Source organism: Mytilus californianus, unplaced genomic scaffold (genome assembly GCF_021869535.1).
Source record: "Mytilus californianus isolate M0D057914Y unplaced genomic scaffold, xbMytCali1.0.p SCAF_8, whole genome shotgun sequence".
Classification (NCBI taxonomy): domain Eukaryota; kingdom Metazoa; phylum Mollusca; class Bivalvia; order Mytilida; family Mytilidae; genus Mytilus; species Mytilus californianus.
This window is the reverse complement of record NW_026262734.1, coordinates 60,717,393-60,789,481: the sequence shown is the minus strand read 5'-3', so window position 1 is coordinate 60,789,481 and position 72,089 is coordinate 60,717,393. Positions and strand designations below refer to the sequence as shown.

The 72,089-nt window shown below is 32.0% G+C and overlaps 1 pseudogene; it reads left to right on the top strand.

Moving 5' to 3' along the window:
* Positions 1–43,205: 43,205 nt before the first annotated feature.
* Positions 43,206–49,743, top strand: LOC127711403 (uncharacterized; annotated as a pseudogene).
* Positions 49,744–72,089: the final 22,346 nt, after the last annotated feature.

Below are 72,089 nucleotides of genomic sequence, written 5' to 3'. Positions count from 1 at the left end.
GTTTAATAGCCTCTTGTTAACATCAATCCTCTATCAAGGAAATCGTGAAAGGAAACACAAGACCTGGAATATCGTATCAACTGGGAGATATATACTCCGTATGCAGGCGCTACTGGAAGGTTGCTACATGGAAATGAAAAGTTCACATTTGAGACGCTAAAATCATCCCTTTTCTCGTAAAGTTTTGTTTTCAACCGACCCTCATTGTAAATTTCTAGGTGTTAATATGAAATAAGAAGATGTGGTATGATTGCCAAGAGAAAATACTTTTGTCTACGTTGGCCATTTTTTGGACAAGTTGGAAGAGTTGGTATTGAAAAGTGATGATTTCAACTTCACCATTTGGAACTCTTGATTTAATAGCTTCCTTGTGAGCAGTAATCCTCTATCAAGGAAATCATGATAGGAAATATAAGCCCTTTAATATCATATCAATTGGGAGATGTATACTCCGTATGCAGGTGATGCTGGAATGTTGCTACATATATAGAAATGGAAAGTTCACAATTGGGAAGCTGAAATCATCACTTTTCAATACCAACTCTTCCAACTTGTCATTTAGTTTGGAATGGGGAATACTTGTATAAAGTGTAGAAAAGTCACATGTTTTAATATTATATCAAGATGAAAGATTTATTAGCTTTAATATATACAATACAATAATTCCAACGTGTACTAGCTATAAACCTCTACTTGCCGAGATTTTATAGGTTTAATACAGTAATGCAATTAAGGTAATGGATTTTACTTAAAATTAAATTGAAGGTAAGTTGATTTAACTGATTTTAATACTATTGTGTGAAACATGATGAAAGATAATAAGTAATTTTATTGAAGTGAAACTTAAGTTGAAGGTAAAAGTTAATGTAAAACGATCACCATATAATCATATTAAAATGCTGCACTGTTTGTAAATTAACGCCACAAACTCAAAAGATTCTTTTCAACACTAGATGGTCGAAGATTGTGCAAGCCTGCCATGTCCAGGATATCGCAATACATGCTTGATGTATTAATTCATAATTTGTATATTGTGTACTTGCGTTATATGTATATCATTAACGTTTAGTTTCACAGACGCTTTTTCTTAGTATGAATAACATGGAATTTGTGATGTAAGTCAATGAGAAGAGCAAACAAATTACAGACCGTCTAAAAATTCAAACTGACCACACGCACTATACACGTACGGACGATACACGCACGGTGAATGTACGGTGAATGAACGATCCACGATCCACGCACGATGAGCGATAAGCGTTACACGGAGGATTAAAAAAAATGAATGATGAATGATGAACCCCTGATACACGCACGGTGGATGATGAATGATGAATAATGAACCCACGATACACGCACGGTGAATGATTCGTTGACGAATGAACGATGAGCGCTTAACAAACGATTCGAAAAGCCATTCTATTTAGAATTGCTTTTCATATTGACATACAGATGATAACTGAAATGTATAAGAGTATACGAATTTTAAATATCGCGCTTTCAGTGTTGATTGGTCGGCAATTTTACTAAACATCAAATGTCGTAAATAGATTAATTGTCGTATATTTTTAGTGTATTTCCAATAACAATGAGTGTTGTCAAATTATAAAATTCATCGATTTTTATAATTTAACTTCATCTGTTCATATTAAATACGATTAATGATTCATTTTCAAATTGTAACATATTTGTAGTCACAATTGTCGTCACGATGAGTAGGGAAAATGTAGTAAGTTGCGTTTCATGAACAGTAATGTGAATTTATACTGGTGAACTGCTTTTTAAAAATCAAGCTGCTGCTCAGGATACATATGAGCCTCATTTTCTTGTCAGGAATATGACAGTTGTTATTCATTCATTTGATGTGTTTGAGCTTTTGATTTTGCCATTGGATTAGGGACTTTCCGTTTTGAATTTTTCTCGGAGTTTGGTATTTTTATGATTTTACTTTTTGATATGTTAGAAGCAAATTCACGAAACTGCGACTTCAAGTCAAGCAAAATTGTGGGTAAAGGGATGACAATATGATAATTGCGGGGTAAGGGCAGGAGCCAGGAGGATTTTTTTTATTTATTTTCATTTATGTACACTGTTTGTTTGTGTTGCGTAATATTCATTTTCATCCTTTCCTATGAAATTTTAATTAATTTCAGCCCTGTTTAGAATTATTACACGTGTTCACATAAACAGAAATCAACAACTACTGATCATGCTGATGACAAATATTATGACCAAATAAACAAAAAATCTTTAAACATTTCTGCCACTTTTAATTCCTAGTTTGTTAAAATCCTACCAGAAATGATTTCAAAATAGTTGTATAGCAAAAAATGGTACGTGATGAATGCTAATGGCCATTCACTATATAATTGATAGCTTGGCGTCTACATATACTTAGTATATTTATCATTATCGCACCTCTGGATCCGTAGGGGGTCAGTAGATTTCATATGGGTATCATGATGTCACGTCTACTATTTATGGTGATGTCATCGATTAATGTATTTGTATTTCATCGCTTATATTTATACATAACTTCGCAGGAAAAGTCCTGTGTGCGCTAAAGTTGTTATATGGTTCACTACTGATCCCCTACGGATCAACAGAGAGTTAGTAAAATCCATAGTTGATTCGGCCTTTCGGCCTCACCCCCTATGAATTCTCAATGATTCCGTAGTGGGCCAGTTGCAATCCATATAACTTATAATATATCATACTTATATTTGTTATCATGCTTGTTATTTATCAAAATACTTTATTATCACCTTCTGACATATTATTTCTCCTTATTTCTTTTTTTTTCATTTTTTCTTTTTTATAATTTTTCTTATATTTAAAAAAAAATATTTTTTAACAAAATAAATTTTATGTGTCTTGGATCTGCACTTTAAGTCATGGCTCATTGACTTTGGATGTTTACATGTTTAAGTATTGCCATATTAATTTTAATATTTGCTTTTTACTGTCAAAATTACATAAAGGCTAGACATATCTCTGTTATCAGTTATCAGATTTATGAGTATAATCCCCGAAATCATGGAGTGATTATGACATGAGAACTGAATTCAATTTTGAAAGGCCATTACCTTTCATCAAAGTTATATTTCAGTAGTGGTGTTTTTGGGTGAAATGTTGTCTATTACATCGGGTGCACTGCTAAGGACTTATAATATGCCACTGAGGACTAGAAGGGGTGCTGTCACATGTAAAAAAAAATCAAATTATGGTAGAGATTGATATTTTATGCATAAATTCCAAATTTTATAGAAAAAGAGTCACAAATAAATGAGTAATTGAACAATGTTTAGTTACGTGCCTTTTTTTATTGCCGAAAATCAGTGAACTGTTAGACACGTGTCAAATTACATAACTTGTTACAATATTATCTTTGGAACAAGTAATTTACAGTTGTATCAACAAGATTGGTAAAAGTAAGATACTAATAAATGAATTGTTTTGGGGTTTCAGATTATTTCAATGATCAATTTTAGACGAGTGACATTAACCATAAAGTTTCATTTTTAATGCACGCGCCGAACATACGGCTTAATCATATACCGCTTGAAACCATACCATCTGTACTACCTTTTTTGCCCGGTCGTCAAATATCAGTACGGTGCAGTTTCTAACAAATGACGATGAAAAGTCAAGGACGGACGATTTCTATTTCTACCAGATGCCAACAATTTTGCATATTCTGGCTTCTGAATTATAATATTATGTATGGAAATAAGAATTTTTTTTAGAACAGATGTTAAAAGTCACTTCTCAAACTCTCTTTAAAATATTAATGAGGTGCTTTTTTAATAAATAGCGCCGTTTTTCTGTAACTCCAGTGAAAATTAAAAAAATGAGTGAAAACCAAAATAGTGTCTGTAAATCAATTGTTATTCACTATACAACAAAATGACATTTTTCAATGTGTACTAAATAAAGGCACCAGTAGTAGACTGCTGTTCAAAAGTCATTAATCTATTTAGAGAAAACAATTCCGGGTTACAAACTAAAACCGAGGGAAACACATCAACTATAAGGGGAAAACAACAGAAACACTAAACTGCAACAAAAATAAACGACAACATACATAGAAACGGACTATTTGATAACAACTGCCATATTCCTGACTTGGTACAGGACATTTAAAGAAAAAATGGTGGGTTGAACCTGGTTTTATGGCTAGCCAAACCTCCCGCTTATATGGCAATGTTAACAAATATATAATGACAATATCGCTGAAATGACAACACTTCTTGACAGGAATACAGTACAAACAAACGCAAGAACATTCAGCACAGAGAAATACATACATAAATAATATAATAGCAGGGGCGGATTCAGGCGGGGGAGTGGCGGGCGTGCGCCCCCCCCCCCCCCCCTAAAATTTGTAAAGCATGTGTTGTCCTCAGCTTTATAAAGAATATTTCGATAATTTTACCTGAAAAAAAATTTCGTCTCGCTCCGCTCGGCGAAAATTTAAGTCTGCGCCCCCCTAACATAAAATCCTGGATCCGCCCCTGAATAGTACATTACAACATGCAAACCTCAGAATAACAACGGACACCACGACAGTAACGTATTTTTGTGATGTGTATATAATCTTGAAATTCATACAATTATATGGAAGGTGATCCAAAAATTAACAATTATTTTCACAATACTGGTCCAAATAATTATCATGATTATGACGGTCTTGAAAAGCTATTTTAATATAATGCCGTGGAGATCGCTAAGGAAGTTTTTGACATCATTAAATTACTACAATCACGCTTCTTGCTAATTGCCAATAATAGCAACTCATACAGTTGTCCAAAATACCGCCATCTTCAAAAAGATAGCATTTTAGATGTTTTATGTTTAAAAAATGTATGTTGTCAATATAAGGTTGAAGAAACACCAATTTGACAATGCAAATATGTGTAAAGGATATAAAACATGCGGAATAAATGCTTTTAAGGAGAATTGAGGGAGCGAAACTCTGATATTTCAATATTTAATTTTAGAAATTTGTTTTCTTGGTTGCTTCTACTGCATCATACATTGTCTAAGGAATAAAATGCTGTTATATACTAGACACTGCAAATGTTCTTTGTGCTTGTCTGAAGTAGGAACTCCTATCAAAATGCGTAATTTCTTGTAAAAAATTGAACATGATGCAGTTACATTAACTTAGTCTTTTTTTTTACTGAAAATTCTAAATACTTAAAATATAAGGAGTGTAACAATGATTGATTAATTGTTGGTGTTCAACACCAATTCAGCACTATTGGATATATTGTTGCAACCAGTTTTTTATTGGTGAAAGAAGCCGAAGTGCCCGTAGAGAACCATCGACTTTCGGCAGAAAGACTGGCAATTTTAGATAATTATATATTAATTATTCTTATTAATATGAAAAAAGAATTTACTATGTAAGTATCAATCCAAAAATTCAACCAATCATCATAAAATAGCGTTTTGTAAAAGAATGCAACACCTGACCAGAAACATACAAATTGTATTGTATGTTTCTGTCCTGACTAACCATATTATTTTTGATATTAATGTTTACAACAGCTACATGTAACAAATAAATGTCCCTAATAGAAACTGAAATATGAATATGTCTTTGAACCAATTTTATGCCAAATTTACTTGGCCATGGTTTTGCATTCACGTTTTATGGAAGATGTGCCATATAATATTTTCATTTAAGGTATTCAGAAAACCAGAGCACTATTCATATGCATCTGTCACGCATTGATTGAAAATTTGCATATTAAAGTTAACACATTAATATTCAATAAGAATATAAATGGTTAAAATGAAGTTATATTAAACGATATATATTTTAACAATTATTGTGAGAAATGAAAATTGCAGTTGAATTTATCATATTTTCATTAGTTTTGTGTCATCTAAATCCAATTCATTTTTTGGATATTTGTTTTTTGTTTTTTTGGATTTTTATTTATATTAAGCTCTTTGTAATTGACCTGGCAGCGATTTGTTTTACCATTTTCTCACTTTATTTTCATACTCGAAAAGAACAAGATAGCTTATATATTTAATTGTCTAATCACAAAAGTCGCGTAAATATAATGCTTGCCAAAATACTTGGTTGAACGTAATGGTTTTTTTTAGTGTTTTTTGTTTTTTTTTTCCAAAAAAATAGATTAGAAAAGAAACCTCTAAAATTTATCCAAACTATAAGAAAGTTTTTGTTTTTTCACCTTCCAATGCTTTGCATGCTATAATTTGTTCGTTTTGTTTTCTAATTGTGCGAAGATCTCAGAACTGCAATAAGTATCTGATATTTTAAACATATTCTAACATAAACAGCAGTAGTTGTCCTTTTCTAGATTTTGACATTTCAATCTCTAAAGGAAAACTCCATACTAAAATTTACGACAAAAGAGACGACTTTTCATTCCCTATTATTAATTTTCCTTTTTTAGACGGCGATGTTCCTTTGGCTCCATCATACGGTGTTTCTATAACCCAACTCGTTCGTTATGCCCGTGTGTGTAGTGATGTCATAGATTTTAACGAACGTAATCAATGCATCACTGGTAAATTATTAAGTCAGGGATTTCGTTACCATAGATTACGTAAAAATTTTTACTAAATTCTTTCATAGATACAAAGATTTGATTAGTAAATTTGGCTACACCTGTCGAAAACCGATTAAAAACGGTATTTCACATCCTAAATACGGTAATATTGTACTTAAAGCGCGAAAATCACTATGTGATCCGTGTAAACTCATCGAACCTTTAAACAAACTTATTAGTAAAGGTTATCTTACCAATGTTGTAATTAGATCTTTGAATATAGTTTACATTGGCACTAATATCGATTTTGTCATAAGCAAATTAAAACATAACTGAATTTGTATTCTTTTCAAACGGGATGTAAAAAGACACACCCACGTTCATTTTGATCTATAAAGAGGTTAACTCCTAACTATCCTACTGCCTGTACATTTATTTTTGGCATTGCACAAGCCATGTCTTCTTTGACTGTCCATAACGTTAAAATACTAAATCCCTGGGATGTGTTTTATTTGATTTTAGTCTCTGATGCATGATTTTTTATTATTAATTGTTTTTAACTTTTAACTAGCTATCAGTAATTGCGAGTACTCTCAAATCGTACTTTCTTGTTTATTTGACCTGTTGATATTTATTGTAATGCTTTTTTGTTATTTAATGTTTACTTATTCAAGGTCATATCTGGTCTATATACCAGCTTTGATAAGTGTTTAGTATTACTATAAATTTTCACTTCTTCGTACTATGAACATCAAAATTATTTATTTTGTACAAATATTTCCTTTCTCCATTTGAACTGTACACGTATACCTAACAACAAATTTATTTTCATTTACCTGGGTTTAAAGTAATTGCAAATGGCTGATATTTTTGTTCAAGCATATTGTTTTTCTTAAATTGTTTAACATTTCACAGCGGTATAACATGTTACTTTAATTATTCTTTCCTTAGTTTATTTATTTTGTATATACATTGTATCATAGATCAAATTTATTTGTTCAGTGTATGTTCACTGGTGTCAATATGTCTTTTGATTGAATTAAGCCATTTCAATTGATATTGTATAGTGTGTCTTTCTATGTTGTGATGTTACACTATTGTTTCAGATAAGGGTGAAGGTTTGGTACCATTAAAACGTTTAAACCCGCAGCAATTGTTTGCACCTGTCCTAAGTCAGGAATCAGATGTTCAGTAGTTGTCGTTTGATGATGTGGTTCATAAGTGTTTCTCGTTTCTCGTTTTTTTATATAGATTAGACCGTTGGTTTTCCCGTTTGAATGGTTTTACACTAGTAATTTTGGGGCCCTTTATAGCTTGCTGTTCGGTTTCGTGTTGAAGACCGTACTTTGACCTATAATGGTTTACTTTTATACATTTTGACTTGGATGGAGAGTTGTCTCATTGGCACTCATACCACATCTTCTTATATCTATGAAAAAAACCATATAAAATGGAATAAATGAATGTAAAAAACATGATTTAAGATGAGTTTACTTGGCCTTAGTTTTGCATTTACATGTTATGGTAGATGTGTCACTTGATATTCTCATTTAAGATATTTCGAAAACCAGAGCGCTATTTTAGTAGATCATGTGTCACGCATTGATGGAAAATATTAGTTAATCTTTATTAGCGATAAGAAATGTATAATAAGAATATATATGGTTAAAATGAAGTTATGTTAAACTAAAATATTTATATATATATATATCATTTATCGATATCTGAGTTTAAAGTCCTGTTGTCTTTACTTGATTGATCTTTGAAAAAGCTGGTTACCTTTTCATTGGTTTAAAGAAAGTAGATAGTTAGAAGGCAGTCTCATGAAGTCCTGCTGTCTTTAATTGACTGATCTTTGACCAAGCTGGTTACCTTTTCATTGGTTTAAAGAAAGTAGTAGCAAGGAGGCAGTCTCAAACTATAACCAAAGAAACACAGTAAAGAAAAAAGTAAGACAAATAAACAACACGTCTTTAAACACTACACTAGAATATACGAACACTGTCTAAAACTGGTGGTGATCGCAGTTGCTTAAGAAGGGTATTTAATCTTTCCCAATATTTGTTTTCAGTAAAATGTAATAAAACAACTAATATAGGTTGTAATAATGTGTTAACATAAAAAAAATATATTTGTGATTGAAAAGCGCATGATGCAAACAGTATTCATTCAAATATTGAATGAGAATTAATTTTTTAATGTTCTTAAAATGTCTTTCGACATCGAAAAACATGTTTATTCCTTAAAAAACTTTCATTACCCCTTTTTTGAAAGATGGTTTATCATTTTCTCCTGATATTGACAATATTATCTAAACAAAGAAAAGCAAACGTATTCGTATTAACAGATGGTGGTATTTAGGGCAACTGTAAAAGCTTCGTTGGAAGTCTGAATTTTGATTATATCATATTAACCGCAGTTTGAAACGAAGAAAAAAAAATCCCTTGTACTATTAACGATAAATTTATTTTATTTTTGACATATAGATAATGATACTTCAAGAAATGTTTAGCTTTTAGCGTAATTCTATCATTTTTGGAGGTTTTTTTTAAGAATAGCAATTTCTGTAAGTATTGCGTAATTAACATTTTGGTTTGCATTTGATTTGGAATTAGGGTATTTTGTTTTATAATGTTCATTTGATTTTTGGAGAAAAAAAAATATCATACAAGAATAAAGGCAACGCTAGTATACCGCTATTCGAAATTCATAAATCGATTGAGAAAAAAACAAATCCGGGTTACAAACTAAAACTGAGGGAAACACATCAAATATAAGAGGAGAACAACGACACAACAGAAACTCAACACTAAAATGCAACACACACAGAAACGAACTATAATATAACAATGGCCATTTTCCTGATTTGGTACAGGACATTTTGAGAAAAAATGGTGGGTTGAACCTGGTTTTGTGGCTAGCCAAACCTCCCGCTTTTATGGCAATGTTAAATATAACATTATAATGACAAGATTACATAGAGGACTACAATACAAATAAATGGGAGAACATACAAGACAGAAACACACACAAATAATAGCTATCAAAAGGTATCAGGCTTGTAAACAAGAACCAGAAAAGGGCATTTTGTTTAATCCTAGCCAAATTCAGGAATGTTCATTCTTGACCCTTGACCTTGATTTTACAAAAATGCACCGTACGAATTATTGTCGACCGGGCAAAACAGAAAGTACAGGTAATAAGCTTTCGAATGATAAATAATATAGCCGAAGGTTAGGTGGGTGCATTAAAGTCGTTAACTAAGCGTCTTTTTGAAAAATGTCTATCGCTTGCTTTGATTTGACTTCGCAGGGAATAAGCTGTCGAAATTTTATCTATGTTTTTCTTTTCAGGAAGATTAAGTATTTTGGCATTATTTCTTGTAAGTAATGAAATTGTTTCCTGTGCAATATTCTCGAATGTCGTTTTTACTTTGATGTTCATATTAATAAATGAATAAATTATCGGTGTTTTTTTAATATTTTAATTCAAAAGATCTAATGTCACTGATTTACACATCTTATCAACCATGAATGCCTGTTGAATATCTCCAATAACAAACTGTATGATTGATCATACATTCCGTTTAATGTTTCCCTCATGTTACACAAATTGCTCCTATCAGACATACCCTCGTTTTTCTGTGGCATTTCCGTATTACTCTGATCGTTCGCCTTCCGTATTACTCTGATCGTTCGCCTTAATCTATAATCTTACTTAATTATTGATAATTTGTTTTCGTCCAGAAAAGAATGAAATATATGCCACTTGACATTAAGCAAACAACAATCAATCACCTAACACATATCCAAGGGAAGCCTTATATGCATATACATGTTTAAAAATTGAGTAATCAAATAATTATTGTGGTGTCAAAAAAAAATTAACTTTATAACATTTATACATTTAAACAAATATTTGTTTTATCAAAATGTTTGGAAATATAGATAAGTAGCAGTAAACATTAAAGAATAACATGAAGGAAAAGAAATATATATATATGAAAAAAACGTGCATAGTGAATGCAACATTTCAGATAATACTTTTTAAAAAATCACATTATAAAATTTAGGACTTTCAAGTTTAGTATTGTTGACGGGATAATGAAGTTATGAGAATTTCCTGGCCCATAGAAAATACCCCTTATAGATAAAAGAAAACCCTCATAGATAAACAAAACGTCTTAGATGGCCATTTAATTTAATATTATTTTAGAATTTGGTATATACTTAATAATTTGAACATCTGTGTCCCTGAATTTCATCTAAATTTTACCATGTCATGTTATAGTGTATTATTACTTATTAAATATGATTTCAGGCTAAAGAATGTCAATTTTTGTATTTGATATAAAACTTCAAATAACTATTGCTTTTCTTAACATATTGGTTTAATTACCATTTAAATAATTGGAAAAATAAAATCGAACCAATGACATATCAAATCAAAAATGTCAGTGACGAATTTTCGAGAATTGAAATTTAAAGTGTAAAATAATTCATTGTTTTATTTCTATTAAATGCAGTTTTTTTTTAATAATAAACATTTAATTGGTTGTCGTTCTCTCTCTTTCTCTTTGATGTTTTTGCAGACAAAACAATTTGCTAAATTAATTTAAACTGTCAGACATTAAACTCTCTCTTATTAAAATTTTGGCATTAATATTTAATTGCATGAACTTTGATAAGTATTCTCATCACTTTTGCGGATGACTTTAATAATAATTGCAAACACTTTTTATACCAATTTTCTGATAATGGATATAGTAATAATTATATTTCCCGCTGGTATTGCCCGAGGGAAATGATTTGTTTCAAGGTTTACAAATCTTCATAGCTGAAATATTTTGAAACTTATGTAACGAACATATATATCTTCTTTATTAAATTGAAATGGAAATTAAACTCATACATGTCGCAACAATATTGTGTTTTAATTAAAGAAAGTATGAAATTTATTTTAAAAATTACTGTTATAAGGTGTTGTTTTCATTTATTAAAGCACTGGGTCGATACCGCTGATGGTGTACTATTAGTCCTTGAGGGTATCATCAGCGCAGTAGTCAGTACTAAAATAACAGTCGGAAATAATATGATTTATAACAAACGTTTCTTAAAAAGACAGTTTATAAATTGAGAAAATTATGAAGAAAACGAAGGTTTTATACATTCTTGGCTTTCAAATATTCCGCTTTGAGTGTTCCTGATGAAAGTAAATCCAGAAAATCGTTTCGGATGCATGAAATTTTTAGAGAGTTGTTTTGTGAGGGGATCGTGATGTAGGGATGAGAATGAGAGGTTTATGTGTGCAATAATTTCGGTCTCCTAACTATAGTGTAAATCTGCAGTTGTTTCATGTTGTTGATGTACAAATTATAACAATCCTTAGGATAAGATTGATGAATTACTAGTTTGGTGTTTAACGTCCAGTGGCAACTGTTAGATGCATTATTAGAACATTAATTATGATATCAATATGAACAAGGACGTACATATGCAGATATTCAATTTTTATTTTAAACGACAGTTTTCCGATCCCTGGAGTCAAAACCGAATTTAGACTTGTGTAAATTTATGAAACATACATTTCATTATTTAACCAATGTAAAGCGTTCCGAATTCACTCAACATTTCTGAATTTGTCCTCATTATGAAATCAAGAAGATGGAATTTTCAAATGCTCAGGCAAAAAAAAATAATACTACCGTTTTTGTTTTCTCTAAATCGATTTATGACTTTTGAACATCGGTATACTACTGTTGCCTTTTTTTTGGCTATAAAGCCAAAACGATCCAGAGGGAAGGATTCATTGCAATCATGAACACGATGAAAAGCGCAAATTATTCCGAGAAAGTGTTAAATGTTTATTTCAAATGAATTACAGAATTAATATGATAATACCCTAAATTTAACTATTTCGTCAGAAAAAAAATATCTGTATTTTAAACCTGTCAACACAATTTCAAGTAAAAAAAAATCATATATTAAAATCGTTCTTCAGGAATAATTGATATATTTGCCTGATCTTATATTTGTTTATTTACAAAATGCCTTAAAATACATCTGATGTTTATTTTTTTTTTTAATTTGTCACAAACGTATTTACATGTGTAGCTGAGTTTAAATGAATATAAAGAACAGAAAATAAAAATATTGTTGAAGAGAAAATACATATCCGTGTTAAATTCGCCTCAGTCTATCAATTCTAGTTTGACATTCAACTTCCTAATGCGCAATCCACATTCACCCGACAACCTTGCATATTGTTTATTCTTGATGGAATAACCTCATGTGCATGTGACCATCAGGAACTGAGACAATTATGATACATGTATCTGTTATGGTATTTATCAAAAAATAAAAGAATGAAAATATCTAAGTAGAATATGAATTTGCCAAATAAGCGTATATAAATTGGACATGATCTTATTAAATGATATTATCAGAAGTTCGTTTCTACGAATTTCAGAATTCTGATACTATAGTTGGGGGTTAATAAGTTCCCTTTCAATTATAGACTGAAGTTAAGTTTATAACACAAATTTGAGAACAGGAGATTTGATATTTGCTGTTTCAAATATAATACAAATAAATGAAGATAAAGTTAAGAATCAGAATACAAATAATAGTTAACCTATTTTTATAACATCATAATATACATGTATGTAAATGAGAAAATTAGTACTCTCAGAATATAAAAAAAATGTTTCTAATCAGTACGTAGTGGTTATACAAGACTGTAAAGTAATCTTGTAAAATGAATTAAAGACTGAATGAATATCAACCGATTTAGAATTAACACACGTTGAGTGCACATTACACGATTAAGAATGAATGAACGTTGAGCACACTTTACACAATTAAGGACATGTGAACGTTGAGTGCAATTTTACACGATTAAGAATGAATGAACGTTGAGCGCACGTTGAACGGAAAACACACGGAATGATGACCGATGAGCGCACGCACGTTGAATGGACGATGAATGAACGGAATGAACACGCAGAACGGACAATGAATGATGAATGCACGGGAAATAGGTCAGTTTGAATTTTAGAAGGTCTGTACCTCTGAACAAGATTGCCCTAGATAAATTTGATTATTAATTTTAGTTCCTTTTTAGTCATATAGCTTTTCAACTATTACGGGTCTTATACATCCTATGCTTTCACATATTCGACATCGAGCGTTCCTGATAAAGGTAAATCCAGAAAAGCGCTTTGGACGCATACAATTAATAAAGATTTATTTTACAAAAAGATTATGTTTGGATCCACATGTTAACGTGAAGTTATAATAGAGATTTCCAATAAAATGACATACGTACCTAACTCGACGTACGCACGTAACGGGACCGGTTATTGCTAACCTATTAATTTTGTTAAATGCGTCATTCAAGTTTTAACTAAGTATTCCTAAACTATAAAACCCATTCAGGATAAATTTTATCAATATCAAGTATTTCTAAGATGACGAACAACGAAATAAATCATGATTTTTATATATCACGTGATTATTGAGATTCCCGCCAAAACTTCACTGTCATAAGACAGCGTATATACACGTACCTTTACCTATCATACGATTGATTTGAGTTGTCTTTCATGGTTTTGACTATGACTTTGTTATTCGATATACTTTGCAAATGAACCTTTTATTATTTAATATTTGACATGCTTTTATTTGTCGTTATCAGATTGATGTCCCTTTTTCCTTTCGTCTCTTAATGTTTTATAACATTTAATTTCCTTGGGTATTTATTATATGACAGAGATTTTTCTAGCAATTTCAGAAATATCGAATTCAAAGTGTTAGTCAGAATTTGTCTCTGTTAAAGTTGATAACTGGGATTGCATCATACTTTATTAAGCATCATTTCAAACGATCTCTTCTCCTGCAGTTAATCTTGTTTATTTACAATCTCTGATTTTTTCCCAAGGGAAAACGTTCGACAAAGGGATGTGTATACTTAAAAATAATTAACACAGGTCTTGTACTTATTTAAATTTTAATAATTGACATACACTTTTCTTTCAAATAAAAGTCAACTAACATTAAAAAAAAAAGAATTTTGTAATTAATAATGGTATATGTAAATAAATGTGTAAACCAATTCGTTATATAGATTGTAATTTGGAAGGTGTAATTGATTAGCAATTGATGACTAATCTGCATATAAACATTGACCGCTGTGGATAGTAAAATATCAATTAATAGTTCATATATGATATATAGTAATTGGCTAAAAAAATGTCCTGTCCCAGATATCTCTGATTAAAAGTGGACGAGAATGCCAATTTATATACTTGTTACACTTTTAAGACAACTGTATTGCCAATTCAGTCTTTACAGTAATTTTCTTTTTAAAATGTACTTTTAATTAATAAGGCTTGATCTTGTCATTGTTGTTTTTGGATTAAGACACTCTTACTAATCCAATTAGAAGTGGATTCTAAAATTATCACATATTGATTGAGTTAAGCAAACATTTTTAGTTTCAATTTTTGTCTCGCATTATAGGTATATATTTATATATAAAAGTTAAACTTTACGACATATCCATGCATAGGATCACCATTGAAGGTGATACACGGTTGAAACACTTTTTGTACCAATAATAACTTTGAATATGTATATATGTGCAAACCAAGCTCTCTGAAGGAAGGTTTGTACAGGTTGTTCTTATGTCGTGCTGTTGCGCCACTGTCCAAGGCTTAGGGGGTGGGGGTTTGATCACTCATTCTTTATGTGCCTGTCCCGTGTCAGGAGCCCGTGGTTCACTTGTTGTCGTTGGTTCATATCTGTTATATTTGTTTTTCGTAACTTGTTTTGTTTTAAATCAGGCCGGTAGTTTTCTCAATTGAATTGTTTCACATTTTTCAAGTTGGTTCCTTTTATAGTCGACTATACGGTATGGATTTTTTTCATTGATGAAGGCCGTACGGTTGCCTATCATTGCTTACATCAACTTCATTTCTTATTGGCAATCATACCATATCTCCTTATTTTTTTATCTTTTTAACTAAATACGTTTAATATTCTCAGATAATTTAACATTTAAGAATCAGCTTTCAGTACCTGGGGGTACTTTAAGATCAGTACTCTGTGTCTTTCATCATAAAAATGTAATTGTTTTGGGCTTAATTCAATATTGATTAGTTGAGCTATTTCCAACTGAATTTTACAGGGTTTTTTTTCTTATATTGTGCTGTTACACCAGAGTGTTGAGTGCTGGTAAACGCGTTTAATCAGGCCAAATTCTATATTGGCTTTCCCAAGTCAGATGCTTTCAATTTAGTGGATGTCGTTGGTTACTTTCTGTCATTTTTGTTTTAATTTTATTCTTGTAAAAATGTTTATTTTCGTTTGAAAGGTTTACATTTTTCAAAGTCCATGCCTTGTATACTAGCATCTGATAATACGGTATGAGTATTTGCTTATTGTTGACGACAGCACGAGCCACTGTAGTCGTAATTCACACCATTTGGACTCTGTTTGATAGTTTGATCCCAGGAGTGTAAGGAATAAATCGAAAAAAGAATGCATGCTAAGCATACTAATGCTTTTGAAGAGAAAATTGAAAATATTTGTTGAACGGACAGACTGGCGGACAGACAGACAGGGTGATTGTAATATGAGTGCGGGTACAATATTTTGTCAGTGTATGTATCTTAGATGCTAGTGGTAAGGAAGTCTGGATCAAAACGTGGTAATCTTTACTTGTTAAAAAATATTTTTTACTATTTAGAATAATAATTGCATGCCTACTAGATATTAGTACAAGAGCAAGTCACAAGGATAATGGAAGCTGTGAAACACCATTTTACAATAAAAACTAAGCTTTTTGATACAAAGAAACAAGGAGAAACATCAAACAAATTATGCAACAAAAAGTCATATCAAAACAAAACAAGTGTTGCTAGAATAATAATATATGCACTTAAAGCATAAAATATATAAACAGGTTTTTATTAAATATGAAATTGACTGGTAGCAGGCCAGCCTCGATTACGGGTTCATTTATTTTGTTGGATAATTCGATCCAGCGAATAGCTAACATTTCATCATCCTTAATATATATGTAATATTTGTCGCTGGATATAAGACATACATCAGTATCATCATCATCATAAGTATTATAGCTTGAGGCTAAATTCTTTACCCAATTTATGTCGAGAACTTATTTTATGCATGCATCTCTTTGCTACATAATTTTTATAAATGTCCAAGTTAAAGCCAATAGAGATCATAGAAGTATTTTTATCAAATGATCATGTCTACTCATAATTAAAACAGTTAGAAAGGGATTGACTCGTCCGACTAAAACGAAGCACAAAAACTAGTATTTCAAAATAAACTCCATGTACCGATCTTAGAGTATTCACAGCTACTGAACACTATCTAAAAAACAACTACAACTACTAAATACAGAATAATTATCCAGTCTAGAATATAAATCAATTATTTCGTACTGTTACACCACTATCCCAGGTAAGTGGGCCCGTTAAAATGTTTAACTCCGCCACATTATGTATGGCGGTGACTGTCCCAAGTAAGGAGCCTGTAATTCAGTGGTTATCATTTGTTGCTGTGCTTTCGTTCATTTTTTTGTACATTAATTAGGTCGTTAGTTTTATCGTTTTTGTTGTTTTACATTTGTCATTTTGTGGCCTCTTATAGCTGACTATTCGGTATGGGCTTTGCTCATTGTTGAAGGTCGTACGGTGGCCTATAGTTGTAAATGTCTGTGTCATTTGGTCTCTTGTGACGATTGTCTCATTGGCAATCATACTACATCTTCTTTTTTGTACATATAACAAATTAAAAAAGTACATAAACACTCTAGAAAAGCAAGACCTTGTGTCATGTCAAAAGTACAGAGTGTCTGTAGGACCATTAGTGTTCATAACTGTATAGCAGATTATATGTAGTTTCTATAAAATGTAATGATAATTTATCAGTAAAAGATACATGTTTATTTGTTAGTGGGATTATATATAACTAAATAAATGAATATTTATATTAAAAGAAACATCAGAAACAAGAATATGTGTCCATTAGATTACACACCAGTAGCACATTTCCGTGTTAAGTGAGCTCTAAATCCAGTAATTCAGTATGTAGTCTTAAACTTTTTAATCTCGTGCAAGATGTGTAATGTTCAAACATTGTTGTTTTTAAAACGTATTTATCAAAGTCAAACGACAATCATTTAATTTTTTTTTTTTGGTGCTTTACAATTTGTGATTATGGCCGGATCAAAGATATTTGAAAGAGGGCGTAGTTCTCGATAATTGAATTTATACTGCCGAGCGAAGTAACGCGAAAACATATTGGACGATTTTATACTAAACATTTGTATAGATAACGTGGAAAATGTGAGATGTTCAAAATTATTTGGCGATTGAAAGGGGGAGTACTCCCTCTACCCCTGTATCTGCGAATGCACGTTTAGGTATACATGATCAAAACCTTGTCCCATGCATTATTACTATTTTCATGCTAAATGTTTACTTGGTAGTTTTTAAAATTCATATGTTGAGAAGAACTGAAATATGGGTCAAGTGAAATGACAAGAAACGATGGGTGTATTTGATTACAAGTTGCTAGCTTACTTATTCCATTAAGATATTTTTGTCAATAAAATCATTAAAAATTTAATAACAAAATATTTAAAGATTAAAAAAAGTAGTTGGGGTTGATTTTTACATTAAGTCTATATCAGCAAAAAATGCGTGTTCAAAGAGCAAAACATGCATGCAGTGTATGATCCCCTCCGTCATGCTTTGATGCAATAGGACGATATACGTTGAGTTAGGTCGGTTATGCCGAGTAAAGTCATTTTATTGGAAATCTCTAATACACTTTCACACACTTATATATTATTTAGTTGTGTGAATGACAATATCCAACATTGAATAGAGTAAAGGATGTTCGCTACTCTGTTTCAAAATAACAAGCTCTTTATAAGACTGTTATAAATTGATAGTATATGAATAAAAGAAACTAAAGAATCAGAACAAATGAAGGATCCATGTGCTTGTTTATGAGATATCAGCCATTGAAAATATGACGGGAAATGATTCTCCCTAGATTGTTAATACATTTACAAAAAATAACAAGGATTTTATATGATTTTCAAAGATGGCATGTTAATTAAGGATGTTCGCTCCTCTGGGTTTTTGAAATTTTGTCAGATGTTCGTAATCCTCTGGTTTTGTCCATGTAGTGCCTTTAAAAAATTTTGCCCATTAACCCCTACTTTTTTTTCAATAATTTGATTACACATAGTTTAAAATGTCATCTGAAAAATTTATAAAATCCTTGTGTTTTTTTCATCGTTTATGAAAGAAAAAAGGAACCAATGTTAAATGTATAAAAAAATCAAGAGAGAATTATTTCCCGCCAAATTCTCAATTGATAATATCTCAACAACAAGGACATGGACCTATAATTTTTTTCTGCTTTTCAAGTTCCGTTATTTATATAATATCAATTTTTAACAGTCTGTTAAAAAGCTTGTTATTTTGAAACAGAGGAGCGAACATCCTTAATCTATATGTAATCAAATTATGAATAAAAAAAAGTAGGGGTTAGCAGGCAAACTACATAACTAGAGGAGCCGACATCCTTAAAAGTAATTCGATGTAGCGTAGAAAAAGATGTTGAAATTAAACTTGTTTCATGTTGATCTAATGTACGTTTTGAAGAACTTCAGTATTGATATATATGAGGAGGTGGACGGGGGTAAAAGAGCATGGGAATGAAGAATCGGGAAGCGGAGACCACGGGGGAGGGATGTGGGAGTCAGGTGGGAGAAGAGGGGGAGTAAACATTGGGATATTCTGGGGAAATTTGATTGACTGATTTTCTTATTCTTTTTGGAAATTCATAAAAAAAAATGAAGTATTTCGTAAATAAACTTACAGATTGTTAAGCAGTGATACGCTTCTGTTTTTGTTTTTACACATCTTTCGTTTCCATAACAGGGATTAGGGTAACAAGAATCATCAGTCTAAATTACAGATATATGGTTATTTCAATATATGAAACACTTAAAAAAAGCATTATATATACAGATGATCAATATAGATGTTACTTACAGTTAATAACCACGATGATCAGACACAAATGTTAAAGTTTACAAACACATTTATTTTTTATACAGAGCAGGTTCAAATGTTGATTGACGCTTCAACTCGAAAGTCAAAATAGTCTATATAACTCTGAAAAATGTGCATGCCACTTTTTTGTTTTTGTTTTTTTGGTACATTCATGTTCTGAAGAATATGGTGGGTCAAACCTGGTTTTATAGCTAGATAAATGCCAGTGCTTTTTACATCGGTACTTTCATGTTTTGTTTTTGGTCTTTTTTTTTCTTTTTTTTTTTCTTTTGTGTTATGTTCTTTGTACCGATTTTATGACTCAACCTCTTTACAACTTATTTTTACAGTATTTTCGTACATTTTGCTATTTCAAACCTGTCTCTATTATCATTTACACCGAGATCTTGATAAATTGGAAATTCTCAATTTATGATGCTTTTCAATAACATATGGACAAATCGCTGAAAGACCCCCTCCTAAATTATTGAAAACTACAATTCTGCATTGACAATAATATCTTTTTGTAAATTAGATACATCCATTCGGGCTCTCAAGGTGTATCTGCTCACACATTGTTGTCAATATAATGGGATTATATGCGACTGTCAGGTGATAGGTTTCAACTAGCTATAAAACTAGGTTTTATCCCCCATTTTCTACATAAGGAAATGCCTGTACCAAGTCAGGAATAAAACTGTTCTTTTCCATTCGTTTGATGTATTGGAGCTTTTAATTTTGCAATCTGACAAAAGTACTTTCCTTTTTGAATTTTCTTTGGAGCTCGGTAATTTTGTTATTTTACTTTTTTCTTATACAAGTATTACATATAAACTAATAATAACTAAACAGATAAATATGCACATATATAAGCTAATTGCATAAGAAAAAAACAAATTACACTGATTATATAATTGGTTGGATCAGTACCTCAAGTGGTACAAAATTCTGATAATCCTTTCGAGTTGCAAAATCAATAAAAAAATGTAACAAGACATTAACCAATAAGATGCTAACTTAAGATGATCTCACCTGGCCACTTATGTCAGATAATGACAATTAATATAATATGCTTTAATTCTTGAGATTAATTACATTTATTATTTTCAACTCATTTAGATGGTTTTTTTGTAATATTCGCAAATATGAACTTGTCACTGATGACACATTTTGAATAATTTCATTAAGCTTAAGTTAAAATCGATATTCAAAGCAGCATTGAAAATTAAGTTTCACATTACATTTTCTAATCCGCAATCCACATTCATTTCATGTATGCTAGACAAATTTGTATATTGCGTTTTTTACATAAAATATCTCCTGTGGCATGGGCAAATTTTTATCTGGAAGAACAAGACTTATTTATAATTTGTGTTTAGTACTCTAAGAGCTAATTTTTATATTAGTTTTTTTTTTTTGTTGTGCTTATGCCAATTTCTCATCAAGCAATTTCCCTCTGTCTTATGATGTGATGTAACAACATTGTTCCAGGTTAGAGATTAAGAGAAGGATGAAGGTAGACAAATATTGTTCACCTCGCAACATAATGTTCATGTAGATGCCTTTCACAAATCAACAGCCTTTATTCAGTGACCGTAGGTGACACATTTAAGAATGGGAACAACATGAGCGGATATTGCCCAGAAAACAATCAGAACTATGAACAATGAGTGCACGAATGGTAAAAAAATACAGATTGGACAATGCACGATCCACGCTAAGGACAATGGTCCCTTCGAATTTTTAGAGGGTGTGTAGTAATTCATTCGTTTGTTTCATTTTCTAAAATTGTCAGAATATTATCTTCTTTATATATTACTAATATAGTGTCATTGCTTCGCCAAACAATTAAAAAAGAACAAATCCTGCTTCATCAGAAGTGACAAATGTAGCAAAAGGTGTGATGCAAACATTTTTCACGATATAAATAAATCCAATTATCATAACCAGTGTAAATTAGCGCTTGTTTAAAAGCACGTGCATGTCTCTATTAATGATTATAAAATAGCATTTTCTGAAATCGCATAAACCAATGCTCATTCGTCTTCAGATTTTCTTAAGCTTATTTGTGTTGAAAGACCAACAGAAAATTAAAAATGACCAAACTTTCTTATTTTTCTTTCTCATTTTGTCTCACAAGGCTACATTACCGGATGTTGTACAGAAAAAGAACCTCAATAAAACAAAATAGTTTAAATTCAAATGTAACTTTATTGCAATGGTATTTTCCTCTTTTAACATTTGTCAAATATATTCTTAGTTTCTATCATTAGGTAATCATAGCGCCTCCGATAGAAAATTTCACTGGCACATTGCCAATTGATGCGACTTACAGTAAGTAAAGTTTTATTATCTTAAACGCAGCATCAAGAAACGATAATCAAGATAAAAAGAAAATGAATAGGTTACCAAACTTACCGATGACCATGATTCAACTGCTGAATACCTTAACTCATGAATTGTTTCGGTTAGGTCCGTTCTAGTTTCGGCTAACAATTCACACAAGAGAGATACCGAGTTATAATTTACAGCTGTACAGGATTTTTGGTGTAAGCAATGACGACCACACATATTCAATCCCATATTATTGTAAGCTATTATAACTTGTGAATTTCGATAAAAATGTTCAATAAATGTTCCAATTCGAATTTCAGAATGACATGCTGAAAAAGTAAACAAATAGAGAATCGGCAGTATATTTAAAAGACTCATATCTGCGACAAGGCAGTTTCGTTGTTTCCAAGCAAATGTTGCCTTTATTAACAAATATCTTTATGATCAGTAAACCGTGGAATAAGTATGAATGTGCTATATAGAATTAATGAGTTGGTATTTCTATCTTCCTTTTTTAAAATGAAATATTTTATCGTAATTAAATTTTTCTACAAGTAATAAATGTAGCGTGTTGACTGACAATTAACATATATAATTAATTGTATAATCATGATGTACGTTACAAATCTCCAATAGATACACATTATACGTATAATCAATTTGTATAATTAGTCTTCCTACACTTAATAAAATTCCGCATATCAAATCTGTATTATTAAGATTTATATACGAATTGGTCGCATTCAACTTCATAAGATTATGCAACTTTGAATCATCGGTAATATCTCAGCCCTTCAACTTTGTGTTAGGTTGTCGATTTACAAATACTATGGCTTCAAACATTACTGAAAATACATTACAATGTTCAAAATTCACATCTACAGTGAAATGTCAAATTAATAATATATAAGTATATAGATAATTGCCCAATGTGGACCTCATTTCGGCAACTCCATATATTCCTTTCTATAGCCCACAACATTATACAAAATATCTATTGGGATCTAATATAATTTTAAGCTTAGTTTTTTAGTCAAGCTGGTTTAAATTAGGAAGATGGGTTTTACTTGCATTTATAAGGGGATTTCTAATATTACTGATGATTTGGCAATGAAGGAAGAAGTGTTCCTCGTCATCTAAAATTTAACACACTTTACGTAGTCTATGTTCTCTTGGAATTGTCTTGTATCGACCTATTTCATTTTCAAGTTATGGTCACTTGTACAGATTTTGTTAAAAGTTTATGACATTTAAAATTTGATAGAGTGTGCAATTTGTCTTCCAATTTAATTTTATTTATCAGTTTACTATAAAGGTAATGTTTTGAACTGTTATCTTTATTTGAAAGTTTTTTAAGAGTGATTTCATAATACCTTTCTTGAACAATATGTTTTTTAGTTTTTTAAGTGAATTTTTTCTTAGTAAAAGGTTTGTCAAAATCAAATATTCTTCTTCATCAATATTGAAATCTTTTATAAACCTGTACATGCATTTTCCATTGTTATTCAACGCAAAATAATTATCTAAGATACCTCTTTTGTTTACTTATTGTACCTCGAACTTATCAACCCGGTGTAGGTCTTTAGGTTGAGGTTCCATTTATAAAAGTTAATCGGGCATGACTAATTAGATACGCCCCTTAGAACCAGGGGGTCCAAAATAGAATCTGTGAAAAAACGGCCAGCGAAATACCATAATTTACAATTTCAGAGAAATAAAGTGCCTTTAGTTGATTATCTCCGGTTAATAATCAGACATTTGAGTGGAAATACAATCCTGTCTGCAAACGGGAAATATTTTTTAGCTACAATAGGAATTTATTTACAAAATATGTGCATATCTTATTTACTTATAGTTGCCGTTATTGCTTGTAAATTCATTCCGTTTTGTTTTGGCATTTGTCTACCGTGGAGAAACAAAAAAAGGGGAGGGATAATAGTTTAACTTACGATTTTGATCATGACACTTTTTTTCTAGTACGACCATACATTTAACCTCTGGTCAACGCTACGTTTCAGGTCGACTCACTTTGCATCTCGTCATGAATATGCATGATATATTTGCCACTGGACGTTAAGGGAACAATCTATAAATCAGCTTCATTTAGTGGTGTATAATCATTAGTCTTCTGTTCAAAATTATCTGAAACAGTTTTCCAAGTTCTAGATATTTGATTTTATATTTGATTTTTATGCGAGGGTTTCAGTAGACCTGAATTTTTTGAATTTGCATTTACACGGATAGGTTAACCGACGTTTATACTAGGGGATCATACATATGAAAAATACGTTAAATATTTTTTGTAAACTAAAATCAAAAGGATCGATTCCTTTTTATCGAAAATATTAAAAAGGTTTATCATGATAACTTAACATTCAGCTGAATATAATATACAACTCAGTAAACGGTAATTTCAGTTCGGAGTTCAATTGTACCCGAATGCTAAAATAAAAATGTCGAATGGTAAAAGGGCGACCGACAATGGAATTGATTTATAATCTGGTATTTGAAGATCAAGAATGGAACCATCATTAAAAAGTGTTAGGACATTGAATGTTTTATGATTTTTATAATTTTATTTTAGATAGTTTTCCCAATAGCAATAAGATCTGCAATAAACGTAAGTTTTACCATTTCTTTCCTCATTTGTCTCTTTCCATTTTTTTTTTTTTTTATTTATATATATATATATTAAATAACGTAGTCCACATCAGGGGTTACATTGTATCCTTTCCAGCCAAACTACGGGGTGGAGAGTAGAACAGAAAAGAATCTTCATTTAGTTGTAATAACTCATTTATTGAAGCGAACAACGATGGCAGTCGTGTCTAGGTGACAACATTTGCTGTTTCAAGATTTTTTTTATCTGATATACTTTTCATAAAAGCAAAACTGGATAAAAAAATTATTTTAATGGCAACACTTTATATAACTAAGGATTTAACTTATTTAAGCGTGTATTTATTTGTAGATATTGGCTTACTGATCTTTTATGTTATTTGAATTTTTTCTTCATCTACAATTGTCTTTGCAAAAGGCGAAAAAAATGTGTTAAAATCATGCAGACATGTGACTTATTTGAAGATTTAGCTGACCTTTGTTGTCGTTTAAAGATTTAAATCATTTAACGTGTATGTAAATCATATTTCACACTCATACAGTTATTCAAATGGTTCTTTAACGTGTAGATAGCGTGAAACTCTCACTACACGAGGCATTAGGTATACGCCATTTCTATTTCGACGAGACGTAGCTGCGTATTTATACATCCGCACAGCCAACCGGACGCACACCTCTAGCAAAAGTTTACTGTCGGACGGTAGAAGTCCAGAGATGTCAATCCTTTGGTTTTGAATAAAGGAGATAAGTGTATACATTTATGCGACAGCAACCAAACGACGAAGACAAATAAAAACATTTAGAGTCAACATACAGTCTTTTGTAATAGAAAGATGCATATACAGAATAATAAGCTGAAAACTGTCCTATGACTAAACAATAAGGAGTTAACTTAATATTATTTACCGTCAAAGATATCCCAGTAGACACAAGAACATTGTGTGTGGTTAAAAAATATCCCTTTTTTTTAATTTCATTCAGGGGAAATCAAAGAAGGTGTAATATAAACCAGTAGAAGAAAAATACTTTACTATATACGGTAAAATGAATGGCAGCTTAACGTCCAGTGGCAAATTAAAAGCTTATTCAGGACGAGAACATGTAAATATGATATGAATATTAACCCTGCGTTGCATTAGACTCTGAGTCGGATTTTTAACGTGTTAGTTCACAAGGTAACAGTTTGCAGGATTAAAAGTCACCTTACCTGGACAGATTTCTGACTCCGAGCCGATCAGTCTTTGCTCTCACTCCTAGATGCCGCGTGTTTAGTGTCGAAACAGCAAATAGCGATTTTAACGTATGTTTTTGAACCCGTCGGGATTAGAACCAACGACCTCTCGCTTTCAAGGCGAACACACCCCCAAAGAGACCATCCAGACGATTGATTGTATAAATCTCATACCAAAAAACTCAATTACAATAAACAATACTGTTTCATAGAATTATCACAGTTACTAAAGCGGGCTTAAAGTATCTTACCTTAATTAGAAACTAGTACGTTAAATGGTATTTAGTATCGAAAACTACGCCTAAATATCGGTGGGCCGACTTCAGAGCAGATTTCATGCATCAATGATCTCTGCTAATAAAAAAATCTACTACCAATTCTTTGAGGGGGGCTGATGTGCCCAGCTATTGCAACGCTAAATATCTGTGCCCTTTTTTTCCAATTTACTACATTAGTGACCACTATTATCTAATATTTTTAATTTTTTTTTTACTATGGTTCTTATCTATTGTTTTTTTTTTACGATCTATCATATACATGATATATGATTATATCAGGCAATTATAAATCTGCGAAAGAAAGTTTTTTTTAAGAGTTTATGCTTCATTTAGACGTGTAAAGTGAATGACAGATGATTAGAATAAAGCTGTTTGTTTCATGTAATACATTGAATTTCAATTTAAGAATGCTGATCAATCAAAAATATTTCATTTATACACGTTTTGATCGAGCCACTCAAAACTGCATTACTTGATTCCGAAGGTGATACATTTAAGCTGTTTCAACACGATTTTCTTCATTTGAGTTTACAGGCATAGTTTTTTTTTTTTATTTTCAGTTTACTTGAGGTCTGGAGCTGGCATGTCAGTAGCTTCTAGTAGTCCTTTGTTAATTTATGTATCATTGTAATTTGCGTAGTTTTTTTCTGTTACCTATTCTAACATCATTTAAACTGAGTTTTACTAGGCGCATTCCTGTATGTTTGTTTATTCTACATTGGCTAGATGTATAGGGAAGGTTGAGATCTCACAAAATATGGTTAACCCATATGCGCCTGTCCCAAGTCATGGGCCTTTGTCCTTTGTTAGTCTTGAATATTTTTTTAATTTTGGTTCATTTATATGTTTCTGAGTTTAGTGTAACGTCCATTTTCGCTGAACTAGTACACATTTTTTTTAGGAGCCAGCTGAAGCCCGACTCCGGGTGCGGGATTTTCTCGCTGTGTTGAAGACCCATTGGAGGCCTTTTGCTGTTTTTGCTCTTTGGTCGGGTTGTTGTCTCTTTGACACATTCCTCGTTTCCAGTTTTAACTTTATTTAAATTTAAACAGTATTATTAATTAATTGGACTTAACAGACAACACTAATTTCTTTTGCATTTGCATGTCAGGTACTATAGGTGAATTGCATAATCAAAACCAAAATGAACATTTACCTGGATATTCTGAAGGACCTTATGCATCTAGGTCTGTCCGATTAGAAGTTGTGTTACAAGCTGTTTTAACTTTAAATAACTCATTGTTGGAAGAGGTTTACTTACTGTTTTCATATAGACTGGTCTTTACGAATCTATTTCATAATTACTGACAGTTTAAAAAAAATCAAATATATATAAAGAGAAGTTCTTGTGCAGACCATTCACTGGTCAGTTGTAAGAGAAGTTTGTATAGGGTTTTAATTTACTCATTTATAATATTTAAAAAATCGTTATTTTAAAAAGTTGGAAGTCAAAAATATAATTATACCCCTAAATCTTATAAAACTATCCTATGGTGTTAATTCAAAGCTACAACATTTATAATAATTGAATAGTTAAATAATTTAGTACAATTTAATCGGTCCGTTTCAAATGATTTTTGTAACTGTTATTTTGTATTTATCAGTGTGAGTACTGTTCAACTATCATTTAGGTTGAATATATTTAGACTCGTCCATTTGAGGGGAATTAGACTTCGGCAAGTGCTTTTCTGTATACTTTTCTTACGTTTTTGACGGTTTGTAAGTCAGTGAAATTGGAGAAAGTGTCAAAGAGACAACAACCCGACCATAGAGCAGAAAACAGCCTAGCGAGAAAATCCCGCACCTGGAGGGGTCCTCAACTGGCGTATACCAAGTATATATTCCATCTACTCAACTGTGTATTTGTAAAATGTTGTCATAGGTTAAAACAAATATGTATATATTCCATCTAGTCAATTGTGTATGTGTAAAATGACGTCATAGGTTCAAACAAGTGGATTTCATTATTTATTCCCATAGGTGGTAAAGGTTGTAAAATGTTTTAGTCCGTTCAAAAATTCGTTGTTTGTTTTTTCTAAATACATTATTCAATAAACTATTATACCTTGGGTTTTCAAATATCATTTGTAATGTAATTGATTTCAAACAATTACAAATTGACGTATCTAACCATAAAATATAAAAAATAAGTAGATGTGGCATGATTGCTGTTGATACATCTATCCACCAAAGTTCAAATGAAGTGGATGTAAGCAAAGATCATTTTCAAGAGTGGATATATGGTGTGTGTTTTTTTAAATAGTAGAATGCCACTTAATATTTCGCATTGATTTTCCGATGCAACTGTTAATTGGTTGTTTAATAGAGAGGCGAAGGATCCCAAAGGGCCATTCAAACTCGAAAATAAAAGTCGAAAATAAAACCCGCTGCATTTGTTTGCACCTGTTCTAAGTCAGGAACCTGCTGTTCTGTGGTTGTCGTTTGTTGATGTGGTTCATAAGTGTTTCTCGTTTTTCGTTTTGTTTTTTATAAAGGTTAGACCGTTGGTTTTCCTGTTTAAATGGTTTTACACTAGTCATTTTAGGGCCCTTTATAGCTTGCTGTTCGGTGTGAGCCATTGCTTCGTGTTGAAGGCCGTACTTTGACCTATAATGGTTTACTTTTACAAATTGTGACTTCGATGGAGAATTGTCTCATTGGCACTCATACCACATTTTCTTAAATCTACTGACAACGACATGGCTAAAAAAGGAAAGGACAGACAAACGATAGTACACAAAACAACATAGAAAACCAAAGTCTGAACAATACGAACCCCACCAAAAACTGAGGGTATCTCAGGTGCTCCGCAAAGGTAAGCGGATCCTGCTCCACATGTGGCATCCGTCGTGTTGTTCATGTAAGTACAAACCCGGTGATATGTCTAATTATTTTGGTCACATTCGGTGGGAAGGGTACGAAATTCTAGTTACGACAATTAAAACGTATCGGTCGTAATCTGTGAAGCAGATATTCCATTACGGTCAATCAACTCAAGATGGCGTCCGTAAGATTTACGAAGGGATGATTTCAACTTCACCACGAGTTTGTTGACCGTTATTGAATATCCGTTTCAAAGATGATAGCTGATTTTTTCCAAATGTCGTAACTACAATCCCGTCCCCTTATCCAAGAACGTGACTTACCGAATTAGACTTATTAACGGGTTTGTAATAACATAAGCAACACGACGGATGCCACATGTGGAGCAGGATCAGCTTACCCTTCCGAAGCACCTGAGATCACCCCCAGTTCTTGGTGGGGTTCGTGTTGCTTAGTCTTTGGTTTTCTATGTTGTGTCATCTGTACTATTATTTGTCTGTTTGTCTTTTTATTTTTGGCCATGGCGTTGTCAGTTTGTTTTCGATCTATGAGTTTGACTGTCCCTCTGGTATCTTTCGTCCCTCTTTTGTTTCGCGAAGTACATAGAACAATACATTTAACAAATAGAATTTTTTTTTGAGAAACAATCAGTTTTGATTTATAATGAACTTAATATATTTTGACGTTTTATTCTATTTGATGATATTTAGCATAATCATGCATATTACCAAATCTATTAATGAACTTTTTGAAGCATATCTTACTCCATAACACTGCATGCACTGTGTAAGGTTTTTCAAAAATATCGTAATATTACGGGTTTTAAAATATATTAAACGTATACTAATATGGGGTGTAACTCTTTTTTGTCAATAATATACGAAAGTGTTGTTATCTCCCATACCATGAATGATCAAACAATGCATTTATTTTGTCTTCTTTTTTCGTATTCCATCATTCTCTATACAGTACGGGTAATTCATAATTATTTATCGATTTAAAAAAACCGTAGATATCATATATATCTTTAAGTTATGTAATCTAGTGTGTTCCAATAAAATATTTGTCGTCGGTTGTGTTTGGCTGTACATCATGCCAGGGTTGTTATAAAATTGTCTATAAGTGGCAGAAGTCCTTGATCATCTCTAACAGTTAGATTTATTAAGCTTCTTTTCGTTCTCAGTGTTTGTTTCGTGAGGAGAGCACTTCCTATATTCATATACAAGGTGATAGGACGTGCCTATGGAATATGTCACATTTTGCAGCTTAAAAATATGAGAATTGGTGGTAGAAACTATCAAAAATATATATGATAAAATCAATTGTTTTATTATAATAAAATTACTTCATAATTGAAATGTCTTTGTCCACAACATTCCCTTTTTCGACACATTTGTATTCCTACGTCTCCCTAGTACACATTCTCCACACGAAACACAAATTTTTTACAATCTGAATTATATGTTAAAGGTTGGGCAGTAGAACCGTAGCGGCACCCTCATTAATTAATTAATAAATGAAGTAAGCGCCCCCCCCCCCTCCTACGTTTTCGCCCCCGACCAGATCGTGCGAGGTCTGTTTATTATTAGACAGGGTTTATGTGACCCGTGACATTTGTATTCAAGTTAAATTTTCGGTAAATCCGACAGAGGGAAGAACAATACATATTTTAATTTGGAGGCAAATATTTTAATGATTTTTTTCTCCTCTAATTCCTTTCTTTACTCTTTAATTTTGAGTCTATTTTTTTAATGTACTTGAAAAACGGGAAGAACTCGACCAGTGCAAGTTTGTAAGTGTTAACTAATTTTTTTTTATATTCCGCTTGTCGGATTTGCTGCTTGTGATACCGGACTCATTTGCAAATATTATTCCCCGTTCATCCAACATAGTTCTCTTTGCAGTTAGGGCATGTTGTGCAGTATATCAACATTTCTGAATTACATGTCATGTTTGCATTTATATAACACATGCAGCAGTGATAAAGAGTAAATGTGCATGGGACATAATAGCACTTTATGCAAATTATCACGAACATGGCTTTTATTCCTGTTCTTCATCTTGACAGTCGCTGTAGGATCTTCAAGAATGAACGATTCACTTTTACACTACAAGGCCAAGACGGCCACTAGCGTCCAGCATTAACCATAGTTCACCCCTTAATCCCAACCCGCCGGGGAGTGCCAACTTGGGCGATGATTGTGTACGACGATTCTCCAGTCGAAAGCACCAGGGATACAAAAAAGTACAGTATTTTGAAAGACATCGATCGCCGCTAAAATATGTCTTGAAGCCATGCCGGAAGCAGTCAATAACTTACATAAATTATAATTACGAGCGGGTTTTGCCTGCATCTATTTTTCATACATTGCCCAACAAAAGACCAATACTTACACAATAAAAATGTATATAAAACAACTCAATAAATAATAAACAGCATGGGGTACATCGAAATATATGTAAGAAAACCTAGCAGTACTAAATAGTATGAAAGAGCAATATACAAAACAATATCTTTAAGAAAATAAGAAAATGATTAAATTTTGACGATGTATAGATATGAGAAATTCTTTCATGAACAAGCACACGTAACTGTAAATACTAAAAGAGCATACATACACCACTAAAGTTATTTGATATACAACAAGGGCGTAATTCCGCGAAGCTAGGTGTATATATTGTATACCTTAAGACAATTGATTAATGCAAAATGATATATTTCTATAATTTAGATCGGCGGGAGTCTTTCAACAATTCTGCCTTATTCAATGGGAAAGCGTGATAAATACAGGGTATCTAATTACATTTACGACATAAAACATAAAACTAAATTAATATTATTATCCTCTAAACTATCTAAATAGTTTTAAAATTGAATATTACCTTTTAAAAACATGGACAGTGCTATAAAATCTTTTTGTTTTCTTTACTAGCACAGTATAGAAAGCAAAGATTTTTATAAGCTGGTCCTTTATTCTTTTGATCTTTTGTTTTGGTATGCTTCTATTCATTTAAAATGCAATCAAGGTTAATGTTTTTCACCCAAACATTTTTTTTAATCTGAAATGTCTGAGTCAATCGAAAGCTCATAGTGCTTATTTTTCTTAAACACATTTCTCCTCTGTTTTATGGTCATAGATTCAGAGACCTGTAAATTCAAGTTTCTCAGTGGAAGAAAAATCATTTTCAGGGACCCGAATAGTTGCTGTCTGTCATATTATTTTTTTTTTTTTTTTTGTTATAACATATCTAGGCAGTTGGTGCTCTTCGATCGTTTAAATTGTTTCGCATTATATGTTGCACTTTGTAAATACAGCTGTTTCTTAAACCACGCCTCTTTTGGGGAGACATAGATTATTCATAGATAATTAATTTTGTTTACATACTGGTTCCCAGTTATGATCTCTAGGTTTCATCTCATAGAGACATAGCTTGGGAATGTAACCAGTAAATATACATATGCATATTGTCTATATAGAAATCTGTGGTAATCCTACAGTCAAGGTAGGGATAGTTAAGAAATTTAGTGTTAGTTTAAACTCTTAGAAGTCGGGGCATATAAACGTTGAAAATATGCCGCACAGCCCTATATTTTGACCTTTGAAAAAAATTGTAGTGCATATGAACTTTCCATTCTAGGATATGATTTTTTTCAAAACTTCATAGTAAAAGTGGTACAGTTTTAGCCGTAAAAGGAGTTCCTATGGGAAATTGCATTGTCAATATTTACAGAAATGCAACCTATATTGGGTGAAAAAAGAGAACATACAGAATTTAACCAAACTTGGTTTATCTCACAGATTTTAAAGAAATTAACTCAAATATGAAGTTTTATAAATATGTCATGAAGATTGAGAAAATCCTGGGACTATGATGATTCAGCATAAATTCACAGTTTACAGTATGCATAGTTTACTTAAAGCCCTGAATGCAAAATAAATTCATAATATATGCATATATGTAAGTTAAATTGTTTAGAAGTGCTTATATTTACTCTTCACAGTCATTGAAACTCATAGATCCTTCCTGAATATTATCGGTGGGGTGTTTTTGTCCTGTCGATAACCCAAAAGTAAGCCGTAACGCCTAAATCTGCTTTTTTGTCACTGCGGCATAAAAAATTCAAGCTAGAAATACAAAACTTACAATAGTGTGTTCTATCCTGAATATGTACTAAATATTCCATATTGCTAGAAACAGCAGAATAATTTTAGAAATTTGAGGCCCCAGGGACAAAAAAACAGAGAAAATTGCCTACCCCCTGGGTCATAAAACAAATAATTTAACTTGTGAATGCTATGATTTTATGATTTTAAAGGTCTTTATATAGAAAACAATAACTGTGCTTGGAAGTTATACAAAAATTAGATGTTAACAGTCATTTCTATAAAATTTTAAGTGAATTTATACATCAGACTGGTATCTGCATACATACAACTATTGCAAATATGGCTTTGTTTTAACACTTCTAGCTCATATATTAGCTAAATTATGTCAGATATATGGTTAGAGATGATACTGTTGTGACGAGAATTCTAAACTGACCATTTGAGGCAGAAATTGTGAACTTTCATTGACAAATAGGCATACAGTAAAATGTGGACTGGAGACACAGGCAGGATTTGATACTTTATATAATCTTGAATGTTGGAATGATTGACTGCTAAACATAACATTTGCAGTATTCTGAAATGCTTTCAATATGTTATCAGAACAGTTTTAAACAGGTTCTAGGCATTTCAGGTCAGAAAACATGCAAATAAGGTAAGCTGGCAATAATTAAAATCTTGTTTTCAAAGTCTTTAAAAAATTGAAACAGGGGAGGGGGTATCACATGAACAGTAAAAGAAAACTTAGAGTTTATGCAGTGATTTCTTTAAGGCTATAATTCTGATAAGTAAGTAATAATGTGAGAAAAAGTGTATTTAGAGAGTTTTCTATTTTCGCCAGTTTCATTCATGTCAAATGCCATCTTTCTTCTGCAACGGTCCGACACGCAAATGACGACCAAGTACCTGGTAGCTACCCACTATATATACTAGGAGCGCGGACCTCGAAGAGATCGGCACCCTACAGCAACAACTGTCTAAATTAAAGCGTCTATTAGCAACCGAGGATAAAGGGATGATTTTCAATGAAGTTTGAAACACTGAATTACAAATATTCTCTAAATCATAAAAAACATTTTTGTCACAAAAGGTTGAATTTATTTTCAATTGAAAATTCTTGCTGTTGTGCAACACACTGTGCTGTTGCGCAATACTTAGTAAGTCTGTTTTTTGACAATATACAAACAATCAGTTTAACTGAGGTCTGGAGCTGGCATGTCCGTAACTGCTAGTAGTCTCTTGTTAATTTATGTATTATTGTCATTTTACTTAGTTCTGTTACCTATTCTAACATCGGACTCGGACTTCTTTTGAACTGAGTTTTAATGTAGTATTACTACATGTGTTTATTTATTCTACATAGGCTAGAGGTATATGGGAGGGTTAAGATCTCACAAACATGTTTAACCCCGTCGCATTTTTGCGCCTGTCCTAGGTCAGGAGCCTCTGGACTTTGTTAGTCTTACATGTTTTTAAAATTTTAGTTCATTTATATGTTTCGGAGTTTAGTGTGACGTCCATTTTCACTACACTAGTACACTTTTTTTGTTAAGGGGCCAGCTGAAGGCCGCCTCCGGGTGCGGGATTTTCTCGTTGTGTCAGCCTTGGGCTGTTTTATGCTCGTTGGTCGGGTTGGTGTCTCTTTCTCGTATTCCCCATTTCCATTCTCAATTTTAAAGAATAAAAAAAAAAATAAATAATCACCCCCTCCCAAAAAAACAAACCCCAACAACATTTGCCCCCCCCCCCCCCGCCCCTAAAGAATGAAAAACAAAATGAAATATGGAAAATCTTAAAGAAACCCCCCCCCCCCCCCGAAATAAAATTAAATAATAAAATCTTATTCCTAAACAGTTGGGCCCATCACCCCAAAAATCAATCCCAATCTTCCTTTTGTGGTATTGAACCTTTTGGTAAAATTTCATAGAGATCCATACACTTAAACTAAAGTTATTGTCCTGAAACAAATCTGTCTACGGACGCCGCCGCCGCCGCCGACAACGACGTGTTAGCAAAATACGAACGCAAATTTTGTGTGGTCGTATAAAAAAATTGGAATAGTGGGGATCAGAATTTTTTTTTAGGGAAAAACTCGTTTCCTTAAATAGTTTATTAAATCATCTGTTACAATTTTTACTGTGAAATGATTTTTTTTTTTTTTTATTTTTTAACTTGATTATTGTACATGTAATCAAATGAATAAAGGGAGATGGTTACACACTTTTGAATATGCGACCTTAATTTACTGAAAGATAGATAAAGGACAATGATCATAAAATATCAAATGTATTTGAATGATAAAAACATGTATCATAATAAATCAGTCTCTTTTTTAACCGTCATATATATATACATGATAATATTGAAAGATTTTCTTGAACTGGTAATTAAACAATATTGTTCATGTAATGTATACGAATATGTTAGCCCATATATATGTTTACTTTGATCTGTAAATGAGTAGCACAATGTAAGTTTTGAAGTTCCTTTCTGAACCATTATCACAATTGTTACAAATAATTATTTTCTCCGTCCCATTCACTTACTATTGTATAACTAACTAGAAAGGAGGAGTGCTTTTGTTAATATGTCAAACACGGAGGCTTTGGTCCCTTATACACATAGAGATGAAGAACTTTGTCATCCAATATCAATGTAAATTGCATACGAGAAATCTGTTAATGGTCATGTGGCATGCAGTTGTAACAACTGCAAGTTGGCTATAAAGATCATAAGTTATACACATATTCACTTATATCAAAAATTACTCTCTAAACACTAACTAAAAATTCTACGATTTGCACATACCTCAAAATGTCAACTTTCAACTCTTTGATGTCTTCTTATGAGGATCCGGAGATTTGGGACACCAGCATGCATTTTTTCCTTGAGTCATCACATACTTCAGAAGTCCCTAAGCAAGGAAGAAGCCTAAGTCCAGCACAGATATGGAGGCCACATTTTGAGAGTCCAGTTATAGCAAATAGCCCAGTCACAGTTTCGTCAGGTGCTTGTGGAGGGCCACAAGATACTCCTCGGTCGCATACCCGACAAACCAGTACCCCTTTACTGGGGAGAGTGCAACAAGAAAACACCACACGTATTTCCAGCTCGTGAATTAAGGTAGCTTATGAACATATTTGTGCAACCAATTGAAGTATTAAATTAACATAATTCCATGAAATATAATGACGATTGGGAATTGATAGGCATGAATGAGACGATATCATAATTTTATCATTTTGTGGCGTGGTCATTTCCACCTAAGATTTGATAAGGACACTTTTATCAGTTGAATGATTTTTCATTTTAATTGATGTGACAGCTTGTACGGTTCCTTGGATGCACATTTGAGTTACAATTACACTGATTTATAAGTTTATCTAAATATTCTGAAACATAAAGCTAATTAAGTACAGATGTTAATTGTATGATCTTGTGAGAACTGTTATATATTGGTCAGTAGTTACATAGATGTGTTTGAGGTAAGAAGTTGTTTGTGAATATATTATACTTGTTATAGGAAGTTATACGAACATTAAAGATGTGAACATTACATAGACCCAAAGTACAGTATAACAGCGAAATATACAAGACGCTTATTGAATTTTGGACAGTAATTGTATTTTGTATTCAAATGTTTTTTCTTTTCTTTATACAATACTTTATGATTCGGTATGTGAGTGTAAACAAGCCAACCTAGGAAGTAATATAGAACTCCCATGCACTGATTAAGGTGGTACCTAACACTACAGGGAGATAACTCTGTAAAAATCAGCTAAACGTTTTAATCACTTTGTATTGTTAAGGAAATAAGTATAAATGTTCAATTGAAGCTGACAAGAAATCAGTTATGGCAGGGTAAGGAAAAGATGACATCTTCTCAAAATCAAATTATGGCCGAACATCGACAGCTAAGGAGTTAAGATTTACAAAAAAGAGTAAAATGAGCTTCACTGCAGTTCGCCGCCGCTGGCTTTTATTTCTCAATGCATGTTCTGTATTTATGTACAAGTACATTTACATGCAAATATAAACACTCTAGTATGGATCAATGTCTTGCAAAAAGGAACACTGTACATAACGAAAACACATAATAAAAAATATCCAGTTTGACTAATGGATAATCCATTTTGCGTAAAAAAGAAATACACATTTCATTTCATTTCTTTTATTTGAAAGCTTTGCACGTTCGATTATAAATATAACCCCTTTATATATTATATTTATATATATGTAACAAGGTTGATGTCGCACATGAAATCAAAATTTTTAAGAATACATAAACTCTACAGCCAAAATATACATGTACCACAGATTATTTGCCCTGTGTGCAATAAAAGTGAAGTGCATATTGTCATATGAATTATTTTTAAGATCTCATGCTATTCGTTTTTGAGATAACTTTCAAACATCATAATTATGTTTAAGTCTTATCCACGGTGCAATACTTTAAATTGACACATGATTGGTGAATTAATAATACCAATGATAGTTTAAATATATCCAAATATTTGTATTTTCAGACACTTGAGAAGTTATTTGACAACCAAAGGACATTTTTACAAGAACTGTTTGGCAAACAAAATGCCCTTGTTGGAAAATGCCTTTCAATGTTGAAAAGTTTGGAAAAAAGAACAGAAAATGGAAAGCAGACTAAAAGTAAAAATGAGACTCACGTGCCTGCATATATAAAAGTATTTCATTTCTTATAGTTGTTTTATTTAATGTCAATTGGAATATACTAGTAGCCTTAACCAATCAAATATTTAGTTATCAATATATGCATACAGTGTAATCATTTAACATACTTGTTTTCGTTTTTTTTTCGATACATTACTCATCATTCGATATATAATAATTTTTACTTTAAACTTTTTACAGCAATCTGTACGTGACGGATTCAAACACAACAAAACAACAAAAAGGTTAAAGTGGACCACAAAAACTGCAGCCGGTACAGTACTAAAGTGAATATTACATGTATCTTATAACAACAATCGAATACCTAGTCCGAGATGGCTTTGACGTCTGAAGGCCTTTTAAGAACTTGCTTGGGCAGTGGGACGAAAGAGCACACTCCTTATAGAAAACATAGAAATTGCTGGCTTAGACTTGACACATTTATTCAAAGTTAAAAAATAATCATATACCATCCGATTCCTCATTCAATGATGTTGATACCGATTGTTTATGGTCGTTCTATTGCGTCCAAGGAATCGCGGTACCTACATGTTGCCAAACCAAACAAAAAATATAGCAATGTCCGGAATAATGTTATGTTGGTTATTTTTTTTAATTATTTTGTTATCAAATCAAGTATACGTTTCTGTCTTTTATGAACTGTATAGCCCGTCTTTCAATTAACAGTGTCCCCTGTATGCAGCCTTAATGCACCTATAGTGACAATCCTTTTTTCAAATCTAAAGGACAAGAAAGACTAGTCCACATTTTTTTTCTTTCTGTTACAAGTATGTTTAAAGTAATAATAAACGAACTATTAGTTTAGGTCCAGAATAAGGAAATTGATGATGAACATATTCTTATATTCATAGATGCAATTCTGAAGAAAATAAAGCAATGTCAGAGGCTGTTTTGATTTATGTGAAGGGCCAGCATCAAACTGTTGAAGAGGGTGTGATCAGGTGTAAGTACATCTATTGCTGAAGCACTTATACTTATGTTTTTTAACAGTCGTTAGAGGATCAAAGTTACCTATCCAATGCGTTTTTCACTTGTTCTGTTTTCTTAAACTTATGATTATATGGTGAATTGGGAATAACGTTTTTTTTCAAACGACCCCCAACCCCCCAAAAAAAAATAAAAAACCAAACAAAAACAAACAAACACAATATCAAATAAACGCGCTTAGTAAAAAGCAAAAAGAATGACTTGATCATCCCCAAAAATCTTCCAAGAATATCAAATGGCCGTCCCGTATTTTCCTATCAAGTTATTAAGAACATATCTCTATATGCCTATTACTGTTACATGTATACATTACTTGTCTGAGAAATGTTTGCATTTTTGCACACTTCAGCGTGATTATCGCGCCAATTTATTACAGTATCCGATTTGTTTGTTTGCCTGAATTGATTATTTGTCATTACTTTATCGCTTTTTTTTCAATTCTGAGTTGTGGCACGTGACCGTCATTTGGTAAAAAAGGTCCATTTCAAACTTGAAGTTAGTTGAGATTTTGCTTCAGAATCGGGTAGCTCCGTGTTGAAGGCATCACTGTGATGCCGAGATGGTTAACAGCAATAGAAGCGCCGGTCCTTTCCTTTTTTTTCAAGTTTATGTACTCACTTTTGTCATGGGTTGACACCCATATCTTTTCTCAGTATATGCATGTTCGAATATCATTGAGAATTTTTCCAAAGCTGTTTTTGAAAGCGTTGTTTGCGTCTTAACTTTGAAAAAAAATCTTCAATTATAAAATTAAAGATTTGGAGTGTTTTTTTACGAAACAATTGTACACACGATATATATGTATATATCTGATATCATTTCATTGGTGGTTATATCTATACATTTTAGAATTAAAATCAAAATTCATATAAAAAAATAAAATGTGGTATGATTGCCAATGAGACAACTCTCCACTAGAGACCAAATGCCACAGAAATTAACAACTATAGGTCACCGTACAGCCTTCAACAATGAGCAAAGCCCATACCGCATAGTCAGCTATAAAAGGCCTCGAAATGACAATGTATAACAATTCAAACGAGAAAACTAACGGTCTAATTTATGTACAAAACATGAACGAAAAACAAATATGTAACACTTAAACAAACGACAACCACTGAATCACAGGCTCCTGACTTGGGACAGGCACATACATACAGCATGTGGCGGGGTTAAACATGTTAGCAGGATCCCAACCCTCCTTAGTTTGTTTATCAATGAGTAACATGTATGGACCTATCATTCAAACTGTACAGGGTTTCGAGGCGTTATTCTGTTGTTTTGTTTTTTTTTTAGTTCATTTAGGCTTTAGCAGTGAAGTATTAATTTTAGGTTTGATATTTTCACATAGTTATTTTTGTTCTGCAGGTGGGATTGAAACGTACTCCAATTCTATTAAACAGAAGGAGATAATGGAGTTAACAGGGAAAAAGGAAGAACACAATAGAAAAATGGTTCTCTATTGCCGAAAACACAGGGTATGTGCTGAATTAACACTTGAGATATTTTTAGTCATCTGGATTAGGAATAAACATCGGTTATATTTATTCTTAAGATAGGAATTTCAATAAAGATTGATCAAAGACACATTGTAACTTATATAACAGTAAGGAGATGTGTGATGCTTTTAAATTAGACAACTATCCACCAGAGTTCAAATGAATTAAACGTAATCAATTTGTTGTAGGCGGTTTGATTAAGAGATTTGAAGGTTAATGTAACTTTCCCATATAGTATGGTTCATGGTTCATGGTTTTCATCTGTATATATTTTTTTTTGTAAATGAGAAAATTATCATTTTAACAAATCGCTTACTCAGAGACGGGTCCGGATTTTTCGGAATAAAAGGAATGCGTTTTTTTTCAATCTGTTAAAGGTGGCGGACCCATTTTACCCTTAAATCCCCCAGTTTTTTTTTAATCCGAGTTAAGGGACCCCCATGATACGCCTATGCTGTATACGAAAACAACTGTACAAGGTACCAATATTCAATTATTCGTTATTTATAGCGATTTCAATTTCGTTTTTGATAGTAATGCAAGGGAAACAATCCAAATTATACATCATGTGGTATTTACTTGAATTCTTATTGCACCATCTTTTGAGTTTAACATTTAAGGTATACATATGTGTCTTGATTTTTTTTTTTAGAAACTTATCAACCAAAGAAGAACCCTAAAAGAAAGAAAAATTGCCCCATAGGAGGAGGAAAGATTCATGAAGGCATTGGAGATTGAAACCATGTCCTCATAAGATTCTGATTCTGAGGACGATTCTATCTTCGTTACACGTCCTCTGACGTAGGACTCGACAGAGTTTAAACAGCTGATACAGCGTTTGGATAGAAAGTACGATCGTACGTTAAATGCTCAGGGGAAGAGATTAAAATCCAAAAGAACAGTCGGGGAGCCATCAGATAGACCGTGTACCAAAAAGGCCAAGGGACTGGAGTGGATGTTTGGCTAAGGTGATATGGAGTTTTGACCATCAGTCATTTCAGATACATGATTGTACTTATAAACATTTTGGCATGTATATGGACTTGTTTAACTTATAACGACGAATTAATTTGAACTTTATGTTGCTGTCTCGTTTTATTTTGTTAAATTGTGTTTTAATTCAGTTTCAGCTAAACATGTAAAGTACCACGGGTCATTCTCCTTTAATTAAGTACCATTTTATATGCTTGGTGGGATGCGGATTTACACGCACGCGCCGCACTCAAACATATTTTCACTTTTGTACACAATTGTTTGTTGCAGATATACAATTTCTTTATGTTTTCAATCAGCAAGACTTTTTGTAAACATTTGTTTCAAGTATTCTTTCAATAATGTATATATTTATTGTTAAATGAAATGTACCATGTGTATGATTATGATTTGTTATTCATTTGTTTAATTTTGTCTTATTATTTTTTTCCCTAAAGCTATAAATCAATTCACAAAATTCATTACATTTATATTCGTGGTTTTTATAAATAGATTTGCTAATCGTGGATGTCCCTTCTCAAGAGGAACAGGGGAAGGCGAATAATGAACATGTCATCAATACGCTGACTGCTCGAAAAAAAAGAAATCTTCGTAAATTTTAAGTAAAAAATAAATATAGAAATATAAAGAACACGTGTTCAGTTTGCCTAGATTTCTATTTATTAAAATAAGGTTTGATCAGAATGTGAGAACCCAAATATGTAACACTTCTTCACACATGTAGCTATTTAAATGTGTATTCATAAAGAATATGACCACATAAAATGTTTTGACGTTATTATTTCTACTTGTAAATAATTAACGGAATCGCTTGTTTCCCGGGGCTTCTTGTGTAAATAAGAAAAATATAATTTCTGAGTTTTAGATTGCAAAATGTACTTCTTGAGTATCGGGACTATGATATAGGTGTGCTGCTCGATGTTGGTGTTTATCGTTGCAATTTCGTTATCCTAATTGTTTGCTTATTATAGCTCAATCGACATGTGAAAATATTCTCAGGGCAGTCTATTCTAAGATTCATAGTCCAGAGTCTTCTGATTACTGATTGAATTACCTTTTGCTGAGTCAAAGTGTCGGTGTCTTTTTTTCGTTTTTAAACGTTTAGAATATGTGTAGCAAAATGCAGCTCTTTTCGTTTTACCTCATTACGGAACAAAAAACGATCAATGACATTAAGGCATGTAGCAAGTCATGATACACCTGAAGATAATAGGCTTGAAACTTTTACAGCCAATGGTACAGCAAATTTGTGCATAATGTTATGGCCTAATTATCGCTTAAACGTTACACACGGAACTGGTCACACTCAAGAAAAAATACCGTGTCATAAGCAACAATTGGTCACTTTATTGTCGTTGCTACTGGAAAACATATAAATTTTACATCAAATTAAAGCTGAATGTCTTGGGAATTTATTTTAAGTCTTGAATGACATTTTAATACAAGTGTATGTGAATAAATCGAACACGATTTTAAAAAATAACGTCATTTTTCTCCTGTCCCGCGTTACAAATAGATGCCGATATTTGGGCAAAATGTGCCGAAGATTGGTGATTTTTTCACCAAAAGTTACCATTTTCGGGCAGCGCAACATTCAACTTCATAGCATTGTGACGTCAAAAAATTTGAACACAACCAGTACTAGAAGCGAAGCAATGGGCCCCTGAATGAGATATTAAAAAGTGTCCCACAAGCAGGGAAATATTTTAGCCGAACTTACGGACTTGATTTTTATGAACAGAATACTGGTAAGTTAATCAATATTGGTATCATTATTTAGTACAAAGACTCGCCTTTTAAATCATTTATTTTTTTTCTTTGTTGTTACGTCGGTTTACACAGGTCGGAATTTTTCTCATGTCTTAGAAGTTGTCACAAGTACAGTTTTCACACATTTTTCGGCACTAATCCGTCGAATGAGATTAAATTAATTTGTTTTATTGAATATTTCCTCAATTCTATTTACCGCTTTAAAAAGTACAAACCTTTTTTCGCATTTTGAGCCTTGAAACATGACAATGCGCCCAGGTTTGCACAAATTACAAACAAAACCGCATGTCCAATAAAATGTCACATACATGGAACTCCGTTTTTGAAAGTTACACGTAACGTTACAGACGTTTTTTGTTGTTGATAATTGTCAAAATGATTAATGTATGCATTGTATGGCCTTTCGAGGGCCCCTGATTTGAATAAATAAATTAGTCTATTCAGAAGCGAGAAACAAATTCGCTCCTAATAATTTGAAGATTACATTATCTGTGAAAATCAATCGGATATTATTAAACTATTCAAGATTATCTGCAAGTGTTTGTATTTGTATTTATTTTTTGTCATCGTAAATCTGTCCTAATCGGATCTAAAATAAATTATATAATAAAACTTTCATAATTATTTCAGTGAAAAAAAAAGGATGTCATCTAAGGAAGGACTTGAACGGTACAAACAAGAAAAGCTTCAAAAGCGACGAGAACAAAGGCTTGAATCTTATTACAGAAATAGAAATCTAAAGGAAAACGAGTATGCTTTTAAATAGAAAGAAAAGATAGAAACGCTATTAATGATGGCGAAGGTGTGATTGCGTACATACGAAATAGTGTATGTCACCAGAGAAGAATCGATTTAGCAATAGGTAGTATTGAATCTTTATGGATTGAAATTATTTTTCCAAACACAAACTCTATTTTAATAGGCATTTTTTATCGTCCACCGAGTTCATTGCAATCTTGGATTGATTCAGTTGAAAAAGAAATAGAAAAAGCGTCAGCAGAAAATAAAGAAATTATACTTTTAGGAGATTTCAATATAAACTATTCACATATAGATCATACAGTTGTCGGAAATCAAAAATGGAAGGACTGTATTAATTTGTATAGTTTACAACAAATTGTACATAAACCCACAAGAGTAACAGATAAATGTGTAACTACTATAGACCATATTTATACTACCGATGTAGACCATATTACAGAAGTAAATGTGCCTAGTTATGCTGTCAGTGATCATTATCCTGTTTGCGAAACAAGAAAATTAACCCAAAAATATCAAAAATGGAGCATTTGTCCATAGAATATAGATCATTCAAACAATTTGATAAAAATAAATTTATTGAAAATTTAACAAATACTCCTTTTCATCTCATTGAATCGATTGGATATGTTGATGAAGCAGCTAATTATTGGTATAATCTATTTCTGAGCACCCTAGACAAGCATGCTCCTAAGAAAATTAAAAGGGTGAAAAATACTCAACAACCAGAGTGGTGGACTTCTGATATAAATAGCACTAGACACCAAAGAGATTATTTTCATAGAATTGGGGATATATATAATTATAAAATTTGGCGTAATAAGGTCACATTTTTAGTAGAACAGACAAAGAAAAATTATTTCCAAAATGCTATCTCAAATTGTAAAGATAGTAAAACTATCTGGAAGTATGTCAAAAGTCTAAATCCAAAAAAATTACATAATAATATCACGCATTTGGAATATAAAAAGGGTGTAATTCAAAATGATGTTGATATAGCAAATACATTTAATGTGCATTTCACAAATATTGCTGAAGGTATAGTTGATAACAAATTATGTAATAATGATGAAGGTCCAAGTTTCGATGTACTCAACAAATTTGTGAAATCAAAGTTACAAAGGGTAGTGAAAAATTCATTATACCAGAAATGAGTATTTGAGATGTAAAAATGTATTTAAAAAAACTTGACAAGTCTAAAGCAACTGGTTTAGATGATGTTGGACCAAATATTTTGAGTATGTGCAGCGATGTCATTGCACCAGCTTTAACATATTTATTTAATCTAAGCATCAAATGTGGTAAATTTCCAAGTATTTTTAAAACTGCAAGAGTTTGCCCAATTTTTAAAAGTGGCGATGCTTGTAATCCTGATAATTATAGACCAATAGCAGTATTGCCTTGTCTCTCCAAAATCATAGAACGACATATAGCTGATAGTTTGTATATATATTTAGTAATGACCTTCTTAATACTACACAGTCAGGTTTCAGACCTAAACATTCGTGCACAACTGCACAACAAATTAGTAGATGAATGGTCAGCAAATATAGATAATGGAGAAATAAACGGAGTTATATTTTTAGATTTTAAGAAAGCTTTTGATCTGGTTAATCATATTATTTTATTAAAAAAGCTTGAATATTATAATGTTTCAAACTGTACACTAGACTGGTTTAAGTCATACTTGTTTGAACGAAGTCATAAAGTTAAGGTCAATAACGTCATGTCTAATACTAAATGCATAAAAACTGGTGTACCACAAGGCTCTATCCTTGGCCTTCTGTTATTTATTTTATATATCAATGATTTACCACTGAACATAAAAAATTCATTAATAGATTTATATGCAGATGATTCTACATTACATAGTAAAGGTAATAATGTACTTCAGTTAACTGCTAACCTTCAAAATGATATTCATGTAATTGAAAACTGGTGTTCGCAAAATTGTATGAAACTAAATGCCAAAAAGTGTAAATCAATGATTATTAGTTCAAAACAGAGGCTTTATTCAACTGGGAACAGTTTAGATATCAAAATATCAGATGAACAAATAGAGAATGTAGATTGTGAAAAACTTCTCGGTTTATATATCGACAAAAACCTAAATTGGAATGAGCAAATAGATAAAATGTCATGTACAATATCAAATAGAATCAATTTATTAAAAAAGATAAGAAAATATTTACCTATGCATATACGTATTATTTATTTTAATGCTTATATTCTGCCATTGTTTGATTATTGTTGCAATATATGGGGAAGTTGCTATGAAAGTGGAATAAATAAACTTAATAAGTTATTAAAGAAATCTGCTAGGGTTATAGTAGAAGCTGACATAGTGACATCATCCAGTTTGTTGTTTAATAGTTTAAACTGGTTAAATGTGGAAAAACGCATTCAATATCAAAAGGCAATACTTGTATTGAAATCATTAAATGATATGGTTCCTAACTATTTACAAGAAGACTTTCATTTTATTGGTAATCAGAATTATAATTTACGTTCGGCTGATGAAAAACTATTAAATCTTCCGAAACCAAAAACAAACTTTTTAAAGAAAACATTTACATATTCAGGTTCTCAAATATGGAACAGTTTACCAAATGAAATAAAAATGAGTAATACACTTGTATCTTTTAAAACAAAATGTTACAAATTTTTCATCAATTGTGCAAATTAATATGCTTTTTCATTATTATCTAGATACAATTGTATATTGTGTATAATATATCATTATAATATTGTATGTACTTATAAATATGTTATTATCATTTTGAGGACTCTCAGGAAGATTAGTTTTAACTAATGGGATTATCCTCTTGAAATAAAGATTATTTATTTATTTATTTATTTATTTATTTATTTACTTTATCAGATGAGGCAGTACGCCAAAGACAATATAGAGAGAAACAAGAGAAAGAACAGATGAGACGGGTCAAAGAAACGGAGAGAAAACGGAAATATAGAAAGAGAAAACGTGAAGAAAATATCAATGATCAAAGGCAAAACGAGGATTTATATATGCGAAATACTTTCGAGAATAGAACAGAAAAACATCGGGCATCGAAGAAACTGAAACTGGCCCTACCAAAGAGCCCAGACAGGCGGGTGACAACCATGGTCGCATACTTGCAAAATTCGAACTCGCCGACTGTGAGAAAACTGCAATCTTCTGAAGTGATTTCTTCGCCAGAGGAAATAGAAGAACACAAAACATCAAAAGCCTTGACGGAAGATTTAAAAACAGTTATTGACAACTGTAAGAGGAAAAGATCGGATGACTCTTTGAAAACGATGAATGTTATTATTTCATCAGTAAGTGGTGAAAAATCAGTGACAATAAATGCAGAAAGAAACTGGCTATGAAATTGGGATTACCGGTAAGAAGAGTTAGCCGTGGTCATGCAATTAGAACAAGAATACTTAAATCTGAAAAATCAAGCTGGACTTACACAAATAGAAAAACTAGATCAGATGCAATAACACCTGACACGAAGAAACGTATTTATGAGTTCTGGTGTAAGCCTGGTATTTCTCGTCCGACTGGTAACAAGGCAGATATCAAAAGGGTCTGCATTGGTCCGAAAACTTATTCAAGCCACATGACACACATACTAGAAAAAACACAGACCGATGTGTATTTGGACTTTATCGGAGAAAAACCCCTCTATTAAAATAGCTCAAAGAATGTTCGAAAGGTGCAAACCCTACTTTGTGCGACCCGTCCGACCTAAGGATAGACAAACATGTTGCTGCAAGTACCATGTAGAATGTAAAACTGTCTTTAAATCGTGTATGGAATTCCGAAAGAAACTTTTGATAGAAAATGAACCGAATGAATGCTATTCTACTCCTGTGAACGATTCAATATCTGATGTCGTTAATGCAACATTATGCGAAAAAGTTGATGGTTCACACAATTTACAGTGCCTTAAAAGAAACTGTTCCGATTGTGGAGTTAAAATCTTGAATTTCTGCCTTGTGAACTTGATGTATCTGACACTGCGGAATTTGTAAAGTGGGAAAAGTTTGAAAATGTAAGCGTTAATGTTAAAGGGAACAAAACCATAAAGAAACTAATGCTCGTGAAAAAAGAAAGTCAAGTTGGTGAATTGTTTTCATATTTCAGAAAACTAATTGAAACTTTTCCAGTGCATCAGCACAGAGCTACATGGCAAAATGAACAATTTCAAAATCTTGTTAGAAATCTCCCAGAAAAGCAATGTGTTTGTGTGCATGACTTTAGTGAAAATTACAGGTGTTCCGAGCTTACTGAGATTCAAAGTGCTTACTTTCAAAAAACCGGAGTGTCGGTCCATGTTACTATTCTACATAGATATGCATTGCTAGAATACGATGGTGTTGATAGTTTAGAAGACTTTCCTGAAATTATCACGGAACAATTTTTCGTTATAAGCCCAGACTTAGTTCATGATCAATACTTTGTTCACCAAGTCCGAAATTATATAGCGGAATATTTACAGTCGATTTCATATTCAGTAGAAACAATGCACGAGTTTACTGACGGGTGTGCAGCCCAGTATAAGAGCAGACACTGTTTCGGAGATATTAGTCAAACAAGCGACGACTTTGGATATCAACATTTCACAAGAAATTTCTTCGAAACTTCCCATGCAAAAGGTATTTATAATAATTTAGTTTATTATCCTTGAACTTACTACTATGATTGCCTTTAAATACAGTTGAATGTCAGTCCGTCTGTCAGTCTCTACGCTAGATATCTTGGACACAGATTTAATGATTTTTCTCACATTTTCAAGTACAATGGAATACATATTATTTAGCTTTTGATTGAATATTTATGAGTTATTTGTGTAAAATGTAAATATTTTAAAAGCGGTCGGGTATTCACATTATCGGTAAACTGTTTTCTTTCAATCCGTCACATTATGGGTTAATGTTTGAAAACATTATTCTAGAAAGTTTTTTTTTTACATGTTTTTTTTATTATATCGAATTTGAAATAAATGTATTTTGATAAAACATGTGCGTCGGACTAAATTACACCTGACACAAAAATAAATCAAGGAACAGGGCTTTTATTTCTGTTCTTCATCTTGGCAGTCGCTGTAGGGTATTCAATGTATCTCTTATATTTCTCGTGACTTTCGGTATTGTTACTATTGTAAAAATCATAAACCTTGAACGCGGTAAAATGGTAAGGTCCAATGTCATGCAGTTGACATAAAAAACTTATCTGTGCATTTTAGGACCACAAGACGCTGCTGGAGGAATTATTAAGAGACAAGCCGACTGTGCCATTTTACGCGGACAGACTCAGATAAGGACAGCAAAAGATCTCTATGAATACGCGAATTCATTTCTAACACAACCGAGGTCACATTGTAAGAGAAGAATATTCCGATATGCGGAAACGATTCACCGTGACAACAGACTGTCTTTTAAGCCGGTGCCTAGCATTCGATCTCTTCACCAAGTAAGAGCTAGTCGTGATTCTGCTAAAGGATTGATAAATATCAGTGAATTGTCTTGTTTCTGTGTAAACTGTTGTCATCACATTTATGACCAGTGTTCTAATTCGATAAAAACTGGTGGTTATACTGAATGGGAAATGAAGCGAGAATACAGAGCGGATGCACAAGAAAATGAAGAAAATGAACAAGTGTCTTTGCAAGAATTAGTTTCGGTTGGTCAATTAGTTGCGTTATATACTGACGACGATGAGGATGAGTACTACATACTGAAAGTAGAGAAAAGCATGGAAACGTTACGCATTGACACAACGGATTCTTGGGGATCTTTACTCCCTGCGGGGACACCTGTGTTTCGTGGTCTATATTACAACAAAACGAACTCGCCTTTTCAATATCGTCTTGTGAACAGGAAAGCGGTTGTACCTGCTGCGTCAGTGGTCTATATTTGTTCGGAAGTAACCGCAAACAATGTCATTCGAATCACAGAAGAAACACATTTAAATGTTTTAGAATGTATTAATGAAATAAAATGCTAGAAATTTATTAATCAGTATTTATCCCTAAAAAGAAACAGTAGTTATAGAAACCAATAATATATGAAAATATATAAATGTACATGTAGGGAATGCTTTAAAGAGGTAAAAACGAATGGGGGGACAATCGTGACAAACATAAATTCATACGTTCAAGCGACTTGGATAAAACGTCAGTCAAAAAGTGTATTTCGACGTTATTTTAATGTAACGTCAGGTATAACCAGTATCGTGCGTAACGTCTTAATCATCTCTATAAAAATACAAACAATCGTGTTAATTGTGAATCTTGTAGATTTGTAAATCATCAAACTATCAACGTATTTGCATACGCCCTTTCTTCCCCCTTTAAACGCTTATAGCAATCGAAAAAAAAAACCAAAAACGAATTAACTAACAAAAAAAGGAAGAAAAAAAGTTACTTAGAACATTTGGAATAGTTTATTGCGGGTAATAAATTAATATAAATATTGAATTTAATGGCAATTGCATATGAATAATTTTCAAATTTATAAACATTTTTGCAATATTTAATTTAGTATATAAAAAGTTTATTTTAATTATTGCATTTGTAAACTTTAAATTTAGTTCAAAGTAAATGGTTTGAATCAGAAAAATAAAGACATGTGTTATGCTTTAAAAAGTCGGAATGCGAATATATATGTTCAAATTCTTTTAGTTCATTTATTAGTAACAACAAACAAAAGAACTATGTCAATTGGACCTGCTTTGATACTATAACTGCCCTTGAAATTTTACTAGATAACATTTTTGTTCGCTATGCAGATTCCGTATATCGTCAGATTATCGGAATTCCCATGGGGACTAACTGTGCACCACTTATTGCGGACCTGTTTCTGTATTGTTATGAGTTACAATTTATGACTAAAATCAGCAAAACCCATCGAAACAACATCTGATTCAATAATTTAATAACACTTTCAGATATTTAGATGATATATTGGCTCTCAATAATGACGACTTCAGTATGTACACTAAAGAGAGTTATCCTGCCGAACTGACTTTAAATAAAGCTAATAATAAAAATGAACACTGCCCTTTCCTGGATCTTGATATCTTTATCTTTAACGGGAAACTAAATACCAAAATTTATGATAACAGAGATGATTTTTCATTTCCTATTGTTAATTATCCATTTTTAGATGGTGACGTTCCCTTGTCGCCATCTTATGGTGTACATCTCAACTTGTTCGATTCGCTCGTGTATGTAACAACGTATTTGATTTCAATGAAAGAAATCTCTGTTTTTCTGAATAATAATTACACCATGGCTTTCGATATCACAAACTAGTCAAAACATTTATTAAATTTTATCATCGGTACAAGGACATCATTCGTAAATATAAATCAACATGCAGACAACTTATACGTTCAGGTATTTCACATCCAATATTTTATGGTAATATTCTTTACAAAGCACAAACATGTCGGTATTCACCTCAAAAGCTAACTAAACCTTTAAACAGACTTATTCGGAAAGGATATAGTTACGATACTGTTGTAAAGTCATTAAGGATTGCATATTTTGGTATTAATATTGATTCACTCATAGGGTCTTTGCATCGGAAATAAACTCATTTATTCTAAAACCAGTTGTTGGCATGATACGGGTTATATTCTTCTCATATATTTTATGATGGTATGATACTAAACCCCCAACGGGAGGGATTGTACCTGATTTTCATATGATGAAGACATAATCTTTCAATCAGTTTAATTGAGGTTTGGAGCTGGCATCTCAGTAACTGCTAGTAGTCCTTTGTTCATCTATGTATCATTGTCATTTTGCTTAGTTTCTTTTGTTACCTATTCTGACATCGGACTCGGACTTTTTTTAAACTGCGTTTTACTGTGCGTATTGCTATGTGTTTCTTTTTTCTGCATTGACTAGAGGTATAGGGGAGGGTTGAGATCTCACAAAATATGTTTAACCCCGCCGCATTTTTGCGCCTGTCCCAAGTCAGGAGCCTCTGGCCTTTGTTAGTCTTGTATGGTTTTTTTTAATTCTAGTTCATTTATATGTTTTGGAGTTTAGTGTGACGTCTTTTCACTGAACTAGCACTCAATTTTATTTAGGGGCTAGCTGAGGACCACCTCCGGGTGCGAGATTTTCTCGCTGCATTGAAGACCCATTGGTGGTTTTCGGTTGTTGTCTACTCTTTGGTCGGGTTGTTGTCTCTTTGACATATTCCCCAATTCCATTCTCAATTTTATTTAAATTTCTAATTCCAAAAAATTTACTTAAATTTTCCGTAAATCTGAATTTATCATTTAAAGAGGTTTACTGCAATTTAAAAGAAAATAAATTCTAGATTTATACAACTTTAAAAGTATATATAAATTGTGTTTATTCTTAAAAGTTTATTGGTTATATTAAACCTAAAGTAAATACGGTGTAAATAAGATATTTACAAATGGATTATACTAATGATAAATTTTGAAATTTTAAATATATACTAGCTTTTATATGGATTTAATTTTCTAATAAATGCATCATTTCATGCAGTGTTCCCATATGATTAAGCCTGTACATTTTTTGTAGAACAAGTCCCCAAACTAAAAATCCTGCCATGACTTTACATATGGTTAAAGATACCGTTTACTCCATAAAAACTGCTGAACTCACACTGAAAAATGTTTTCCTTTCATTTAACAACATGAAAATCAGAAATACACGTCCGTTGTTGTAAGCTTAATCATAAAAATAATCTCGTTTTTTAGTTTCACTAAAAATTGTACAACCGTTCAGCAATTCTCAATAAGCTGACTAACTTTTCTATAAACAACTAAAAGTGTTTGAAATGATATTGCTGGTGGTAACTTGTTCTATGTTCTATGAAAAATAAAAACATGCTAGCGCTTTTGTTTCTGATAATATCACGCATGCATATTCAGGAAATTACTCCTATCTGAAAGTTAATTTTATTCTTTAATTATAGAATGGCATTCTCTTAATGCGGTAGGTTATTGGGAAAGAAAAAAAGAGGCGAATGTTTCATATTTCAAACACAATGCGAGGCAAGGATTTGTATAATATATTACTATATAGATCTTTATGCGAGTATTCTTTCTTGCATATACTTAACATATTTGTCTGGGGAGTACATATATAATTAATGCCACACTGTTGAGACAACATTAAAGTCCACGTAGAAGGTGTTTATCATTCCCTTTCTTAACTAAAAGAGAAGGTATGGAGAAAAATATCTACTGATATTTTTATTTCAAGGGTCCTCCTGGTGAAAATTATCAATCTCCTGGTGAAGTCTTTGGATTCATTCATAACAAAAATAAATATTATATATACAACTGACAGACTTTAGATGTCAATTATAATGAATCAATACAACACTTATCTGTTCATATCGCTTATAAAAGTATAATAAATCAATAAATCAAATATGTTATATGTATAAACACAAAAAGTGATGAGTTAAATATTAATATCAGATTTAAAGTATGAATCAAATAAAAATTATGTTTAAAAAATGGTCACATCATACTGAACAATTATATATATTTAGTAACCTTAATATATCAAATTCCTACTTATGATACTTTACAAAATTAAGACAAGCAATTGGCATGATTGCATACACTGTGCAATGATTCGAGTTGGGTTTTTTTTGTGTTTTTTATCGTCACATATACATGCATATTTTCTAGTCTTTTCTCTCTTAATTTGTCTTACCCACCGCCCCTTCTTTTTATTCCTGTTTGTAATCATTTTTAATAAATAAAATGAAAAAATGGAGCATATGTGCTTTCAGAGTAATTTGAAGATGTATGCTCAAAATTGGTATTCAATATGTGGGACAGACGGGACCAGAATATTACAGAAGAAATCAAGAGTACCTTCACCGCTTTCGAAGACCTAAAAAATTCAAAAGTTTGATATACCAACATTTAGATAAGCTTAATCACAATCTAAAATTTAAAAAAATTCCAACCACTTGAAACCGTTCAGAAACAACCAGGACAATCACACAAGCAATTTGAAAAATTCCGTGAAGTTAGCGAACTATTTTGGATAAAAAGACTTCAAACAGCTTATCCTCTCGGTCCCAATGACAAAATATTGGGACAGGGGAACATATCATCTAAAACTTCTATCGATGTCATTAATATTGTCGATTAACGACTAGGAAATAATAAGTCTCATTGTAAACGTAAAAACCGTAATCAACGTATTAAACATCGTATAAATTATACACTTGCTGATCTGTTATCTATAATAAAAAATAAAGGTAGACATCAAGTATTATGCAAACTGATTCATATACCAATAAGTAAATTATATGCTATTTTTCTGGAGTGTGACAAGATTTTATTTTTAGCCCGTTCTATGAATACACCCGTATTATTTCAGCCTTTTGTCATCACAGGCTGCTTCCTAGTATCGATAAACCTGAAAATCATAACGGCATTTTCGTAAATTAAAATATATAAATGGAGGTACAGTGGCGGACCCAGAACTTTTCATAAGGGGGCCCGCTGACTGACCTAAGGGGGGGCCCGCTCCAGTCATGCTTCAGTGATTCCCTATATAATCAACCAAATTTTTCCCACGAAAGGGGGGGGGGGGGCGGGCCCCCCAGGCCCCCCCCCCCCCCCCCCCCCGGATCCGCCTATGAGGTACTGATTTTATTAACTTATCTAGTATAATTAATGACTCTACCACCCATAGCCAAATACCTCAATATTTTGATAATACAGAACCAGCTATTATTTCGTTATCTTATAAACAAAACCAGCAGAAGTTTGATTTTTAATTATACAATGTACGTCAGTTACATCAGACGTCAATATAGAAAAAAATGCTCCTTACACTTGAGACTGCGAAATATCTAGGTTTAGATATGTTCCCTATGGTCATGTCATTACAGGAGACCTCAACACCGTTGAAGACCGTGAGGTAAAAACACTTTTCTTAAGAAAGGACCTAAACATCTTCCTCCATCTATAATAGATTGGAAACAGTGTCGTCAGGTCATTAAAGACGCTCTGTCTGCCTACTGTAAAAATCTGATAAAAAATCTCTAGACAGTTATTTGAATAACATTATGAATACTGTTGATATTCGTATATCTTATTTTGAAAACAATTCTTAAATTATCAATAGGGTCCATGATATACCCATTTCTAGAATAAAAAAAAATCCAAGTACTCGCAAAGCGGTTTGTGTTTGTAGCGGCAGACAAAGCAGCCAATAATGTAGTGGTGGTGTGACGCATATACTACACGGAAGTTCTCTTAAACGAAATTATCAATTCGTCTACATTCGGGTGCGTACGCTCCACAGAGAGTCAAATTGTAAACAAGCATATCACTGCCACTACCCAGCTTAAAGCCTCTGCCGAACATTTGAAAGTCCCGACTATGTACTGGTTACCTAAATTACACAAACAACCATTTAAATTTCGTTTCATCTCCGCATCTAGTAAGTGTTTCACTAATAATCTGTCAGTGCTTCTTACTAACTCCCTTATTACTATCAAAGAACTTGTTATAAACTTTTGTAATAAAGCTTATGAAAATAATGGTATTAATTATTTTTGGATTGTTAAAAAATCTTTAGAGGTTTTAGATGAAATACGTGTTTTTGATGGTTCTTTTAATTCTGTTGACAGCTATGATTTTTCTACTCTCTACACTACACTTCCACACAATCTTATCAAGAAAAGTTTTCGTATTTAGTTAAGTGGTCTTATTGCAAATTTATTTGCTGTAACTCGTTTAAAACCTTTTTCTGTAACGAAAAAGGAAAGTATGCTAGACATATGCATTTACTGGAAATGTGAAGACATGATTGAAGCTTTAAATTTTCTCCTGAACAACATATATGTACGTTTCGGCGATAATAGCAGATTTATTTCTGTATTGGTATGAATCTCAGTTTCTGACCAAACTCAGTAAAGACACGTCACTGTTACATTTGGTTGATACTTTCAACAATACCCACCGTTATCTTGATGATATTTGTTCGTTAGATCCAGAGTTCTCAAAATATACTACCGATATTTACCCAAGGGACTTACTTTAAATAAATCTAACATAAACAGCAGTAGTTGTCCTTTTCTAGATTTAAACATTTCAATTTTTAAAGGGAAACTCCATACTAAAAGTTACGACAAAAGAGACGATTTTTCATTCCCTATTGTTGATTTTTCTTTTTTCGACGGCGATGTTCCTTTGGCTCCATCATACGATGTTTATATATCCCAACTCGTTCGTTATGCCCGTGTGTGTAGTGAAGTCATAGATTTTAACGAACGTAATCAATGCATCACTGGTAAATGATTAAGTCAGGGATTTCGTTACCATAAATTTCTTAAAACTTTTACCAATTCTTTCATATATACAAAGATTTGATTAGTAAATTTAGCTGTACTTATTAAAAACGGTATTTCACATCCTCAATTTTACGGCAATATAGTACTTAAAGCGCGGAAATCACTTAATTCATCGAACCTTTAAACAAACTTATTGGTAAAGGATATCTTACCAATGTTGTAATGAGATCTTTGAATATAGTTTACAGTGGCACAAATATCGATTTTGTCATCAGCAAATTAAAACATAACTAAATTTCCATTCTTTTCTAACGGGTTTTTTGGGATGTATAAATACACATCCACGTTCATTTTCTATATAGATTTTACTATATCTATATATAACATAATACATATTTATCAAAAAGGTTAACTCCTAACTATCCTACTGCCTGTCGATACTTTTTTTTTTGTATTGCACAAGTCATGTCTTCTTTGACTCTCCATGACCTTAAAACACTAAATCCCTGGGATGTGTTTTAGTTGATTTACGTCTCTGATGCATGATTTTTTATTATTAATTGTTATTGGCTTTTAATTAGCTTTCAGTAACTGCGAGTATTCTTAAAATCGTAGTTTCGTGTTAATTTGACCTGTTGATACAATTTGTAATGCATATTTTTTAATATTTTTAATGTTTACTTATGTTGTGTTATATCTCGTCTCACTATTTTAAATATATACTACCTATGATAAGTGTTTGGTATGACGATAAATTTTCACTTCTGTTCTCGTACTATGAACAACAAAAATATTTATTTTGTAAAAAATATTTTCGTACTCAATGTATACCTTACTACAAAATTATTTTTATTTGGCGGCATTTTGTCCAAGGTTATGGTTGTCTTTCTGATATTGTTAAACATCTAACCCCCTTTTTTATTAATTTTGTATTTCCATTGTGTCATAGATCAAATTTATTCGTTAAGTGTATGTTCACTTGTTTTTGTTAATATGTCTTTTGATTGAGTTAAGCCATTTCAATTGATATTTTATAGTGTGTCTTTCTATGTTGTGATGTTACACTATTGTTTCAGGTTAGGACGATGGTTGGCGCCATTTTAAATCTTTAAACCCGGTGCATTTATTTGCAACCGTCCTAAGTCAGGAACCTGAAGTTCAGTGGTTGTTTTTTTGTTGATGTGGTTCATAAGTGTTTCTCATTTTTTATATAGATTTGACCGTTGGTTTTACACTAGCCATTTTGGGGGCCCTTTATAGCTTGCTGTTTGGTGTGAGCCAAGGCTCCGTGTTGAAGGCCGTACTTAGACCAATAATGGTTTACTTTTACAAATTGTGACTTAGATGGAGACTTGTCTCATTGGCAGTCATACCACGTCTTCTTATGTCTAATGACCGGTTAGTCTTACAACCATATTTCGTAAACACTCAATGATCAAGGAGTCGTGATTTTTAACACCAATAAAATAATTTTAACTTGACTAAAATTATGCATTCGATTTTTAGTTTCTATACGCACTGTCCTGTGGCCTTGACGTTTTGGAGTAGTCAGAAAAACGTGTAACAATACACCAATCTCGAGTTATTTTTATGAGTGAATTACATCTATGATGGACTACACATTTTATGTACAAAGCTCTTCACAATTCACAAACATCAAACAGGCCGTTCGACCAGGGCCTAAATACAACACATTTTGCGCATTTTTTCTGTGATAATCTACTTTTCGCTAGATTCAGAATTCACAAATGGTTAATAGAACTTGAATTAAGCATAGAAACACAAATATCAAAACATAAAAAGCTGTCAGAAAGAAAGTCCGCATGCCTCTTATGCATAAAAATGGAAACTGCTTTAAAATGCATATTTAAGACGTATAATGCCAAAATGGGAACTTTTAACACAATTTCTATCAAATAAAGATGTAAATCCTTTACTTTTATTGAGTTTGACAAATTGAAACCAGCAAACCATTCAGGGAAGTTGCCAAAATACATAATCTACATTTCCTGAATTCATCTCTTAGGCCCGAGAACACAGTTATTTCGTAATGCATTTCTTTTAGAAAATAAATTCAAATTAAAAAAAATCGCATCTGCTCTATCTCAAAAAGAATTTTACAGTGTAGTGTACTACTATTGGGACAAATAATATCAAAATTATAGAAAAGTCTACCAGCTCTAACTTAAAATAATGACAATTGTATGTTAAGGGGGTCTAAAATTCAGTTTGACAGCTTCAGACATACTAATTTTTTACCATTTTTAACTGGACCAAATCACTACTTAAACATGCATTTTATATTTAGATCCCACGCATTGTTATGAGAAACACACACACACACTTATCAACACTTAAAGCTATGTCTACACAAGAAAGGATTTGCGCATAAATAATTCCACACTGACAATTCGATGTGTTTGTTTTTTTAATTTATATTGTAAAACGATGCACTCGATTAAAATCCATTGATTCGCTTCAACAAGTTTCCATTTGTTTTCATGTCCTTATGCTTAAATTATTTGTTAGTATGAACTATTTGATGTGTTCATTAATTAATGTGTATATTTCTTGTTGTTTTGGAGAAGACGTTACTAAGTTGTAAAACTTGTGTCTGATCCATTTGTCATTTTGAACAATAAATATGTTTAAACTAAACTACTTAACATAAGGATTCAGCACCAAATTTTTTTTAACATGTAATTTCATCCCCTTCTTAATATTTCATGTATAAAATATAAAAAAATAATTTGGAAAGTATATGAAAAAAAATTGCAAGTTATACACTGTCCACACTAGGGACTATATTTGTAGACAACGAAAATCAAAGGACGATAACTGTCGGATCACTTTCCAAAACTAATTTTGATATAATTTATTCTGTGTAATGGTCTTTTTCAAGATAACAAAAGAAACATGTATTTTTTTCTTCCCTTAAAATTTATTTCTGTTTCAGCCTTTCAAATATCATGTGTAATTTCATCTGAAATAATTAAGACAATAAGTTGTTTAATTTTTCTATTTTTTTCAAAAAACATATTCTCCATCTTGTCATTCTCTTTCTTCTTAAATGAAGAGCAGGAAAGGACTGTGCTCCTTATTTATTTTCATTTTAATAGCTTTCCAAAGTAGTTGATTATCAATTTTGTATGCCTTATCAAGGTTTTCAATATCTACATATGGATCGTATTCATATTCAGATATAACCTCTGTAATATTATGTTTGACTTTTTAAAATAAAATCAATATTATTCAATAAACTATTTTAAAATTTCCAAGTTCCCCTTCCCCTGATCTGATTAATAAATTAAGCTCATTCCACACTGGTGAGTGATCAGGTCTATAACTAGTCACAACAAAGTCTCTAAGTCAGAGAAAACACAGAAATAATCAAGACGTCCTTGGTTTTTTTTTAGAACCCCTCCAATATCGTTTTACTGCGGGATTTTGTATCCTCCAAATAACTTATAAGTCTAAATTATTCATCATTCCATGAATCTTAACTTGAGCTCTGGGATTATTCTCAGTCTGATAGTTCAAAGTATCAAGACTGTAGTTTTGTACTACATTCCAGTCTCCAACAACTATAACTGAAGAATTATCAAAGAGACAAATTTCTGCTTTCTAATGAATGAAAAAATTCAGGACAGTCCTCATTTGGGCCATACAGTGCTACAAGTGTCAGCCTTTAATCTTGAACAGTAATATCTAAAATAATGAAATTTTAATCTAAAATTTCATTATTAATTTTAAATTCAAAGGAATTCTTAAACAAGATGGCAACTCTTCTACTCCTGTTTGAGTAGCTACAAAATTTACCTGTATATCCCCATTATTGAAGCCATTTACTTTCATTTTTGAAACATCAGCGTGTATCAATCAGCACTGTAATATCATAACGTTTCGTACAAATTGAAACAGTTATTTCCATGTTTTGGGCAAAAAATATAAACCAAATTGACTATCTTTCTTCCAGAAGGACAATATGTAATTTTCGATACAGGTCGGTAATGTAAACAAGATGGATTCACCCTCTTTCATTGAATACATAAACAAAATATTTGTTTCTTACAGAAAGTTTTAGATAATGAAGTTACAAAACAAATAAAACCTATAATGTATCGAAATATGTACTTATCAATCAAAACATCAATACAAAAATGTTACAGTACATTTCCAAAAATAACTGGCAGACTAACTTTTGATCATTTTTTTTTTTTTTTTTTTGGTTTATATTGTCAAAAATGTCAAATCTGTTTCTTTCACCATCTGTCCCATAAACATGACCATTAAAGTACCAAGCACTAGTGATACGTTCGTGTAGATGCATCATATTTATCACACCTTGGTTCTTTTGTGTCATGTCATCTCCTACTTGATCTCTTGGCTCTATTGTAGATCTTTCCGTTTCTTCAGAATAGCAATTTTTCCCATGCTCAGGAATTCAACGATCACTGGTCTTGGATATGCAGGTATCCCAAGATTTATTTTTTACATATGTCCACATATACAAATTTCTTAATACATGTATTTGTATGTCCTTCCTCTATGAAAAATTTCTGGATTTATTCTAACTTGAGATTCTTTCAAAAACATTACTTAGACCTAATTAATACGGATGTTCTAATATATGTTCCAAACCACATTAGGACCCTCTTAGTCTCAAGATATTTAAATAAAATCCAGGTCCCGATAGATAAAGATTAAACACTTAAGATTCATTCGTTAACATTTGGTTGGAACATGCAAGGAATTTTACTATCATTATGTCAAATTATGGACGATTTAAATTCATTAATTTCCGTTTGGTCAGAAGACAGACAAGTATATTGCTATTGTAAGATGCTACTTCTTTGAAAGATTGCAGAAACTGGTTTTCTTGAATCGCCGATTTGGAAAAAGATTATCAACTAAATAAACGTAAATACACCATATAAAATTACCTGACTTTGATCGACGTCTGAATTTCTGTTCTGTAATTTGGGCCAAACTGTGTACAACCCATATACAAAGTATATAACATAAAACATTTGTATTGAAAAACAATAATACTTAAAATCAACACATGTTTAAAGACTTCTAGAAATTTAAATATTCGTATTTTGCAATAAAAGAGGGGCGAAAGATACCAAAGGAACATTCAAACTCATAAGTCGAAAATAAACTGACAACGCCATGTTGAAAAAAGAAACAGACAAACAGAAAATCAACAGTACATAAAACACAACATAGAAAACTAAAGACTGAGCAAGACAAACCCCATTAAAAACTTGGGGTAACAAAGGATACAGTAGATTACCACCAATGTTCTTTATGTGGGTAATAAAAGAACAGCAAATTCTAGATTCCTTTATTTGTTACAAAAACCAAGTCAATTGTATAAAGAAAGATATTTTTACATATAATATCGTTCGGGTATGATACCTGTATCAAAAATTCTATTAAATAGTTCTACATAAATATAAGACAAAACACTAAATAAAAGCTGAACATATTTGTTATCAATTGAATCATCAGTAGATGCTTTATTATTCTTAAGACCCTTTTAAGCATTTTCAAGTTTTTCATTGTGTTAACAGAGTTACTGTATTCATTCCAACTATCCACACCTACATCGGCTTCTGTATATTTGCGTTCTATACATATTCTCTCATATAAAAAATTAAGTGTTGGAAAACATCTAACAAAACTGATACAGTAATTGGGATATCAGGATTTTGGTTTATATTCGTTGCTATTCAAATTTTTCCTTTGGATTTTTTTCGATTTCCGATTATCAATTTTGTATAGAATTTGCATGTAATGTTCTCTTATATGTTTTTTAAAGCCATAGTTCTCTTGTATTGATTTTGTAGAGATTTTTTTCTCGAAGTTCCGTTTCAGTGCTTTTTTAGATTTTTTTATTTTTGGCTTGCTTGTTATGTTTTATATAAGATCAAAAAGTAGTCTAAGTAGCATCAAAAAGTATATTACAAGTACTTTTAACTATACTATTTACACAAGTAAAATTTACATCAACTATATTTACAGTCTCAAGCTCGGTAAGAATAGTGTCAGTATGAATTTTCTCTATGCAAATTATCGTTGTCCCATTTGCTTCTTTTTCAGTTGCTGTGCATTTTCCTTTTGTTAAATGATTTGTTTTTCTGATTTTCATATATAAACATTAAAAGCTACAATGGAATATGAACATCGAATTAACGTTTTGATGAATCTAAAATAGAAATGTTTCAAAGAAATGCGATAACATATCATGATCTTCTATACTGACATTCTTTCATGTAAACTGTCCTCTGTCTTCGTCATCAACTTTCTGAAGAAGAGAAACACAATAAATATCAATCTTAATCTTAACAAGGCAAAACTAAGTTCCACATACTAGTGTGAAAATAGTTTTTAACGTTTTAATATACTTCATGCAGTATGTATAAAAACAAGATGTGTTAAAAAAAAATGGGATAACAAAGAAAATGTTGAGCGTTGTCAATGTTCTTTTATCCATTTATAAATTTTCGTCTTGCTTTTGCTTTTACTTATTAATTATTTTATTTAAATGACAACAAATAATAAATTTGAAGAAAAAAGTAAAAGATTTAAATGAATAGTGTTGTCCAATCTCTTTTTTTCATTAACTAAATTTTGAAAAAAAGGAGGTTATCTCTGAGTCTACCCAGTATTTTCTTTTCGGTCAGCTAAAATGAACACAACTGTCGGTTCAGAAAGTCATGTACAATACAACAAACCATCGGTTGTTCGTCAACAAAATATATAAAATCACGTTCCGTGTAATTTTGCAATTTATTTTCTTTTCCGTCAGCTATTTATTTTTTAGCGAATGTTGAAGGACATTGCCAACAAATGAATTAACACAAATTTGTAACCTTGCCATGGTACTTTTCCGACTTATGATGTTTATTGTCTCTTTAGTATACTCTTAAAATGAATACAAATGTCGGTTCAGAAAGTCATGAACAATACAACAAAGTTAAAACCATCGGTTGTTCGTCAACTATATTCAACTTAAGCAAAAAGAATTAAAAAGCGTTCCGTGTGATTTTGCAATGCATTTGCCTATTTTCTATTCATATATATAGTGTTAATAGATAAACTATCCCCATGTTATTTTCATTTTCTCATACCATATCGCCTACATTTTTTTGAATACACACTAACAGTGTAATTTGAGATTTGACTCAGCAAAAGACTTTTATTAAGCTGCAACACGACTAGAGTGTCATTCTTAAATTAATTCAAATTATCAAGGACAATAACTGCAACTGATTTATTTTATGTCAATAAGAGCTCAATTCACTTTGTAGAACGGAAATACTGTTCATTTGCAAGCTTTTTCAAATGTGTGGTTTTTTTTACATCTCGTCTATGTTCGTATTTGGCAGAATTCGTTTCCAAAACCCCGAAAACCCTACAGGAGGTAGGTAAGGTGGGATAGACAAAGAAACGAATATAATTCTGAAACGGTCATTTTGATCTAAACAGCTCTTAAAAGACTTACCAATAAATTGTTAAGTCATTTTTAGTTGTTTAGTCAATTTCCAGTCTTATCTACTGCGGTCAAATAAGTACTGTTCAGACCATTTGCTTGAATTCAATCAAGATATGTTCAGTCTATTTTAACTGTTTTACCTGTATTGATCAATAACATACTGAACTCTCTGAAAAGCACATAAAAAGTACCTAATTTATTGCATGCGAATGGTCTTAACAGTACTGAATTTACCGCAGTGGATAATTCTGACAATTGACTGAAAAACTTAAAATAACTATACCATGTTAACAATTTATTGGTCAGTCTTTTAAGAGCTGTATAGATCAAAATGACGGTTTTAGACTTAAATTAATTAGCATAGCCCATAAAAAAGTAAAATTCCCGATAAAATTGAATATAGTAGTCATTTTTCTCTTTTGACAAAGGGAACAAGACCAAGATAGGACAACCTGTATCCCTGCCTATATAAACCTTAAAATCAGAGCATGTATTGATAGTTTTGATGTACCTAATATCTTAGGGATTTTCATTGCGTAATGACATATTTTGCAATCCTACTTTTTTCATTAATGTGTAATGTTCTTACGAAGTTTAAATAATTGTCAGATACCACAAAGTACGCCATACTGTTTCTATTTGCTTTGTGTAGGTAGTTCTTTTGTTTGTTTTAACAATAACATATCAACTACTTTAAATTGCTCTATCGTTTATACAATAACTTCCAAAAACCATTTTTGAAAGATTTTAAGTAAGTTTAATGGTTATTGCAATAATAAAAACTTTTTACTCGGACCCTTTATTTGTTAAGTGAATCTGGAAACAATGAATTTTATTGACTCACGACAAATAACACATTGACACATTGTATAAACACATGTTCAAGTATTTTTATCCTGATATTTGCATTTGAAGTATCAAAATCTGCTCCAAGGAAAAGATTTACCCTAAAGGTAGTTTGCAAACTGTTGTTTGTTACCTTCCCTATGGTTATTGATTTTTAGTTAGTTTTGGAATAATTCGGAAAACAATATTATTTTCGGATGTCTTTTCCGTCAAAGACTATTAGTTTCGCATTTCATGTCTACTACATTCGCATCTTCCAAGAACACACAAAATTAGAAACCAAGTAGGGAAACAGGGTCAGGTTTAGACTCAAAGCAATTGCAAACAGAGAAAACTACTTGACTTCAGCAAATGATTTTACAAATACTGCCTAAAACCTTTCGGATTAATTCAGTCGCGACCAAGTTGTATTGTAATTTAGTTGTAAATCTATAAAACCAGGTTTCTTGATTTTGAAATATAACTGTCTACATGGAAGCTATATCGAAACAAAGCAACCTATACTTGTATTTAGGAGTTGTTTGTACAAATTAAACCTAGGTTTATATGTAATCCCTGAGCAGTCATGTCATTACCTTACGTATGGTCAATTAAAAAAGAGGCGAAAGATACCAGAGGGACATTCAAACCCATAAGTCGAAAAAGTCGACGGGATTGTGGTTACGACATAAGGAACATAGCCGCTATCATCTGTGAATCGGATATTCCAACCAACTCGTGATGGCCTCCGTAATACTTACGAAGGGATGATTTCAACCTCACCACTTGGAACTCTTGGTTTAATAGCTTCCTTGTGTTCAGCAACCCTCTATCAAGGAAATCATGATGGGAAATACAAGCCCTGGAATATCGTATCAACTGGGAGATATATACTCCGTACGCAGGTGCTGCTGGAATGTTGCTACATAGAAATGGAAAGTGCACAATTGAGAAGCTGAAATCATCTCTTTTGTCGTAAAGTTTTGTTTTCAACACATGTTCGTAGATTCAAATAGAAATTCAGTTAAATAAGATATATAAAAAGAAATTGTTTCAAAACAATTTAAGATTTACCTTGACAGGCAACACCAGCATCTTCGCTATGCTCACAATCATGTTGAAATACACCACTAGACTGACAATCAAATATGTTCGTTTCTGTTCCAATACAATTTAATTCATCTAATACAATAAATCCAGATCCCTGCCCAAAATAAGCGTCAGAATAAGGAACTGATCTGAAAAATAGATTCAGTCAATTAAATATTTTGTTTGTGAATTTATTATGCTTTAATATTTAATGAATAAATTTGATAATTGTCTAAAATTATAAGAACGTCATTACTGTGGAATTAGAGAAAACACAATCTAATTTACGAAAACGAAAGGTGAATTTGTGTAATGGCCATTCTAAGAAAAGAAAAATACATATTATTTCAATTATAGTTATCTTTATTTGTAATGAATATATTATTGTTGTATTTCTAAATGATTTAAATCCAAATTTGGGTTAAAGGCTAGGGAATTGCAAGTTGAAGCAATCGATGGCAAAAACTATATTTCTACCACACTTATCAAGATTAATTTATTATTTTACATTAAGATTGTCATGGAATAGAAATTGAATATTTGCATAGTTGATCACTTTAAATTTTCATTTTTTTTATCGATAGATAAGACTTGGTATAATTTTGTAATTGATAACGACTTTAGGACCACTTCTTAATTGGCACACAGGGACTGTGTTGGCGAATGAACAGAAAGAAACAATAATTATTATGGTCAATGTTATTGAGAGGACCAAAGGAAAATTAGTCGAGATCCTCTTGTACTTGATGCAGGATCGAAACTCATAGCATACATATGAAATGATGAGATGTGGAATGATTGCCTATGAGACAACAATTCATCAGAAACCAACGGACGTAGATATTAGCAATTATATGTCACCGTATAACCTTCAGTAATTAGCAAAACACATACCGATAAGCAAGCTATGTACGTTTAAACTACTGCATGGTCGGTATCGCTGCTGTTTAGCACTCAATTTCCGAGCGTACCATCCGCACGATACCCTTTGCTTCAGTATTAACTGTTTAAACTATTTAAACGATTAACTTTCGATAAAATTGTGCAAAGGAAAGGTTGATCACCGTAGACAGTTTTGGTCAATTGTTTATAACCTTAATCATCAGATAGATGCAGGATAATAAAACACACTTGCCGTGCGCAAAGAAATCGTTTTTTAAGTTTTTTTTATCAGATCCTCGATCAGCTTTTATCAAAGTCGTTGTTGAAGATATTTCATGTTTATAGCTCCTGTCATGTCATGTTATTGTTTTTTGTTAAAACTTTTAATCCATTGGTTACTTGAATATGTTCTAAAGACATTCAAAGATAGCCTTAGTCTGTGCTCATACCAATGTTATAGACAAAGGCTGTCAGACTTTTTTTCGGTTAGTTAAAATATGAAAGTGTCGATGAATATTGATACATAAAATGCGTTCTGAACAAATACAAGATTATGCGCGTTGTGCCTTGCTAAGCAATTATACCCATTCGTAGTTTTAAGTTTTGTAAAACAGGAAGTAGGTATCTGTTTTAAAAGCCATCAAACGTTACAACGCATCGCTGCCATGCAGCTAACTAAATATGAACTAATTCAGTTCAGTAGTTTCTGAATGATAGGGACGAAAATATTCGTTGGACGAACAAACGGATGGACTGACGGGTGAACGGACGAACGGAGGAGCAATGTGATAACAATAAAGCCCCAAATCCTTGAGTATGGGCATCAAAAAGAATTGCGTGCAAGAATTCGTCATTCAAAAAAAAAGCAGATTTGTAGATGTCATCGAATTATTCAAAATGGTCATCCAAACATGCACCATGAACCTTCTTACCTCTTATATGTATCATAAACACTTTCGATGGATGTGTTATGGTTTTGATATCTCACCCATTATTAGAAAATCCAAGCATACCACAAATAACACGAGCTTCTTCTTCTCCAAACTCATCATCACAAATAGTCCCCCATGCTCCATTTACATAGGTTTCTACACGTCCTTCCAAAGAATGAAACCCGTCAACCAACCAAACTTTTATATAATCTTCCGAAGAAACAAAAACATAAAAAAGGGGTTTATACATATATTGGCTTATGAAAATCATACTAAATGCCTAAAAATAATTAGATAACTGTGTTAATGTACTCTGCATGTTTATATCATATTTAAATCTGTGAAGAACTGCTAGTTTATTTATGTATCTACTATATATTTTTATTGAGTAACATTTGGATGTTGTTGTTGAGCCATGTGTCGTTCGTTTAGCGCCTTTTCAAATGACTTATTTACTTTGTTCCATTGTTTTACTGTTACATCACTGTCCCAGGATAGGTGACGGGATGAGCGATCTTTAATATTCAATTTCCCTCAAGTTCTATCATATTGATTTTGAACCAGTGTTTGTAAAATAAATACAGGAGAAATTGGCCATTACTTTGTACAACCATAGAAGTTTTATAATACATCAGATGCCCATTCCTTCTTACAAATCCTACTTCTGCTAAAGGTGCGTTACATTTGAGTGCATTTTTATTATTTTTGCCTGTAAAAAAATATTACATTTGCACGCAGCTTTTTGATACATTTGCGCGCATTAATTATAAAGGTAGACATAGGAAACTCTTGTCATAATTTTATAGCATCGCGACACCTTCAGGTCTAATGATCATGTTTTACCGAGTAACGTTAATCAATATTGTTAATCCATCAAAAAATGAAAACAACACTTTATTAATTTCATTCACCCAAAGCGCTTTTTTATTTACTGTCTTATGTATTGCTCCCAACCGAATAGCCGAATATTTGAAAGCCAAGGATGTATAAAAACCGAAACAGTTGAAGAGCTTTATGACAAACAAGGACTTTAAAATAATGTCCAAATTCATCTAAGGTCAACTTTGCCTGAGGGAGTTGAAACCTTAGTTTCTTAATAATTTCTGGATTTATTATCAGACGGTTTAAGAAAAGTTTGTTATAAATCATGTCAGTACCGAAAACTGACTGCTGAGATGATGATACAAACGGGAACTGATAATCCACCAGCAGAGGTATCGACCTCGTGCTGCAAAAAATGATAACACACTTGATACATTGCAAGCGGTTTTTTATACCTTCATCAGGAGCGCTCAAAGCCCAAATGATCACAAATGTTAATTCCAAATCCCAAAACATATCTTATCAATCTTTATTTTTCCAATAATACAAGATAGAAAATACAACAGTTTAAGTACGAATTTGATACAACATGGCACATGACAACGATAATATTTTGTCAATAATGTCTTGGATTATATTCTGAATAAATTCATCATAGATACCAGGATTAAAATTTTGTACGCCAGACACGCGTTTCGTCATCAAAAGACTCATCACTGACACTCGAATCAAAAAAATTAAAAAGGCCAAAAAAAGAACGAAATTAAAGAGCATTCAGGACCCAAAATCCTAAAAAGGTTTTTCCAAATAAAGCTAATGAATTCTGTTCCTGGGGTAGATATTTGCCTGGACCAGGAACTACCACATGCAATATTGAGAAGACAAATCATGACGTTTAGCCTGTTTGGATTTTAATATAAAAACCTTTCACATGACCTATTATGACATTGTAACTGAGTATGGATTATCATTGCGAATTATCCATGAAAAGCAGTAGACACTCAATCTGTCATCACAAGGACAAAAAAAATCAAATATATTTAACAAAAACTGACAAAAACATCATTTTGTGATACATGCTGATGTTTTTTAGATATTTGCTGAGATTGTCTACAAGTAAAAAATTGGTTCAAAGAATAAGTATCGTTCACTATAATCAAATAATGCATTTTCATACTGTTTGTAGCATTCATGTTGATTTGACACCACAGATTTCAGGGCATCCATTCCGCAAACACTTACGATTTCATGGTTTTGTAAAAGAGTGTTAAATAAATTCTTGAACTAATTTTCTTTTAAATAATGTTATTTGTCTTTTTGATTGATATTCATAACGGTATTGCATTTGAAGATTTGCGGTCGATCAGTTTGTTATGATCAAATATATCAGTCTCATGGCCTCTTTTGTTGTCATTTAATCGCAAATTGGATAAGTTGACACAATTGCCATATGTTCAATCTTGTCACATAATTTAGTGCCTGTCCCTTTATAGGACTGTGGATTCAATACATTCATTATATTTACTGTGTCTTCTTTTGTAACATTTTGTATAATTTAGTTTAATAATTAAAGGTCTTTGTTGACTCGCTGCATTTTTTTTTAAACCTCAACCTTAAGATATCGTATCACTTTACGAAAGTGAAATATCAAGAACAGAGGAATACTCTTAATTATTACCTTCACAGACAGCTCCATAATAGTCCTCGACACAATGACACGTGAATGTTGATGGCCCGTTCTTACATGTTCCCCCGTTCTGGCAAATGACATCATCACATGGTGTAGCTTGAAATAACGTAATTGTTTTAAGAATACTTAGGACAAATAATCATTATATTTAAGAAAGAATTGTTTTATAAGAAACCTTGCATTCCATAATAAAAAGGGCGTTCACTCTGAGTAATTCCCGAAATTCAAAAATTCGAGAATAAACGAGACAAAATATGTTCACCATCATATGTTGACAGTTCAGGATATTTGGTTAAATTGTCTATATGTTAGACCTTGGCTAAAGGAATAATTAACATTAATCATCATCAAATACGTTGTTGTTCGTTCTTTAGCAATAATGTTTCAGCGTTTGTTTTGATTGGATAACACCACTGATTTCAAGGCATCAATCCCGCAAACACAGACGTCGTGTAAAAGAGTGTAAAAGGTTCTTTAAATTATTTTCTTGTATTTGCCTCATGGTTGCATATGCATAACAGTATAACTAAAATTTGCAGTTTAGGAATATAATTCCCTTATGCAGACCTCTGATTCCGTGTCCGTTTTTGGCTGTCCTTTTTGTCCTTTTTTAGTTTATACGCTCTTCATTTTGTTAATAAGTTTTTGGGTTTTTCAAATATCTTGGCCTTGAGCATCACTAAAGAGACATTTATTGTCAAAATGTGCATCTGGTGCATTACAATGCTACCGTTAATGGTATTACTACCACTGGGTCGATACCTCTGCTGGTTGACTGTTAGTCCCGAGGATATCAGTATCCAGTACTTCGATACTGGCATGAAAATACGGATATTGCGTTATTAAAATGTTGTGTTACAAAATTTTTCGAAATTATTTTAAATTAAAGAATGTAACTCCCTCATGCAAAGTTCTGCTTCATTACACGGCTTTGGTTTATACTTTTTGTCCTTCTTGGTTTTAAAGATCTTCATTTTTCTTTTAAAGTTTTGAATTTTAAAATATTTTGTCCTCGAACATCACTAAAGAGACAGTTATTGTCTAAACGCGCATCTGGTGCAGAACAATTGGTACCGTAAATGTTAATACATTTGAAGATTAGCAGTTGATCAGATTTTTATGGTCATACATGTCCGTCTCTTTTAATTTGCTGTCATCAAATCACAAATTGGATTGGATGACTTAACTATCATATATTTGTCAACCTTGTCACACACTTAAATGCCTGTCCCTAGCTTGGACTGTGTAATTGAATACAGTAATTATGGTTACTTGTCGTCTTTTGTGATATTTTGCTGTTAATGTAAAAAGGTTTTTTGTTGACTCTTTACATTTCTTTGTCTCCAGTGAATAATTTAACCGTAAAATATCGTATCAAATTACGAGTTAGGAATATAAAGAACACAGGAAGACTCTAAATGATTACCTTCACAGACAGCTCCATAATAGCCCTCGACACATTGACAGTTGAATGTTGATGGTCCGTTCTTACATGTTCCTCCGTTCTGGCAAATGACATCATCGCATGGTGTAGCTTGAAATAACGTTATTGTTTTTCTCACTCAGGACAAATAATCATTATATTTAAGAAATAATTGTTTTTTAAGAAACCTTGCCTCCGTATTAAAAAGGGCATGAACGCTTAGTAATTCCCGAAATTCAAAAATTCGAAAATAAACGAGACAAATATATATATTCACCATCATATGTTGACAGGAGTTCAAGGATATTTGTTTAAATTGTCTACATATTAGAAGTTTGTCAAAGGAATAATTAGTATTAACCATCATCAAATACATTGCTGTTCATTCTAAAGCAATAATGTTTTAGCATTTGTTTTGATTGGATAACACATACGCAAACGCATACGTCATATAAAAGCGTTTAAAGAGTTCTTTAAATTATTTTCTTGTATGTGCCTTATGATTGCGTATGCATAACAGTATAATCAAAATTTGCAGGTACAAAAGTTTTCAAAATCATTTTGAATTAAGGAATATATCTCCCTTATGCAGATCTCTGATTCCGTGCCCGGTTTGGGCTATCCTTGTTGGTCTTTTTTGGCTTACACGCTCTTCATTGTGTTAATAAGTTTTGGATTTTCAAATATTTTGGCCTCGAGCATCACTTAAGAGACATTTATTGTCGAAATGCGCATCTGGTGCAGTAAAATTGGTACCGTTAATGGTATTACTACCATTGGGTCGATACCTCTGCTGGTTGACTGTCAGTCCCAGAGGAAATCTGTAGCCAGTAATTCGGTACTGGCATGACCATACGGACATTGTGTTATTAAAA